Genomic DNA, 68262 nt, shown 5'->3' with positions numbered 1-68262 from the left:
TGCACTATTCACCTTTCTTCTCCATTCTTCTCTTCTGGCAGACAGAGCATCTGTCAAGCTGCCGGAAGAACTCTATTCTCTATTTCCTCTCTCTTAGCCAAATCTCTCACAAAACTTCTCCTTTATTACCCTAACACTTCATTTTCACTCAAAGCAAGCCTAAATTTTCTCTTAGTGCTAAACTTATGTTGATTTTGCTTCCATGCCACATGCCACTCACGCTGAGCTTAAGAGTTTATCTGTAAGCATGAAGAAATTACCTGTAAGTTGCCATTGTTTTGGCTGGTGAAGGTAACCAAAATACTTTCTAAGGCTTTGCTGCCTTTTCGAAGCATTTTTGGGGCTTAATTTTCGAACTCAGACAAATGGGACAATTTCATCAGTTTGCCCTTTACGGCAGCCCAGCCCATTTACAGCTACCGAAAGAAAAAGCCCCCTACAAATATATTTAACAAATTCAATAGTTTGAAATATAATTGAGCATTTCCTTTTAGCTAAAGTCCAAAAATATTGCAAATGACCCACTAGTATAGTGGTTTTGAATATTTACTCACTCAAATAAGGTTTTGGGTTCTAGTCATAGCATTTGTATTGTGTGTATGAGTTTAATATGCTATCGTCCATTTTAATAAAAAATGTCTTGAAAAAATAAAGTCCGAAAATATTGTTGAGTGTCGTTCATTCATCATCCCAGAATTCCAGCGGCGGAGTTGGTTGATGGTTTCGATTCAATGGTAGGTAATTAAGAACCAGCGTGGCGTTGTGCCTCCTTTATTGACCAAAATAACGTACTAAAATTTCCCACAACAATGCACGTGACCTCGTTGACTCTTATCTTTGATAAGGACCTCTGGCCTAGGACCATTGAGGTCAGCCCCAGAGGCTAGTCACGTGCATGCATAGCTTGGCAATATGAACTGGAAGACAACCTTTTTGCACGCACCCTGTGACCGTGGTCGCTTTTAATATCTCCACAACAGATTCATCAACTTGAATGCGTAAATTACGATTGGCCTAATAGGTATTGGGCTTTACCAAAGAACTAGGCTCAAATGATTGTTGATCTGGGGCCTCGGCCCACATGTTGGTCAAAGCCTTACCTTTTTTTCGGTCAAAGCCTTACCATTTACCCACACCAAATCAAACCTACCTCAGTCCTAATCATTTTGACACCCAAAGATTTAAAAAAGTTCAAGCTAGCAGTGTGGGTTAAACAAGTTAGTCAAGACGGTGTGTTCGCCCTCTTGGACTGATTAATTTTTACATTACTAACATTCAAATGCGTTTATTATAGTTAGCTATGGCAATGTGTCCGCCTTTTTTTATTCAAGTTGGATCATCTATTCATATATTAGAGTAATTAAAATATCACTTTTTTAAATTTTTTATAAAAAAATGATCTCAAGCTTCACATTGCTAACATTCAAATTTGTTTGACTATATATCACTCAATTTGATTTTGATTTTAAAAAAAAAAAAAACCCATAAAAAATATCATACCAAAAAGAAAAAAGAAAACCAAGTTCAATGAATATTGAGCTTGGGAGTTAGGCGAGCACCATCTTTGCCTAATGCGGAGGCGGCCTTGATTGCCAGAGCGCAGAGGTCCGGGAGAGAGAGCGGCTTCTGGGCTTCACAGAGTGGCAACAGGAAGTAAATTTGGCCCGGTTGGAGCTCCTCCTCTTCAGGCACGTTGGGCACGCACGTCCCGACAGACATGGTCTCGGAGTTGCAGAGGAAATTATTGGGATTTTGCGAAGTTATGTGCTTGGCTTGCTTTGGTAGCTTCAACTCCTGCATCCGACCGTCCACGTGGATCACTATGCTGCTTGGCGCCCGTCTGATCATATCTGATCCTGCCGGTCCTCCTCTGCTTCCATTTCTTGTCCTCGTCGGAGTGGAAGCACAAGCGCCCATATTTTTTCACTCTGTGAGAGAGAGAGAGAGAGAGAGAGAGAGAGAGAGAGAGAGAGAAGGGGTTTTTCTTGTTTTTAACTTCAGTCGGTGGTTTTACTATACTTTTTAACATAAGTCCAAATTAAGGTCTTTGTTTTAGGCCAAAAACAATTGAAAATTAAATAATTAAGGTGTTTATATGATTTTAAAGAGATGTCAAACCAAACCTTTTCTCTTTATTTTTATGAAAGACAACATGTTATTAAGCAATCAAGAAGAATTACAAAATCATAATATATGGTGGTTCCTCAAACATAATCTTACGCAGACTACTAATTTATGTTTGGTGTTTCCTCAAAAAGTTTATATCTGGATTTTTGTGGTCTCCTCAATTCTAGGGTTTTGTTAATAAACCAAGTTTTTTTCTTTCAAAAAAGCGTAACCTTTTTTTTTTGGTGTTTATGGAATTAGTTGCATAATTCTAATCTCGGTTATTGAATTTCCTTCATTAGATGTGTTAGTAGATTTAATATGTAACATACATGAAATTCAACAGTCGAGATTAAAAATATGTAACTAATCATTAACATAAAATACTTATTGAAGGATTCCCATAGTTTATTATAAGAAACTTTGTATTTCAATTAAAAGCATTGACAAAGTGATCTAGAATATTTCATGCTTATAATACTTCAAACCTAAAACTAAATTGTACAACTTATTTGGGTGACATGAAGTGTGTGTGAAAATTGTGTGCTCCAATAATGTCATGAAGAAAGAGTATTACATAAGAGAAATATGTTTTAAAAGTTGATATGTATGATTTACTATCTAAACTTTTAAGTGAGTTAAAAAAAAAAACTAGTCGCTTTGCTAGCATGTTGGCTTTGTGTAACATCCAAAGTTGAACACGTCCTAAGTTCGACTGGCATCAAATTGGTGATACATTACCAGAAATGATAAAAATAAACTTTAGTAATTAAATTTCTTATAGTGAAGTATAAGAGACTGAAAATCCGTAGGTTTTGAAAAAGTTCATAACATTAATATGAAAAATAAATAAATAACTAGTCCTATTTGATTCATGAAATGAACTTCTTAATCTCACTCTAAAAAAAATTAGGAATGAAATTCTCATATCTAATCCAAGGAGATGAGAATGACATATTCCCATTCTCATGTTTGGAAAAGTTGGAAAATGACGATCATGAAATACAACTTTATCTCATTTTCATGTTTGGTTATGAATTAAAAATTGTTAGAGTTTTTCAATAATACCCTTCTTTTTATTTAAAATTATTAATAAAAGGTGATATTTAAAAATTATAATATGGGTAATTTAGTCCAAAAAAGTGCATGAAATGCTTTTCCATATAGGGAGAGAAAAATTCCCAAGGAGAGCCAAGGGTATTAAATTCTCCCTTGCATGGAAGTTCATATCCATGAGTTAGATATTTCATTGGTGCACTTACCAAACTTGGGAATGCAATTTCATATTCATTCATAAACTTCTAACCCTTAAACCAAACATACCCTTAGTTTGATAATTATCTTAAATTTGGTGACGGAGGTCTCATATTCGACTCACATGAGTACAATGATGATATATATTTGTGATGAGCTCGATACATGATTGTGATTAATCCTATTGTGGTTGCGTAACTTTATAATTCATGTGTTGGCCCCGTAGAATTTTTTTAAAATAAATAAATACTTAATTGAAGTAGTTCGTCAGGACCAAGGTATTCACATGCAAAAAAAAAAAAAAAATGACAACAGTCACCATTATTTAGTGATATTTTATAGTGATGTCACAGCAAGGATCAACAAGTAAATAATTATGTGAAATTCGAATTCATAAATTGTAGGGTCATCTTAGTTGTTAGTCTTTTCTAGAGTGACTCGAGTTTAATGTAATTGAGTAAGAAATTTATAATTAAAATTGGTCTTTGTGGTGACAAGTTTGATTCTATAGGTGCAATTAGTTTTGCCCCTACAATCATACAAAAATAGAGGCGATTTAATATTGTTGTACTAAAAGTGTCACTGGACCCTACTTCTAAAAATCCAAATTAAAATTAGGTCCTGATCACTTAGGGCATGTTTACTTATCAGTAATGGGTATAGGAGGAAAGGGAATGATTTCCATTCTTGACTTCCCTGCATTTACTTGCAATCAGGAATGAAAAAAAATAAGTGGGCCCGACCTCAAAATCGGTAATCATATCCCCTCAAAATTAGGTATCAAATCAACTAGGGAGGGAGTAGTCGATACGATTCCCATTCCTATTTTCTCTTAATAACTTCCAAAAATACCCTTAACACTTTACCATAATTTCAAAACACCCCAAACCCTAAAAAAAAATTAAAACTCACACCAAGAAGTTCCAAGACGCTCCAACTTCTTTTTCACGTTAGTGTTGCAAGCACAACCTCCTGGAAGTAGTAACAACGCCTTGTGCTATGTAAGTCATTCTATCTATCTATCTATCTTCTTCTTCTTCTTCTATCTTCTGTCTTCACATTCATCACAAAACAAAGTATTGTCATGGATAAAGACTTTTGTGGAGATTATATATCTTTTTTTTTTGGTAGTATGAAGATTATGTATTTAATCGTATGAAGATTATGTAGGTTATTATTATTTGATTGTTTACTAGTTACGTATGTGAAAGATATATATTTATTGGAGTTTATTTTTTCGTTTGAAATTGGCTCTGACAAAGGTGTTACTAACATCATCATTGAACTGGGCTCTTGATGTTCATTTTGTTCAGCATATTGATTCCTCATGTTTACACCGCCTTACTAGTTTGCTGCACGATTAGTTTGGTCTCCTTAGCCAATTTGAGAATTATATATGTGTTGTGGTGAAAATGTGCATGGCATTTTAGTAATCAAATTAATTTGGATTCTGATTCATGAAAATTAGTAAACAATAACAATGGGAATCAACCTCATTCCTTTGCTAATTCCATATGTTTAGTAAAGAGCTTAATGGGAATGATTCTTCCCATACCGATTCAGTAGTTCCCCGATTCCTAAATTCTCTAATTCCTTACTTTCTCAATTACTGATACGTAAACATGCTCTTAAGGAAGTGATTGGATCCCCTCGAGGCAATTGAAGCAAACCTCCTTGAAGAAGGCCCACATAACGATCTAACGCCAAGACCCCACCCACGAATGGACCCATGCACATCGCCTTTAAAAGGGCCCATGCATCAGGGGCAAGACCCGTGAATATGCACCAGGGTGCACGGTGATCCCAAGAGGTAACATATACCGCATCCTCAACAACCACTCAATCCCAAGTTGCCACGTCATCAAAGCCCCAACAATCCCACATCGAAAAAAGATGAAAGTAAGGGTCTTCGCTCCCCATATAAAAAGGGAGTACTTTTCACTTTAAAAAAGTAACTTCACTTGCACCTCTCATATATGCTCATATTTTTATTCTTCTTTAATAAGGAAGTATTTATAAAGAAGTACAATTCTAAATAAAATATGAAATAAATTCAAATTATAATATAAAATAAATCTAAATTATAATAGAACTAAATAAATAGATAAATAACTAAAATCTTAACCGAGTAAAGACTCGCAAACACCTCTAAACTTAAGTACAGCACTTTTCAACCCTCATTTGAAGTTGAATCTGAATTAGGCATGAAAGGGTAGTTAGTGGCCTATACCACCACTTCTTCAGTGACTCATTCTTGTCTTCTTCCCAAGAAACAGAATCCGATTGCCCGCATTATCCCGATGCCTTCGGTGCGATCGAGAAGCAAAAGGAGACATACAAAAGTGTCCTGCAAATCCAAAATAAACACCCTTGAGGAAGGATGGCCCCAAGAATTTTGGCGCACTCTGATTGGGTGGTGCAAGCATCAACAAATATGGTTCACTATTTGCGAGTTATGTCGTAAAGTAGATGGCAAAGAGGAATAAGAAGGGGTAGCTAGGAACAAAGTATTAGTCTCATGATATTGACACCATTTTTATTTTCTCTCTCTTCATTTCTATGGAAAAGTGTCCACAATTTCAATTCACACATCTGTCTATAACATAGCCGCACAAAGGGCTTTTGCAAACAATAGAGAGATACAAACAATAAACACAAGTATCGCAAATCTCTTGTGATATTTCTACGTTTAGTTCACGAATCTGCAAAAAAAAAAAAAGAGAGATTCACTATTATACCCAATATGGGGGCCCAAATTATAAAAATACCCTATATAAAATGGACTTTAGAAACACACCCAAAGCCCATTTACAACATAACAAAAAAGCTTTTAACTTCTTATAAATTACAAAACTGCCATCAATTTCTTAAAACAAGCCCAACCCCAAAATCTCATAAAAATACCCAAAGCACTCAATAGGGCATCAAAGTAATTTAATAATCAATATTAAATTCAATAAGGCTAGCTATCATTTTTTGGGTTTTTTTTGGGTTTGTTTATAGGAATTCAATTGTGTAGGGTTTATTTATAATATTAGTGCTAGAAATGGGTATATCACTAAATATCTCAAAAAAAAAAAAAAATGGAATTAGAGTAAGCATGATAGTTATACACGCTGGCCTCCATGCCATAACCTAGTCACTTCATGACTTCATGATATGTGAGTAAAATGCTAAGGATATGACTTTGTTTATAGTTAATAATTAATTCCTTGTTAGTCAATGTTTATAGTTAATCTATATATATAAAATGGTGTAGTGACTTGGCCTTATATATATTTTAATGTTTCTTCCCCTTCCTTATCACAAGTGACTTGTAATATAATTGCTAATGACTCAATTACTATCTGTAAATTAATAATCTATAGCTGTAAACATCCTTGGAGGGTTTCAAATACAAGCAGATGCTCATGATGGCCACCATTTAAATATACTACTCAAATAAGCATTTCCCATGCAATTTGAGAAAGTGATGATGAATGAATTGATCCCCCGATGCTTGTCCACAAAACAATAATGATTTAAGTAGATTAACTTTTCATATGAAGTTCGAGTCGTTCAAAGGATTGTAAGAAAATATAAAGGACGGACCTCCTTTTTCCACAAATTGTCAATTCTTTATTTTTGTCTGATTCAATATGCTCTCTCCATTCTATATTCTTTTTTCTGTTTTAAACTCTAAAAAATCGTCACTTTTACGTCCAACAATCAATCATCTATCTACTTCTAATTAATAATAGCAAGATGTTATATTCTTCAATAGTGGCCTTTTTTAATAGTACTATTCCTTTTCTTTTCCAACTTTAAATTTATAACTCAATTCAAGATCCAGTTGATTAATTTTGAAACTCATCGCAAATGAATTCGGAACTTAAGTTGATAAATTGGAAGAAGTTTCTTCAAATATTGAGAAGACAAATACCATAAGACTAGTCGTAATTAAATATTGAACTCGTCGCAAATATAAACTTTTCTGGCATTCATATATATGATGTGAGTCGGACCTAACTTCATCTTATTTTTCACATTATTTTTTAGGTTGAGGTGTCATTTAATTGGCCCATGCAATCTTAAGAAATACACTTGCCTAATTATTGCCTGCGATTTGAATCCAACTTTTGGAAGATTACATTATGCATGACCTATATTTAATTTGTTCCCTTCCCCAACTAATGGGTCACATGAACTGCATCCATATAATGCAACCAGCATTCTGGTGGGACTCATTACTTATATAGTGATTGAGATAGGCCTAGCGATGATTGCAAAAGAATAAGAAATTCCTCTCGAGAACTTTCTCAAACCAAAAGGAAGAAGCAAAGCAAAAGCAATAGCTAAAAGGTGTGAATTGAAAATAAAGCAACGCCAAGTACATCTTAAAACTATTTTTTTTCCCTTTTGAACTTCTTGTGTTAACACCTTTTCCTTTTGTTACTTTTTGTAAATTATGCCTGTCTAACTTTGAGATTCACTGCTCGAGTTAACCACCTCTCCTATACCTTTCTTGCTTTAGATTGGGAACAGTTGTGCATCACTTTTTCATTTGCTAAGAAAAAACGCCACCATCGATCCATTCAGGATCGAATAATTATACAGAATAGTCGTTATTCAGATATTTTTGAGAGAAAATTGACAGGAAAAATCTTGTAAAGAAATGAGAAAATGATTCATCGTTACAATATATGTTCCACATTTACGATTACATTTGCAAGAAGCGAGTGATAAATTTATATATGCAACTTCTAAAAGACAATCAACACCTAAACTAATAACCCAATAGTAAAATGGCAAGCACAAAGCCAGTTAATTATAAATCCAGATATTCTAAGTTCGAACCACCATATATATATAAATAATTCAAAACTTACTTTATATGTGTAATTTACATGTGATTATACATATTCGAAATTTATCTTAACACTTTGTATATGATAACAGAATAAGTCATGAGACTTTTCCTTTACATTGCTCTTGTCACTGTCTCCATCCACATCTGTTGGTGGATCGTAATGTAGAAAAATGGGTACTGGTGAGTAGAGGCAGGAAATGGAGTACAAATTTTACAAAAATTCTAGTCAAATAAGTACATGAATATTATGATCAACAGCTGGATCCAAGGGCTCTACTATCAAAGCAAAGTGAACCGTGAATTGAAGCACACAGGGAAAAGAAAAGAGAGTGTGGGCCAAAAGCTTGAAGTTGGAAAATAATGGAGGCAAGCTAGAATAAGTAGATTGTCAAAGCTAGAAAAATGAAATTCATGCATATGCTTGCTTACATAGAGGAGCATAGGGCTCTTTTGGATTGGAGTTAAAAGTAACAAGCTTGGAATCTTCCCACTCTCAAACAAACACATAAAAGAAGCTTTTTAGTGGAGGACAGCGATTTGAAGCCTCTATACTAAATTCCAAATCGTCCTGTTCCTTGTTCTTGGTGCAGAAATAAGATATAATGTGCTTGATATTTTAACCAAAACCACTATTTTCCTCTGCTTTGGACTCTGATCAGCACGAGTTGCAAACTTTTATATATATATATATATATATATATATATATATATATATATTGGTAAGTAGTGTCTAGGTCAGTTTGCGCACACTTCAACTAATCCCTACTCGCGGAACTGAGCTTGTCGTTTGCCATAATGTGTTGCAACTGCTAGGACTCGAATTGGGTAGCAAACTCAACCGAACTCTAGATCCTTACCCAAATGACGGACAAACCACTGAATCTCTCTTGGTGGTTTGTATATTGTTATTTTGATTGCCTACAAACTTGGGGGAAATGGGGCACATTATTTTCACCAATATGGCTAATTGTACTTGGATATCGTCTAATTGTAAACCACCAAATTGTTGGATAAGATCGAACCACATTATTATTGATTAATATAGGTAAAACTTCATAAGCTGAATCTCCTCTGGACGTGAGGTAGTTGGGCGATTAGCATGCGCAAATCGCTCGACTGTCTCACATCTCACAAAACAGAATTCGTATATTAAACTCAGACATATCTTAAATATAAATTTAAACAAATTCAAGTAGTTAGTTATATAACTAATCAATATTGATTCAATTCAAAGCTTGATCAATTATTCAGAAAAGTCTACCAATTATCCGGCCACATCAACTACACGTAAGTAAAACGAGTTTTCCTCATCATCAGTTGCCTAGTTGTTTTTTCATAGAAAGATTCTTAATGGGGAAATCGAGGAGCAACAACAGGGGCACCCGTACATCTGCATTTAAACATTGTTAATTATAGTGTGATTAATATTCCATCTATAGTTTTACAGTACTATCTGTGTCACCACCATGAATGGACCAACTCACGAGAACCTGATCAGGAGGACCACCAAAGTTAATTACTTTAATTTTTTTTCTTCTTTCTTTGATTTGCTGAGGACCACTTTGATAATGATGATAATTTGTTGGGATTGGTCAATGGTCCCCCCAATAAGCTTTGTAGAATGATGATGATTTTTCAAGCTGTTCCCCTTCTTGGGGTTTTTCTTCCCCACTTGTATATAGTAAGTTGTATTTATTAATTGCCAATTGTTGGTGAACTTGTTTACATTTCACATTTCGTATTTAGCATAAAATTCCACTTCGTTTAATGGTTTTTTTAAATTGAAATTTATAAGACACAATAAGCGAGCATGAGTATCAAATTTAGTAAGTCCAATTCTAGTGTTTACCAAACAATTACGAAGTCCTACTTTCATAAACAAAATAAAAGATTATATATTTGTTAGGGCAATTGTGACCTAGACAGCTACGTACGTAGCTACCTACCCCAGAGGATGCCAAGAAGTAACTTTCAAGCCCATCTTTCTTACTAGACTCGATTGTATGATTGATGAGCACATCAAACTTTGAAACCCTAATGGATCCAATTGGACGAAGCATATCGTTACAGCTGTCAGCTCTGTACAAACTTACAAAGCATCCCGTGCAAAAATGGTGGAGCTAGCTCACTCGCAGACACCCATGAACGAGGCCAAGAGATAAAAACATGACCCATGACATATCGTTGTCTCCCTGCACTCATCAATTCAACATCATGCATGGTTTTTGAAATGATATGCCAATGCCGTTATACACATTCACGCTTCATCATCATTTCTTAACCTTTAATATCAAACATCTAATATGTTATTGCAAAAAATTTCCTTCAAATTGTTAGCTGTGAATTGTAAATTTGAACCGTTAATGTCAATTAAGTTAGTAAGAAAATATTATTCGAGATAATAAGTTTTAGTGCGTGACCGAATAACAATGATGACATAAGTTTGTTTTGATATAATAATACACGTTCTGCAAATCAGATTGTTAATATGAATTATAGAAAGCCGATTCATATACCATATTTAGTATTAAAGAAAAACATTATCGATTCGAGATAACGAATACAAACGGTGTTTGAAAAGTCTAGAAGAAATGAAGAAAATTAATGTGTCATAAATCCCTAGAACACATCCATTGTATGATGATGATTAATGGTGTGTACTACTATCAACAACTACAGCTGTAAAGAATTTCGTTACTTCCAATCTAAACAAACCAATACCGCGTTGTTTAATTAGCAGCCTGCTTGGACCCTGGAATTTAGCTCCCAAACCCAATTAATTTACACACCTCCTCCTGCTGCTCTCATCCTCCTCCTACCCTTTCCGCGTAAAAGTGACTTATTGAAAAAGCACTTTCTTTATTTCCGTTATCAATAACACACTCACAGATGAGATTGACATCAAGATATTATTCAACCCCATGGAGAAGTCAAAAAAAACCTTGGTCCTCTCTTGTTAATAAATTAAACATCATTGTCACTTTCTCTCTCTTCTTCCTTCAACTTGTTTAAAAGCACTTTTCAACTCACCTCACAGAAAGCCTATGTATACGCAAATGGTTTTACTTTGCTGCAATTTTGTCAAAAGTACCAAAAGCACCCCAAAAGAAAGAATCCAAAACACAGTTCAAATCATCAAGTGAATTATTAAGTACCCTTTGGTTGTTTTGATATATCACATTATTTATTTTAGTAAATTAGAGAAAAACACCTTGACAACTACATATTTGATACAAAAACACTTTTAGAAAAATATCCTCAACTAGTGTGTCACTATTTTTCCATTTAAAAGAGCACTAGAGTGATTTTTTTGTAAGTATTGAGCTTAATTTCTCTATTAGTCAACTTTTTTTTAAGGAAAATATTTCCCTCCTTAAATAGGAACTTCTACATTGCTGTCAATAACAGTGTGACGTGTGATAGCCATAAAAAATAAAAACAAGTTATTTGGTGATTGTAACGTACGCATTGTTCCCAAATTTAATTGTTTGCATCTGCTCAGACAATTTAAATCTTGGACGCCAAGTAATTTTGTCTGTACGGTTGTTTTTTTGGCCCTTTTTTTCATTTTTCTCAAAACCAGTCAGGGGTAAAATTGTAACACGACCCCCAAATGGCTCACAGAACAAATAAAGCTCCCAAAACAAAAATACCATCCAGTAAATCTACCGACCCGCTAATCACAGATCATTTCAATGTATTTACACAAATAACCTTTGTTCAAATTCCCAAACTACCCCTACTCCGGGATCGCACTCAACAACGCCGCACACCGTCTGTCTCCTCGACTACTCCTCCCCCTCCTCGACGCACCACCGGCGGGGACCACTCGCCTGCGATCCTTGACCTCCTCGCCGGATATCATCACCTGCGACACCGAATTGCGGCGACAGCCGCATTTCTCACCCCCACTCTTCATAAGGGCGGAGCTGGCTTTGACGGCCAATGCGGCCATCTCCTCCGCCTGCAATGGATGCTTGAGCCAGCTGAGTGGCAAAGCGAAGTAGAGCTGGCCCGGTTGGAGCTCCTCGTTCTCATTAACGGCCTGAACGATGTCGTCGAAGTCCATCTCGTCCGAGTTGCAGATAAAGGAGGCCGGGTTCTTTTGAAGCACGTAGGAAACCTTTACTGGGTACGGGTATTCTTGTAATTTCCCGTCTTGTAGGATCAGCTTGGCCGTGGCCACTTGGGTCGACCCGGACGAGCTGCAAATACCCATTTTGGATCGAAATCAGGTTTTGGAAGTTTCGGATTTGAGTTTGGATTCTCAGAGAGTTAGAGAGAGAGAGAGAGAGAGAGAGAGAGATATTTGAAGGAGAAGCACGGAGGGTGTGGAGAAGAGAGAGGGGGAATATATAGAGAGAGGAGGGGGGCTCGTAATTTGAACCAGGATGCCACGTCGGAATTTTGTCGTGTAGCTTAGCAATGTTTTTTTCGATAAGTGGGCAGGGCTTGGCCAAAGCCAGGCTGTAAGTTGGTGGTGACAGCTTGTACCGATTTTGTGAGAGTTAAGAAATTCGGGTCCTTCAGAAATGACCCCCTATCATGATAATATTACAACGGCAGGGACTAGCCTCCGTTGTATAGACTAGAGACACTAGTTCTGTGCTATTGCATTTTTACTGTGGAAAAGGATACGACTCATGTGATATTATCTTTCGAGTAACAAAGAAAATATCAGTCAAATCTGACTGATAATGCTGGAGACAGTCGCTCATGCACGATTTGTGTTGTACGTGTATGATTAATTGTCTTAACCGATTGTAAAAATTTGATATATACAAATTATAATCATATAAAAAGGAATCATATCATATAAATTTAGTGTACGTGAAAACGAATTACATTCAGATATGTTTACGTATGCGAAGATTCGAGTTCATAATGTTTGCAATTCATTTTGTACTATCTTGTTTTATGGTTTTGGTATTATTGGACCACCTATGATGGTTTGGTATTGGGAGTGAACGATACGACTTCCAACCAAGTGCCCACTACCCTCTGTGCTTCACTGTGTGTTGAATAGTGCAGTTTCTATAAGTAGGGGAGTGATGTCAAAAGATACTGTAAAAATGGGAAAAAATGGTTTGCTAAACTTGGGAAGGCCTTTCATGAATCATTGGAGACCCACCTAACCTAAGCATGATGATATTGATCTTTATCTTGATCTTGATGGTACTAATAATATTATCAACTTTAATATTAATGTATGGCTCCAATTATATTTCCCACTTTCCCCTTTGTGTTGATGAGGGAGAGTTTTTATGATGAGATCAATATAATTTTCCGTTTCAAAGCACAAATCCAAGTGTATTGATATTATAATCATCGTCTTTATTTACTAAAAATTGAAAACCAGAACATGGAAATGTGAAAACTATCACTTCCCTTGGGTTTGCAAAACAGTCATTTTATATGGTTTTTGAGAATCCATCGGAAAGGAGACCAAAAAAGAGATGCTCACATCAAAAGCCATACCTACAATAATGTGCGCTTTACCAAACATGTTCCAAGTGGATTTTTAACTTTTTTCTGTTAAGAGTGGCGATAGTATACTAAATTCACACACTGAACAGAAACTAAGACTCGAACCCATAACTTTTCCTAAAAAAGAGCAATTGCTCCAAATAACTACACTTGTGGGTCTTTTTACATTTTTAACCTTTCTTAGCCTTGAAGATTTTGGTCACTAAAACTTTGGGCTTGTTTGATTTCAAGTACATGCAAATGCGCTGCCTTCCTCTTTTATTTTCCCACTTTTACTTTTTTGTCTTCTTTTCGTAAACCTTGGACTCCACTACTCAAAAAGAACTTTATACATTCCTGAAATATTAGGCAAAAGGCAATACTAATCTAGAGTGATTTCTACCACTACGACACTAATAACATTTTACATAGAACCAAAAGTAAAAGAAAGATGGCAAATGTAGTGTGTCCCTCCTATTGCATCTGAGGTTGAAGTCGTACATTCAAGTAGTGTAGAATATCGCCATTATAAAAGAAAAGTAAAAGAAAGATGGAAAATCTTGATTGTAATTGTAAAACCTAGAACCACTCTCCAATTGTCACATGATATTCACATTGCCAAGACACAAAATATCTCATTCCATACAGATTTTTCACATGGGAGCAGTTGAGTGAGAGGAGAGGAGCCTTGTCACTCAAAAATCCACGGACAAAACTGCAGGTGAAATTGGAAGAGGAAGAGGGTAATTTAACAGAGAAAGAAAGAAAAGAGTGAATATACAGTTGGTGGTAAAAAGAGATTTGAGTGGCTGCTACACTGCAACGTCTGCAAGTGGCAGATTAGGGGAAAATTGGGACAACTCCAAGGGCAGCAGTGTCCACAGAGGCAGAGAATGAATTAGAAAGGAAGAATGAAAAGAAGAAAGAAATGGGAAAAAATGAAGAGGAAAACGTGGCATGGTGAGGAGAGTGCAAGGTGCTTCGCTGCAAGGCATGAGGAAGGGCACGTGGAAAAGAAGGGCCTTGGAAAGTGCAACACTCAATCAACAAGTAGCAAAATTATGTGTATATTTGCAAACAATCCGACAAAGGGTGGCGTAAGCTGATCCGGGGGGTCTGCTGGTTCGAGCCCCATCTCTGCAATCTGCATGCTCCATGTATCCCGGTGCCAAGCTTCTTCCTTTTTTGTTTTATTTTTGTTTTAACTTATTATTCAAATCCATCCAAACTCGGCCGCCCTTTACTGTTTCTATTAGTGCAGCCCACACACTTACTTCCTGCAATTTAATTACAGTTCTACATTAATGTCCATTATGCTATAGTAGTATGTATACATGATAAAAATTAACAAAAAAACGATGTCCCTTTGTCCTCATCAAGATCAACATGCTATCATCACATCGCATCAACGACGCAAATTTATTTATATCAATAGTTTCGCAACATAACATGTCAAAATTTTCAAAATAAGATAACATTATAAATTCATAAATCGGAGATATATGTTTGTCATATAAATCCATTGAGAATGGATTTCTAAGCATATTGTTACATCACCCTTTGATGAGCTAAAAGAGTGTAATTGCAATTGAAAGTGTGATTGGATTTGGAGGATAGGGGAGAAGGTTTTAAGAAGCTATTATGACAAATCAAATTATTCATGTGCTCACAGTAATCCCTCAGACACTAGCAACACATCCAAACTAATAAATTTCTAAAGAAAAGAAGAAAAATGCCATTTTGCCATGCATGTTCTATTGGACTCAATTTAATTGTCAAAATTACAGAGAGAGAGAGAGAGAGAGAGAGAGAGAGAGAGAGAGAGAGAGTGATCACCAATTGTGGATCCTGTTACTACCAAATAATTGAAATAACATATTCTATAGAACTGTCTCCAAGGGCTCAAACTCCCGACAATACCACACAGGCAATGGAGTTCGTGGAATGTGTTGTCTTTTGTTAATTGTTTGTTAGATATGTTTATGTTTTTCATTTTAGTCAGAAGAGCTCGCTAGTTGGCCCCCTTGTATGCTTAATTTAATATAATACATCCAAACCCCATGCTTTGTCCGAAAGATTAGCGACTAATTGTTCTCAGTATTATTTTATAATACTTAATACATGAATGCTACTTTATAGGTCTAATTATTGACATGTCCCACATCAATTCCCTAACCCTAACCTTTCTTTCCTTGAAGCTTCTTCAGCTCTTCCATTCCCCTCCCCCCACCAAATTCTACAATACACGTGCATGCAGCTTTGTAGGTGCTTTCAAAATCATGGTTTTTTCGACAAAAACAATGTCTCATCACCAATGCCTTTTCCGCCATCTATTGGGCTCTGCTTTCATTTGGGCTTAGCCCAGATGTATGTGTACTTAATTTTCTGATAATAAACTATTGCTTATGAATTATCAGGGAGACTTCCATTCCATGCATGAATCAATCTGATTTATTAATGAGTATGAATTTAAAACTATCTTATTTTATTTTTGGCTTGGACATTTTTTTCTTGTTTGCTAAACCAATTATATTTGATGCGGACATGTTGGCAACACAAACAATGAACCCTACCAACCGGATAAAAGCAAATCCTACTCAATTATGTGTGGATTATGAATTCAGACAAACCCTTGAAAAGAATCCGATCTAACTAATACTAAAACACAGTTGTTAGATTTGAAAAACTTTTAAAGGCCGGACAACATATCGCTTTAGTATCATTGCAGAATTTGATAATAATAAAGTTGGCCAGTGTCATTACCATGAAAGTTCTTCGATCCAGAGCACTTTATCCATGCATGGTTGTCAAGACCCCACCTCTTATAGCCCCTCAAGATTTGGGAAGACCTCCCTTCCATGGTCAAATTGGTTCTGCATTATCGAAGGGTTGAATGCTAAATAATGCACAAATTTTGAACAGATACAAGGAATTTTTGTCCCCTATCACTCGTATGTATTCGACAAGACAACTGACACCATTAAAAATATAACAAAAAGGAGATACCTTGGATTGGATGTGCCCTTCCTTCTTCTTTCCTTGTTTGGCTCAGTATGCTTTGTAAGATTGTACTTTGGATTTTCTTTTGGCTATATAGCTGCAGAGAAAAAGATTGGATGATGCCCAATAATCCAAAAGTTTCTCTTAATAAATTGACACACAATTTGACAGAAGGAAAAGGAACAAATATATACTGTGAATTAGTATACTTACTTTGCATTCGATAATATTGAATAAAACTTATAAGGAAGTTCTAGTTGTTCCCATCCGTCTGTAGCTGCTGCACAACCTATGAGCTGCAGGTTGACTGAAGCTCTGAACATATAAAAAGGAAAACAGATTATTCATTCGTCAAGAAAAAAGTAGGGAAAAGAAGTGGTCGCAACTGGTTATAAACTTACCCGGAAAATTTGTGACCTGCAAGTTGGTTGTGGTCATCCTTCCAAGTTTTGCTACGCACTCATTGTTTTCAATGTGCCTTTTCACATTTGTTGAATTTGTCTTATAATGTTATTGGCGATGACCATGATGCATCACTTAGTGTTAGGTTCTTGCTGCATGTTTTCCATGTTAATGATTCTTTTCCTGAGCTAGAAATAGTCTGAATTCAGTTGCTCAAGCTCTGTTCTGTAATCTTAATTCCACACTGGCATAGGTTAAAGGGAACGAGGAGGCAAGCCTCCCCATCTTCCGCATATCTTGATCATCCGACATGGCATGAATCACCGAACATCCTGAAAGGAAGAAACCAGCTTGTAGAATATATTTCTTCTTGTTACATAACATATGTCCTACTTAGTTAAGTAGGATTTTCATTAGTTCTGTGATACTTTTAATTGCATAATATCAGCTGCAACTTAATATCTTGGCACATTTACTTTTCACACGCTCAACTTAAGAACCCCAAGGATTGAATTTCCACTTCCATACAGTCAGTCAGTAACTAAAAACTAGACCAACATCTTTTCATGTCAGTCAGGAGTAGCTAATCACTTCACGATTTAGACTAACGAAGAAATCTTCAACTTGATTTCCAAAAGCAAAGTAGTTAACGCGAGTTTCTCCCCAATTATTTTGGTACAAAAAACACAAGCAGTCAATGCCTGTTTGCAAGTCATTAAAAAGTGTAATAAATATCAGAGGCTTTAAGGGTTTTAACTTACTGATACAGCAGTACTACAATTCCTCCATATCCAAAAATGCACTTGGAGCATACCCAGTAGACTTAAGATGATCCGTTAATTGATCAAGCATGGAGTATATACTGCTTGAAGTTTCATGTCTCTTGTCATCAACCATAAATTCATAAACACAGCCATCAATTTCAATGGAGCTCACTGCTCTACTCTTTATGACTCCACCATCTTTTATTAGTTTCCTGATCTTCTTAACATCTTCCCATCTGTGAGCTTCACCAAATATGTTCGAGAGAAGTACATAAAGCCCAGAACCATGTCCTTCCAACTCTAAAAGCTGCTTCAGAATTTGTTTGCCTAAATCTACATTTCCATGGATCCTACAAGCACCAAGCAAAGCACCCCAAATAACAGTATCGGGCTTCATTGGCATTCCTATTAACAGCCTAATTGCTTCTTCCAAAAAACCCCCTCGCCCCAGCAGATCAACCATACAAGCATAGTGCTCAATTTCAGGTGATATTCTGTAAATAGACTCCATTCTTTCAAAGTAATATCGCCCCATGTCTAGAAGCCCGCTGTGACTACAAGCAGAAAGCAATCCAGTGAAGGTGATCTCATCGGGCCAGATTCCACCTGCTTGCATCTGTTTGAATATCCTAATTGCTTCGAATCCACAACCGTGCAGTGCAAGGGCCCCAATGATAATGTTCCATGATACTGCATTCTTTTCTGGTATCTGAGTAAAGAGGTCCATGGCGATTCCAACAGCACCACATTTTGCATACATGTCTATAAGGGAATTAAAAAGAGTTACACTGGGTGCTACATTGCTGTTGCAAATGTAACTGTGGGTTTTCTTTCCAATGACCAAATCACCAATTTGACTACAGGCTGAAAGGATGAAAACCAAGGTAGCTTCATCAGGCAACGCACCAGAATTAAGCATTCTTTGGAAGAGATCCAAGGCCGCCCTGCATTGGCCTTCTCGGACATAATATGAAATCATTGAATTCCACGAAACCACATTTTTCAGTGGCATCTGATCAAAAAATTCCTGGGCAAATTCAATGAGCCCATGTTTAGCATATGCACTAACCATTGACGTCCATGAAACCACATTTTTGTGAGTCATTCGATAAAAAATTGTTTGTGCCAAGTGCAAATGGCCACACTTAGCATACATATCCAGAAGAGCATTTCTCAGAATTTGATCAACTTCAATCCCACTAACCTCAATATAAAGATGCACATACCGTCCCAATTCTAAATCACAAGACTGTGAACAAACAGAAAGTAAATTAACCAAGGTGAACTTATCAGGCCCAACCCCAAAATCTCTCATCTCCCTAAACAATAAAAAAGCTCCCTTGCATGAACCCATTCTAGCATAACCGCCTATCATCGAATTCCACGAAACCAGACTCCTCTCGGACATATCGTCAAACACATTCCGAGCGCTCCGGATCGACCCACAAACACCGTAGACATTAATAAGAGCATTTTGCACGCAAACTTGAGACCCAATTCCTATTTTAATCGCCTGACCATGAACAACCACAGCTTCCCAATACGCAGACTGCCCAGCACAAACCTTAAGAACAAAGGGTAACGTAAACTCGTTCGGCGAAAGTCCTGAACAAACCATTTGGCAGTACAGCGAGAAAGCCTTAAATGGGTCATCACTATTTGAGTAGCCCCTTATGAGACTATTGTACATAAACTTATTGGGTTCATGAACATGGTCGAACAAAAGCTGCGCGTAGTGGAGGTTGCCGGCGTGGTTGACGGAGCAGAAGGAGATGAATTTTCCGAGGGTGAGGTTTTCATTGGTGAGGCTATGGAGGATGATTTGGGCGTGGAGTTGTTTTAGTTCTCTCATGGAGGAGCATTGCTCTAGGAGGTGGTGCAGGGTTTGGTGCGTGGGGCTCTTGAAATTTTGGGTGAAATTGGTGGGATTTTGAGGGACAGTGGTGTGCAGAGAGTGATGGTGAAAGAGAGGGTTTTTGAGGCGGGAAACAACGGTCGGGCATTTGGCGGTGAAGGACATGGCGGTTGGGCATTTGGTTTAGAGGGAATGGTAAATATAACGGTTTTTTGAAATTATATATACCATGTTATTAGAAATATAAGGGTTTTGGGGTGCCATTTGGACTAACGGTTATTTATTTATTTTTTAATCATAGACTAATTAGAAAGAGAAATTCTTTTGTCAATCCGTCATTTAATTGTAAATTTAAATTACTAATTATGTGAATTTTAATTTTAATGTGTGATTTTAAATTGATAATTTATAAACATAACATGTCAAATACGGTGATGCAATGCCACATAAACAGTATTTTCTGAACACAATGACCATATAATAAGGCATCTATCAAGCATTTTCTTGCTTTTCTATAAAACATAAATCATGTCAATCAAATCCTTTAAGGCAGGCAGGAATTAATGCTGAAATATGTAACGCTTCTTGCCAAAATAGTTACACAAGGTGGGAATTTGCACGTATGAAGATTTGAGGAGTAGGGTTTCAGGTATAAATGTTACCATATACAAGCAAACCAAAAAAAGTTGAATTTTTTTTTTTCTTCTTCTATTTGTTCAATAAAATACAATTCAATAGAATAACTTTGAAAATCTTTAAGCTTCATCTCACAACGACCCCATTTGTTTCTCCCAAAATTTCTGCACTTGACATAATTCTTTTAATCTTGGCAGAGTTCATTTGCCGTATATCACAACAGGCACCGGATCTTTACAAAGAAGGAAGAAGCCAAAGATTGAACAGAGCGGAACCGAGTGAAAGGAACCAAGAAAGGAAAGCCATTGCAGCGGATAACTGATATCTAGTACATAACTTTGCCGGGCAGTACGATTCATCGGAATCAAGTAGGAGATTTGTGGTACTCGCCGTCGAGCAGGCTGCAGCGAGTGAGAGATACGATAAGGCCTGTAATAAAATGAACAAACATTTGTTTTACACTTGGGAGAGGGAAGAAACTGCAAAGTTCTTCATGAAATAAACAAATTTATGAAAGCCACATACCAAGTCTCCTAGAATGATGATTATAAGTATTCTTGGTTGACGAGGCAAACATTTAACAAAGACAGAGTAGGCATCCGCTATCACCAAAGTCATGCCCCATGGAACTACCAAACCCATTACTGTCACCAAATAACTGCAGCATCAACAAAGCAATGTAAAGGTTACTAAGATTAATAGAAGAATTTCTTGTGACCAAGAGTACTTTCATCTCATAAATCGTTGCATACTTGAATTAATGAGACAGAAAATCTCTGATAATGGCTTACAGACAATTCAAAATAGCGCTACGTAATCCTTGCATTCCATTGATTTTACAGCTTAGCAAAAAGAAAAAACCAACAATGTTGTCAAAGTGTCTTTTGGCTTTGTTTGGCTTTAAGGGTGGACAATTTCTTAAACCTCAAATTCCAGTCCTACCCCAGAAGCCTCTTTCAGAGACGGCAATATTTAACAGGCTCCAGAACCCACTCAACACCAATAGAGAGGCTATTGATCAGGAGTAGGTCAAGAAAACGGGAATCAATACAAGTACAAACAGGGTTAGACTTCTTTGGAAATATTATTAGCTTAGATCCTACAACTTGATTCACACAGACTAAATCAATGAATTTAGAAACATCAATGCCACATATATGCAAATTAGACTTGCGGGAAAAAAGTCAACTAAGAGCAGTTGAAACTACATGAATTTCAATTTGGCGATATTTTTTTCTCCAGGAAAAAAAGCTCAGGTTACAATTTCAGAGTAGTAAAATTGGATTACATTCTCCCATTTTCTCTTTCTTTCTATTTCCCAAACACATTAGTGCACATGGTTTAGAAAAAAATCAAGCCCCCAATTTTAGCAAATGTTGTCTCAGACATATATGCCTAAAGCTGTAGAAAGGATGTTAAAGCTAATGAAATCTTATTGCATTATCAAGAAAGTTAACACTTCAAAGTTTGAAGGCTGGGAGATTTGGCTTCCAACTGTCTGTAAACCAGATTTTACATCTTGAGGGATACACACCAGATAATTATATGTTAATGATCAACAATGTTCTAACCAGAATTCAAAGCTGTTGAAAACCGAAAATAACACAATCTAACTTTGATTCAAACGTATACAGACAGTAAACCTTCCCATGTTCATATTGTCCAGTCAAAATTTTCGAAATTCAATACTAGATACCTTCTTCTCTACAACAATTCTCAAAATATTTGCTTGCTTGCTAGTTGCCAAAAAAGTCAAAATTCTGAGAGAATAAACCAAAACCAGTCATCTGGACAGTTTCCAATAGCGCACCAAGGTAACAAAATATAATTTCCATCAAATTCAAAAACAAAGATATGGGTACTGAAGAACAAGATAGGAACACAAAAGGGTTGGATGAAATTCAACTAAAAAAAGCCAAAGTTGAGGAATTTTGAAACTACCAGAAAGCTGTGTAGCTGTAGAACTGGATGTCCAAGCACATGAAGAGAAGGGAGGCAGTGGAGAAGATGGTCTGGCCGAAGCGCAGAGCCAAGCTGGCACTGGTGCCCAATGACCCTGGCAATTCGTCCATGCTTGCATGCAGCAGCAATAGCCTTCTCTACAAGGACCCTTCATGGTAATTCAAGATTCAGCCACATGACCAAATTCTTATTGCCAATGAAAGAGAGATTGGGAAATGAACAAAATGGATATGAGAAAATGAAATCCCAGCTAATTGCGGGAAACGGGAATTGGGTTTTGAGAGAAGAAAAAGACTCGCGGAAGAGCTGGGAAAACGGCAACAAGTATATGAACCGTTTTGGTGAATTGTGAAAGAAAAGGATTGTTTTTAAGAATAGAAAAAAAGAAAAATAGTGAAAGAAAGGGACGTAAGGGGTACGCAGCTTTGGGTGGGTTTTGGCTTTGGCTTTGGCATCTTCTTCCTCTTGAGGGCATAATGGTTATGTTCTTCTCCGGCAGGATGGGTTGGGTTGGGTGTGCGGTATTAGCAAAATGCCAATAATTTCAAGCACCTTATCATAACACTAGAGTTATATACTTTTTTATTTCTTCTATCTTTTTTAAAAAATAAATACAAATGATAATCTAAATTATAAAAAAAGGGGGTTTCTCATACTCACTATCAAGATGTCATGAGAATTCGAATATGTGACCATTTGTCTACACGTTAAAACTCTTTTTCATTAGGCTAGATCTTGTTGGCTATTTCCTCTCTCTTCTTTTTTACTATCCAAAGCCTTTAGGACCAATAATTGTATTGAATAAGAGAAATGGACCTTGAATTTCCTACAAAATGTCTTTGTTTTTGGTAATTAATTTCCCACTAATTCTAAAATTTGTATCACCATCTTATTCATTTCATGTCACTTGAACTAAAATTCATAGACTAATTCATATCATATTCAAAATATTTAAAGCAATTGCCAATTTGTACTATGTATCTAAACCACATATTTAATAGAACTTGGATAATAAAGAGTGGGATCTCAAGTAGTCCCAGCTTTTGGTGTGCTCCTAAATGGTTCTGGGTTTAAGCCTCAATAGTACCCACCTGTGTGGTTTTCCCCCTCCCCCTTCCTAATTTTAGGGGGAAAAAAGGGGATCTCTAACATTATTCAACTAAGAATAGTAATAAAGTAAAACCTTGGAAATGCATAAATTTTCTTTTTGATAAGGTGTAAAAAATATAGGGCTTCTCCACTAACGATCACGCATGGTCGAAGAAACTCTAACATAGGCATCCCAACTAAGAGTACAAATTCAAAACAATCAAAAAGAGAGAAGCTTGAAAAACCAAGTCATAACAATACAAATATAATACTCACAAAGGAGAGGTAGAAAGCTCTCACAACGAAGAACTGAAAAACTCTCACAAAAGAAGAGGTGAAAATTACATAGAAAACTCAAAGAGTCTCTGCGATTTATTCCAAACACGAAGAAACAGCAAAAAGGTTGGTGGTAGAGATCTGACACCAAAACGCAGGTGGAGATTCGATGCCAAATGTGTCTGCCTATGAAGAGTGGAGGAAAATCATTACAAAACGAAGACAAATAAGGGAAACCTTATGTCTCTAAAAATGGGGAAAAAGAGATAAGGGAGGAAGGGAGAAGGGGAGAGGGGAGGAAGAACAATGGCTTCCTCCCCCCTCAAAGTGAAAACGGTTGTAAAGTATTTTTTGGGAGAGAAAGAGCTAGGGTTTTCGTTTCCAAAATTATAAATTTAGATTAATCTTATGGTCTCAACTCTAAACATTCAACTAAGAGCTATTCTTGTTGAACTACCAACTTCTTCTTCTTTTTTTCTTCTTTTTTTTCTCTCTCATTACCTTCCGTTTGGATGAGGGAAAATAACTCTGAATTTAGTTAAAAGTCTAGAATTTAAGTGGAGAAATTGACAATTTTCTTCTTTGGAAACTTAAGAGCGGAATTTATTAAATAGCGAGCGGAAAAACTCGTGGAAATTTGAGCATCAAATTCCCGAGTTCAATTTCCACCAAAATAGGTGTCATTTCACAATTTCCAGAGTACCATGTACAAAATTTTGTCCTTTACAAAAAACATACATAAATTCAAACACTGAAATCTTCAATTGCTAGAAATTGAAGTGATGGAAATCTAAATTCCATCATTTTAGAATTTTATGTAATTTTCAATTCTTTCATCCAAATGATAAAAATCCCCTAATTCATTTGGTCTAATGCTACTTTTTAATTCCTAAGTTTCAATTATTAGAGCTGCATAGTACTTGAATTTATTTAATATATATGGTCACAGGGTCTACTCTAAGGTTTTGTATTGGAGCAAGAAAGCCAATTGTGATTGTTTTTCTAGTTAAAGAAAAGTATGAGCATTATTTTGAAAAGTCTTTGTAACTTTTGTCCATCCACGTTTTTGCCAAAACCACATCAATTTTCCTAATAGGTTTTATTATAAAATTCAGATAAAACCCATATGTATAATTTAATATAGCTACGAAATATTTAAATAAGTAAATGCCTGCCGCTTTGCATCTCTCAACTATCTCATATAAAATTGTGTCTCGTATGTCAAGGCTCAATACCTAACCATTGGTCACTTTCATAGTAAGACTCCGAGTTCTTTTAGTTGAGAGTTTAAAATTAATGCTGGTGATACATAACTTTCAAGTGTTGCCTTGCCACACAAAAGCATATATTTCGTCAAAAACTCCGTTAGTTTGCTGACGTGGCATATATGTATATCACAAAACGTCTTTGAGGTTCACACATCTATCACAAATGGTCTTTATGAAATTTTTTTATTTTTTAATTTAAAATCATAAAATTTTGGTTTTCTTTTTAAAATTATTTATAAATGAAAAAATCATTTATAGAAGGATTTTAATCTTGAGGACCATTTATGAACCCTAAACCTTTAATTTTTTTCATTTTAAAATTTTTTTCATATTAAATTATTTTTAAAAAACTTAATTAGTTTGTTGATGTGGCATATATATGGAGCCAACATCTACAATAATATAGTGTCACATGTATTTAAAATTTAACATATATTTTAAAATAATTATAATTCATAAAATTTTAAATAGAAAACAAAAAATTTATGAATTTGAAATTTAAAAAATTAAAAAATTTCATAGGGACCATTTGTGATAAGTGTGTAAACCTCAGGAATGTTTTGTGATATATATGTATGACACGTCAGCAAACTAACAGAGTTTTTGACAGAACCTAACGGCAGGGACCATTTGTGATTGCACATACTAACCTTGAGGACAATAAGTGACACAAAAAAACATTAAGAATACAATCTGATAATTTCGTAAACCTTAAATACGTTTTGTGATAATAAACCTATATATATATATATATATATAATGATCATCAAACATTTGAAAAAGTTTGGTCATTGTAGCTCCACTTTCTTAATATCTTGACAATTGTTCAGAGAATATCACACAGTAATATGGGATCATATCACATGCCACTCGGTCCAAATATCCAATTTGTGTGGTTCACTATCCATATAAAAGGATATGAGAAAGCAAATTAGCTACAGTGAAAGAAAGATCATGAACAGGATGAACCTTATTTGAATGGCCATGCTTTTGTTTAGTTTTTTTTCTTTTTGTTTTTCCATGGAAACCTACTAGATCCCAAGCCAAACCCATCTCAAATATTCATGCTAGAACCCATTTGATTAATAATTTTGATCACAATTTTCAGGCTCAAATTTGTGATCATTGAAGCTGTGGAGGTTTGGAATAATTGAGGGATTTTCATAATAGGGCATGATAATATACAAGAAAGATAATGATCTCAATGATCTGAGTGCATGGCCAATTGGGTTACAAAGAAAGTTCAGCAAGACCTTCACTTTTATAGCAAAATCTGAAACCCAGAATGAGTAAGTACATCAATACATACAGGGAATTTAATAAGAGGCCTACTTAATCAAGCTGAGCATACCAGACTCCCTGGATTTTGACATCCTTTGGAGTCTTTGCTCCCAAATCAGTATCAGATGGCTGGATGCTCTCAAACACTCCAATCAACTCTCCACTCTCAGGCTTGCTCTTGGTCACACTCAGTGTGATCTTCCCTTTTGATGAAGCAGTATTCTTGATGTTCTCCTTGGCCAACTCCTCCTCATCTCCTCTGCCTCCTGCTGGCAATGCAATGGCATTGTCATAACCAGTGGAGCCTCCTCTACCCTTTGGGTCCAAGAAAGAAGAACCGCGGTACGATGGTACTAGAAACTCCCCTCCAAAGTTTTCGGGTTTGCCTGAGGCTACAAGCTGTTTGATGGTGAAGAGGAAAGGGACACGCTCGCCTCCGGGGAGCTGGACTGTGACTGCAGCATAGTCAATCCCATCTTTCTCCTCAAACTTGAGAGTGCCATCTGGGGACACTTCGAAAGGCCCTTCGATCTCATCGAGGGTGTAGGTTAGGCGGGTCATCAGCTTGGTGTTTTGGAACTCTGGTGGAGCATTCTTGTTCACACTCTCTGCCTTGACAGTGAAGGATGTGGGCTCTAGGCAGAACTTCTTGGCAGTGTACTTGCCCGGCTTGAAGGCGAAGGCTTCTAACCCTCCATCGATGGTTGGGCATTGGTTTGCAGTTCCTGTTCCCTTCACTTCCAAGTATGTCTTGCTCTGGATTTCATCAAAGGTCAGCCTCTTTGGAACTCCCTCTGCACCTGCTCCCTGGAAACACAAGTGGTGGCCAACAATGATAAAATGTTAATCACCATTCATCACCACCAGAATTGAAATGAAATCTAACAACTACAGTTACATTATGTTGTCAGACTGTGATCTAAATTGTTTATGTGAGATCCATCGCGCACAACGATAGAAAATCCAATGATTATGTTATCAAATTGTAAATCTAAACTCATCATATCAGACATTCAGAGTGTCATTCTAGCAACATAACTTGTCAAATATCTAGCATGCCACAGAGAACATCAGAAACCTTTGCATATACAACAGGTACCACAAACTAATCTATATCCCTCTAAACCATAGAAAGTTCATACCCTATACACATACATAATAAAGATAATAAAATTCATCATTGTTCTTCTTTTATACGCTTCTAAGCACATGAAGTAAGAAACCAATCAAGCAGTGAAATGGAATTAAGCAGCATACCGAGACGACGAGGGCAGAAGTAGCAAGAGCAAAGCCAGCAATCTTAGAGGCATCAACACACTTGTGAGCAAAGTCCTTGAGATCAGACTGCAGAGAGCAAGTGAGCCTAGCAGAGGCAGATGGTTCCAAGCCAAAGGCCTTGGAGACATTCTGGGAGGACCTGAGCTGAAGGCCGGTTTTTGCCGGCGCGCCCACCTTGGTGGGCTGCATGAGCGTAGCAGCTGCTTGGAGTGAGGCTGCCATGGTTGGAGGTTGTTTTGCAGTTCCAATGTGATCTCTGTGTTTGAAACAGAGTATTTGGAAGAGTTTTTGTGTGGCAATTGGGGAGTTATTTGGTGGGCTTTGGAGTGAGTTGGATAATGGATAGGATAAGGCTTGCTCTCTCATTGGTTGAATGAAGGTAATGAGTTTAGATGTGTTGTTTGCCACGTGGCAAACTTCTTGTTTGGGATAAAGATACTGGTGGTCAGATGAGCATGGTCATATCCTTTCCCTCCTGCTCCACATATTATCAATGTAGACTTTTGCAAGTACAGTACAAATGTGACATTAATCATTCAGAAAACCAGAAAAAGAAAAGAAAAGTGATAAAAAAAATGAAAGCAGCCGGTTTCGAACCTGCAACTCAGAGTCGATAAAGGTTTTTATAAGAGTAAAAGCAACGGACATGTAGGAAGCAAAAAATTGTTAAAAAGTTGGCCCATGCAGGTCTCGAACCTGCGACCTTCGCGTTATTAGCACGACGCTCTAACCAGCTGAGCTAATAGGCCTTGTTGGCAAATACTTTTCATTTTAGCTATTAATAGACCTTTTCTACAGTAATTGGCCTTGCGTCACAAAAATCTTCCTCTGCTCGTACAAATAGTAAACTTGTATTCTGTATAGACTTCAGAGTTTGCTTTAGACAGTTTCATTCTTCCTCATTACAGATGAAAGCCAGAGAGAACGGAGAAGTCAATTCAACTGGGTAATCTAGCTCATGGTACAAGTAATTGTTTGGGGGCTCTTATTTTTACGAACAAATATTTAGGGAAAGGGTAGGGTACCCCATTGGGATCCTTACCAACTCAACAAATCCTCATTGTCAATTGTTTGGGGATTTTCACATTCCCAAAAGAATGGATCCTTCACTTTCAGCTTAATTTCTTAAAGTTTCATTCATCCAAGCTTGGTCACTTGAGATCATCCCTAAACCATATTAGAATCCAAATTCAACCTCTGTTTGAAATTATTCTGCTTCCATCAGCTTAAATTCTTAAGTGGTCTGAAATTAATTTACTTTATTTTATAGTAGCAAACAGTTCATGATCAGAATTGTTAACAGTTTCAGCCGAACTTCTTGTATCCATATTGCATTGGTACTGATTGTTAACAGATCATAGATTCAGAAACAATAACACTGACAAACAAAAGACCAAAACCAGAGAGAGAGAGAGAGAGAGAGAGAGAGAGAGAGAAGCTCAAAAGTGCTTGAAACAAAATCATCGGTGCTCCTCAATGTACACATGAGTGATACTGAGTTTATCATCATCGCTACATCATCCTTCTCTCTCAAAACTTGAGGAACACCAAAACCCAGTTCCCCCCAAAGAAAAAACAAAAAATTTGTCATTTTCAAAGAGAAAATCGAAAGCTTTTATAGATCAAAATCACACGAAAACAAAAGATTAAAAATCAGAAGAGAAATTAGAATTTGATGAGCAGGCATTCAGAATGAGTAGGAGGTAAGTAAATTCATCAAAAATGAATATCAGATGATACACATCATCACCATGCCTGCCTTGAAATCGTCAAAACAAAATAATCTAAACAAACCCAGAAAATATTTATTTAAAAAAAAAGGAAGAATGATGGAAAAGAATGGTAAATTGGGTATTATTCTCTCAGACAAATGCCTCGTTTTGTCGTCACGATTTTATATATGAATGGATCGGACTCGTCATCATTGTTGTTCATCACCGAGAATCCCCAACACATACTTCAAAAACCCAGATTTCAGAATCAAAATAAAGAGAAAACAAAGGAAGATATTTTGAGAACAACAAAGCAAACATTAATGGAAAATCAAAGCAGAATGATTAGCCTATGACTACGACGACGCAGAGCAAAAGAGAGAGCAAAACGGAAGAGCGACTTGGAGAAGGTTGATTTCGACTTGCGATGGTCTCCGTTACTCAATTCGTGTGTTGCTTTTATAGGCCTCAGTGAGGCTGTTTAGGGTTAGGGTTTTGGGTTTTCGCGGTGCTGGAATTTACGAATATGCCATCATTGACAGAACGCAACCATGGGCCCTAGATTTGAAGTTTGAACTTGTACGTATGGGCTAATAAATTTTGGGCCTTGCCCGCTTTTAGGTGCCTCAAGTAAATCCTCTGCCTGTAAATAATATATAAACCCAAATACATAAACAACAAAAAGAAAATCACATTTTTAGGGGGTTTTATATGAATGCGGTTTTACAATAGTTGTTGAATCCAAAAAAATATGTTGAGAAATTCTTAACCTGAATTGCCTAGCAATTTTTTTGACAAAATGGAATTCTAAACCCAACGGAGGGGACTTAAACTTGAGTGTATGAGATTATGCACGCTATTCAGCTAACCGGCTTAATTCACATATGCAATGCCCCCAGCATTCGTATATATACAATTGAGACTGAAATTTGTTGATGACAAAAATTGGATGATCGATAATAAAATTGTAAAATCACACAAGAACACCGGGTTTATGATTAAACTGCAATGCCCACATGATCGTAAAACTGTAAAATCACTATGTCCATGGGTTTGTATTTGGATTCCCTATAAATTGTGTTACATTATACGTGCAGGGGGGCTAAGCGTGAGACCAAAACAATGGTATGGTACTAACAAAACCATCGATGACAATTTCATTAATCAATTGGAGGGAATATGTTTCATAATGCAATGTCCAAAAGGGTGTTCATTGGGAGAAGACAGAAACAGCTAACAATTGAGAGATTTTGGTATTCCAAAAATGTTTTACTTTGAATGTTCCTGATTCACTAAATGAAGACTCAGTGACAGTCCACAGAGAGATAATGTTCCTTTCTATATTTCAGACCTTTTTTCTGGACTGCATATACTTCAGTCTTGCATGTTCAAATTTATGGGAGTAAAAGCAGAAACCAAATTTTGATCAACAGATAGAATTGCCACTGAAATCCAATTCTTATAAAGAGAAGATGGAGATATGCTGTTTGCAAGTTGCAGCACATGAACAACTGGTAGAAACTGTTGTTTACTACAGTGCTTAGATGAAATGGAGAACCAATGCCCAAACAGGGTAGACTAAGAGAAGGATAATGCCTAGAGTGTTTGATATTCCATGGCTTTGTGTGAAGGAATTTCTGAAGCCACCTGAAGCCCGGATGTGCTCTTGCAGCAGGTAACAACCAATGAGAAGACATATCAAGACACCAACCCAGCCGTCCTTCAATGTGTGCGCGAAAAAGTTCGGAGCCACAACAAGAAGAAGGATCAACGAACCGGGCATCTGTAGCCAATCTGCAATGAAATTAGGATCATAGAACAAGGCTATGATTTGAAGACTAATACAAAAACCATAATGCTTATAATTTTTTTTTGATAAAGTTGAGGTTGTGAAGACTAATATATTTGGGACAAAGCAACATAAGTCTGTAGAATTGAGAAGGATAGAGAAAAATCAATGCAGTGACTTGAGCCTATACCTGGGAAATGTCTTGGGAAGAAAAGCCTCAGTACAACAGCAATAAAAGCAATCCATTTTCCAACCTCTCCTCTGCATTATATTGAAGAAACGTCAATGAGTTGAGATTATTGAGAACAAAAGAAGGATGTGAAAAGCAAACAAGAAAATGTGCACCAATAAGAGAAATTATCACCTTAGGGGGTTGAAGAGCACTGAAGGAAGACTGAAGAAAATGTAAGGGATTAAAAGTGAAGTCAGCATATTTGTTCTCCAGTTGGTTCGATCCAATATCAACAGATATCTGCAGCATTGAAAATACTTTCTCAGACAAATTTTGTACTAGTGAACATAATCTAACCTGGAAGTTTATGTGTTCTTGCAGCAGGTAACAGCCAATGGGAAGAAGCAATCGAGGCAAATACGCAGGGCATATTATATTATACAGATGGAATTGCTAACTGATGATTGAATCAATTTAGGCAAGTGATAGGACATCAGAGACAGTGTTCAGTAATTAGTTGTCAACAATTGAAGCCTCTTGATCGTATGGTTTGAATCAAGGGCTAATTATTTGGAGAAAACAAATAAATTCTAAACGGCAACAATTAAACTCTGTCTGAGTGAAAATAACACCACCAAAATGCACGACGGTCCAAAACAGTTAGCATTCTTCATTGTTTCACATTCTTTTGGTATGCAAGCAAGGACTAGATCTTGGGCATTGCTTTCTTGTACAACACTAGTTCATATCCATCACAACCACATGCTGGAAATGAAGTAAAACACCATTAAAGGGCTTATCTTGGGAGGGAATTTCAGGTAAAGCTTATACCCTATCCAATGAAGTAGCCCATGGAACCAGAAACTCATTGATATCAGAATGGATAACCAAGCAGAAGTCTGAGTTATAGGCTTACATCAATGGAAATAGACATCAGAATGGACAAAATTATGTGTTGGTGCATCCAAGTAAAATAGCAGGGGTTGGGGCATATATTTTTGATCTGTTGAGCCCTACTTGGCCACAAGCTAATCTACTTGAACTTATTTCATACCCAAAAACAAAAAGTAAATCAATTCATGGCTTACTTCATGTCAATCAATGGCTTCCTAGACTACTGACCATATAAAAAATTTAGATGATATGGGATTTAGGTCACAGCTAAAGACAGGATGAATTGGACCTCTGGAAGCGTAAAAACTTGTATGAAACATATTGCCGCTTGAAAAAGTTATCACACTTGGCATGCCGTGATTGACCGAAGATAGCAAAATAGTGTTATACCCGTTTCACATAAGTGTTTCTCGGAGGGGAAGAAAAATTTAGGTGTGAAACATAACAGGTCAAGTTCTGACATATTGGTGGACCAAAAACAATAAGTTACAGACCAACAATGGATGTTTCAATAAATAGGAAGGCCAAAATCTTAAAGAAAACAATAACTAAAATAAACATATGCAGGAAACTGTGATACATTGTTTTCCTTTTTCCCAGATTAAGGGAATGAAATATTATATTCAAGAGAGGAAGATTTTTTAAAAATCACTTTCTTGACTTTTCCCTTTTTAACAATTAGAAAATCAAGAAGGGCGCACATCAGTGTCACTTTCCCAATTCCAGCCAATAAAACAAAGCTTAAAGCAACTTGTTCCTCAAGGAAACAAATAAGATGACTCACATGGCAGCAAAAGAGGCAACCCATTTGAGAAAAGAAGTCCCAAAACCCAACCCACCAAGCTTAGTGGCATCATTGATGAGTTTCTTGGCTGCAATCTTGAGATCATTGATGTCTGAATTTATCAACTCATTGGTGTCTGGATCACTTCTCTTCAGAGCCAAATACTCCATCCTCCCCATAATTTGATATCTGCTCTCAATTGCTTCAGATTTGAAAGCTGGCACCTGCAGTTTACAGACTTCAAATTCAAAGGCCAAAATATAACTGTTCAACAAAATTGTGGATGACCAATTTTAGCTCTTTGGGTGTATCTATGTCACTGTACCTGTTGATGTGTCTGCTGGGAGTTTAACTGTGTGGGTCCACCTTGATTTGAGCTCACCCACTCCTGTCAGAGGAGAGTGTAAAACGGTGGAGAGGTTTCGGATCCTAACTGTTTTTCAAAGGTTCCAGGGTTTGACTGTTGCATCACTTGGACCCTCGTTCCAAGTAAAATCATATATAACTATGATTTTCTTTTTCTATTTCTAGAGATTTAGGGCAACATTAGGTTGGTCACTAATTTGTTGTGACTTTGAACTTTGTCACGCCAAATAAAACACAGGACGGAACGGACCATCATTTTTTTTTTGAAATAAATCATATTAGAGATAGTTTAAATTACTTTAAATTAATCTAATTTATGAAAAAGGGATTCAAACTTGGTTGGAAAGTAACGAGCCCGCTGCCATGACTAATTGATTTAGTTGATCTTAACTGTAATGGAGCCTTTTTCTTTGAAGATCATTTGCATCGAGTCCATTTGATGAAGTCTTTTTGTCGGCACAATTATGTGCCTAGTGAAGTTGGCTTGCTATGCTTTTATTTTGCCCCCATGATATTTTTAATTTTGTGTGTGTGTGTGTGTGTGAGAAACCCCTCCTTCTAGTTATTTCTCTGGACAAGCAAAACATATATGTAAAAATAACATCATAGATTCACAACTTTTCCAATATATATGTATAAATCTTGTTCTTTCTTTTCTTTTTAAATAAAAGCTAAGTTTCATTAATTCTATATGAACATTACAATCTAACATTTTGTCATGCCTCTTTAAAAAACAAGAAGTCCAGCTACTCGATTCTGTAGTTTAACTCAGCGTAATATAGAAAATTACAAATTGTTAGTTTCTTTGTTTTCCAGTCCTTACTTATAGAAAATTCAATCCACAAAAACCGATTTTCCAAATTCTTTTATGTGTTCATCCCCAAGTTTGTCTATACACCTTTTTAATGTATTAATTTGTTTTTATATGATCGTCATGTTCCAACGATATACTATTTGATAAGGGTGTTGGTGTTGCTATTTAGACTGCATTGCTGATCATCTCTCTAATACAGGTGAGTCTCACATATAATGACGGGGCTAACCTCTCTAATAGAGGTGATGAACAATGTGGTCCAAATAACATTATTGATTTGATAATGACAACAATATTTTGAGTTCCTTGTGTGTGGTTTTTTTGAGGTTTTCTATTAATGTATAACTCAGTGGGGATGACAGCAAACGATGCTAATTAAATTGATTATATTATAGAATAGATGTCGTTTGTCTGGATCTTTAGTTGATTGATAACGTACGGGTATGGTTTGAAGGTGCTCAAGCTTGAGCTTCTTGGCCGTATGGCTGGAATGAATGAAAAGAGAAATAAACGAAGAAACTACACGTACGGCATGGTGAACCCAAAAAAAAGGGCCCATAAAGCAATATAAGTAGTAATTTCGTAAATCTTATTCTTGTTTTTAATAAGAAGTTGATATGAAAGACATAATTGGTCATTTATTTTCTGCAGCAAGACATCTGTGTTGAACTAGGGAACAAGCCGATCAATTAATTTATCTGGTTATTCTTGGAGCAACTCTCATAGCATGAATCCACAAAACCTTCCACGTAGCGCTTATCTACAATCAAGCAAATAAAACAAAAACAAAAAGAATATGAATAATTAAAAATATAATTTCAAACAAACATGATAAATTTATAGAGAAAGAGTAATTAAATAGAGGAATGTAAGATCAATAATCCCATATGGTAATATGCGTATTACCAGAATTGGAAGTGCTTGTGGTGGCAATGGAGTTGGCACAATTATGTGTACACTTATACACAACATTCGAAGGCCTATGTTTGCATCTGATCATGCACATGCCAAGGCATATTGGATTCATCAGGCACTTTGTCGCACATTTTAAACCACAAGAAATAATATGGCCATTTGGAACCACTTGATTTGTATTAGAGCGAGGATATACATCATCAACTTGACCAAGAGGATTGTCATTTGGACCCGCATTGGTATAGGAAGGATTAATATCAGCTTGGGCTATTGAAAGCACAAGCATGCTCATCAAAACCACAGCCTTCAACACACTAGCATCCATTTCTCCTCACTTTCTTTGTTTTTTTTTTTTTTTCTTGAACTCTCTTTGATTCTCCAAGTTTGTTGGTGGTGGAAGTGGAAGCTAAAGCCACAATTTATAAGGAGACCCTTTTGCCATCTATGGAAATCCCAATAATTCCTAAGCAAGATTGTAGCTAACGTGAGCAACAATGGAGCATAAATTGAAGTGATATACGATAGTTTAGAGCATAATTGTATGTATTATAAGCAAGTTTTATGTTCTTTAGATAAATGTTGATTAGTTGATTAAAGAATGCACGAATTTTGTTCTATCATTTCATCAATTTCTTTATTCTTGGTTTTCTTCCATATTTGCTGTTCCCTTGATTAAATCTTTTGTCTTGTTATTACGATATTTTAGCAAATTTTAAGTTTATGTGATGGAGCAAATTTGCAAAAATTTTGCTGAATAAATCACGTATGTATTTTATTAGTATTTTTTTCATTCCGTATTTTACTAACTATGAAAGAATTTGAGAGGCTAAGATTATTTCTTACTTATTGGAAGAAAAATGCAAGATTGTGATTTTTCAATAAATAGAAGAGATATTTAGTGATATACCCATTTCTAGCACTAATATTATAAATAAACCCTACACAATTGAATTCCTATAAACAAACCCAAAAAAAAACCCAAAAAATGATAGCTAGCCTTATTGAATTTAATATTGATTATTAAATTACTTTGATGCCCTATTGAGTGCTTTTGGTATTTTTATGAGATTTTGGGGTTGGGCTTGTTTTAAGAAATTGATGGCAGTTTTGTAATTTATAAGAAGTTAAAAGCTTTTTTGTTATGCTGTAAATGGGCTTTGGGTGTGTTTCTAAAGTCCATTTTATATAGGATATTTTTATAATTTGGGCCCCCATATTGGGTATAATAGTGAATCTCCCTAAATAGAATTGCCGTGCTGCTATACTATTTCTTTTACATTTTAAAATAAATTGAAAAAAGGGTATAGCCGCGCTGCTATACTATTAACCCGCACGGCTATACTATTTCTTTTGCAGAAATAGGGGGGAAAACGAGTATAGCCGCGCGGCTTTACTATTTCTTTTATATAAAAAAATCTGAAAACCGAGTATCGCTGCGCAGCCATACTATTTCTTATTAAAAAATTTAGAAATAACCGAGTATAGCCGCCCGGCTATACTATTTCGTTTAAAAAAAACCGAGTAAAGCCGTGCGGCTATACCATTTGGAAAAAATTAGTTTCTTTAAAAAAATTGGAAAAACCTAGTATAACGGTATAGCCGCTCGGCGGTTTTGACCGTTGCTAAAGACGTAACAGGCCCGCAACAGCTCCGCATTCGTGATTTTAAACAAGATTGGCTACTTTTCTGCTGATTGAAGTGTTTATGCATCTGTTTTCCTGTTCAAATTTATCTTCTTCTCTTAAGATACTACATGCAAATTAGTAAACCATGAAAGAATAATTTAGGAGTAGTCAAAGACATCAATACCAGCTTGAGCTTTTGCAAGAATATTAAAAAACACTAGATGCATCCATTGCTCCTCTCTTGTCTTTGATTTCTGCTATTGGAGGAACTGGAAGCAAAAACGAAGTACTGAAAAAACTGATAATCTCAAAACGCAATTAAAGTTTGACGATACGCAGAAAAAACAGATTTACATAAAGTCTAATGATCTTTCAACTCAAATTAACTAAATTTGATCACAAAGTAAAATTCATTCTTGATGTGCAACCATTTCCATGTGGATGGTCAAGCCTCATCTTCTGTAGTTTTATCTTGCAAACTCTCTGAAGGCTGCTTCTCTTTGGCCTTGGAGGCAGCAGCACTACAATTTCATAGAAGAAAAAAATATGATTTATTCAAAACTTATTACCAATGGCGCAAAACATTAATCACTTTTATTACCAAGATTATCAATATTCTGCAATTATTGTGAGAATCAATTATATTATAAGAAATGTGATTTACGAAGGAGCACATTATGAAATGACAAAAATGGATTCCAAAATTTCTTTTAAGCTTTTACTTTTAAAAGATGAAGCTATTTGCACGTGAAGTGTGTGTCATGAGTGGGAGTACAAATGACAATTAAGTAATATATAACCCTATTAACGCCCCGCGCTAGCGCGGGAGCATTGGGGGATTACAAATAACGCTTCTTATTTATTTTTATTTTCTTAAAATCTATCTCATCGCGCGCTCCTTATCAACAATGTTATCTCTCCTCCCACCTAGCTATCTCCCCTTCCTCTTTCTCTTTTCCATCTCTATATAAATCAAAAACAACAAATAAACATTATCAAACAAAGTATAAAGTTTTGCACAACCTGGATTTTCCTGATCCACTAGAACTTGCATTCCCCTTCAGATTGGATTCAAATAATACTGGTTCTATGAGCCGGATGTCAAAGACCTCCTCTTCTGCATCTTCCAAAGTTGACCAGTAATTGTATCCTTGTTCATATTTTCTCATCTCAGCCATGACATGAGAGGGCTGCATTACACAGAATAAATATTCACATATCAGTTATTTATGTGTATATGTATGAAGGTTTGGTTAAACGAAAAAAAAAAAGGAGGCAGAGAAAAATTGAGATCATAGTCTTACCAGATCAGGGAGGATTGGTGATGGGAAATTGAGACCATCAGATTGATCATGCTGCAAGTCTTCTTCTTTTGATTGGTTTTTTTTCCCATCAAGTTATTCCTTCTCCTTGCAAAGTTCTAGGTGCTGTTTCATAATATGGAGTTCTCTTTCAAGTCCCTGAATTTGGGCATTGAGACCTCTGATAATGCCAAGACAACCATTCACAGGATCATTTTTCCTTGCATTCCCTTCCGTGAGAATGCTTTCAGCAGCTGCCTGTTTTTGATCAGGTGCAGCCATGGCCATGATCTTTTGGATGTTGCTCACACCAAAGATCTTATGAGCATTTTGGAACTCACTGTACCTGCTGGCTGGAAAGTATGGGGCCATTTCACAGGTCTCATCACATTTTCTCCTCTGCTGCTTGCAGGAAGCACAAGGATGGTTTTGAGCTGCACCCTGATCCCTATTTTCCATGATTGCTTGTTCTCACTGAAAATGAACCAAACAGAAGCACTTGAGGGTGAGGAAAAGCAAAGAAATTGGGATTTAATTGAGAGTTAAAGAGGGTATAAAGTTGGCTCAAGCTTTTGGTTAATGAGTTGGATAGCATCAGATTTTGTGAAATATATTTTGGCATCTAAAATTTATTTGGATTTTGTTCAAAACCCAAATATTATTTTTTATATTTGGTTTAAGGCAGCAAATGCATGGCTTTAGTCAGGGTTTCAAAGCCAATTGTCAATTTGTCATCATTAGGAAAAGCCCTTCAGTTTCTTTGTTTTTGAATTTGAGTCTACTGCAATTAATCTCTCCCGTTTCGTTCATGCATCTAACAGTTGTGTGACAAAGTTGAGTGATCAGCTATGGCAACTCAAATCCCAAATGGATTTTTATAGGGAGAGAGAAATCGAAACTAAGACCTCAAATATTGGGATAAATACTCATAAATCACTTGAGCTATAAGTCCCTTCACCAAATTCCAACCGAATTATTGAAGGGTTATATAGGATTTTACCTGGCTTATCAAGCTAATTTACTCTACTTTCCATTGTTTTCATGTGCACAATTAGACCTGGGTTGACAAACTGCTATATGGTGATTTTAATATGTTGCTATTGTCTGCATATTTGCCTGCATGCAGTTGGTTACCCTGAATTTGTGTGATTCTGCCTGTAAATTAAATTAGAATTTGCTTATCAAGCATTACTCCCTTTTATTGTGCTTTTCCATAACTGTGTTCTGCAATCTTTATTTGAAAATACATCCATTTTGGAGATGTATAAACACAACCCATATCAGTCGTAGTTTAAACCTTATGAAGTATATATCAACTAACTCTTATTTTACTGTTTTTTCTTTTTGTAAAATTAAAAGATGTTTCAAGCTCGAAGCTCCTCTCCCGCCCATTGTTGAAAGAAAAAGTTTAGGGAATATATGCACATTTTGGTGCAAATTTCAAAAATATTTCTCATTTATTTCAAGCATGTGTGCCTACCCGGCCCAAGAAAACATAAACAGATACATGATAGCCTTATATGGTGAATGGGCCAAAGGCGTATTGGGCCTAAGGCGTCTACACCCGTAATCCAATAAAGATATATATCTCATCGTCATCAAGTAACCACAAACATCATCTTCAATTCAGCGGTTGCGTAGTCGAAACGCTGCGTTTCATCTTTCCCAATTACACACAGAGAGAGAGAGAGAGAGAGAGAGAGAGAGAGGGGCTTGAGGTTGAGCTCTAATGGCGGGAAAACCCCAACCGGTTCGTGTACTGTATTGTGCGGTATGCAGTTTGCCTGCAGATTACTGTGAATTCGGGCCCTGGTTGATCCAAAACGCCCCAAGACCTTTACCCGGAGCTCGTTAAAGGTTCTATTTTGCACCCAAACCCCGTCATCAAGAAACCATAAACACCGTCTTCAATTCAGCGATTGCGTAGTCCAAACGTTGCGTTTCATCTTTCCCAATTACTGTGTATCTTCTGGTGGAGATGGAGTTGGATGTGGGCGTTATGATTAATTCGGACATACCATTTCTCTAAAAAAATTAGAGACATCGAGTATAGCCGGGCGGCTATATTATTTATGGGACAAAACCGAGTAAAGCCGCGCGGCTATACTAATTTGTTCTTAAAATTTTAAAACTTGTATAGCCGAGCGGCTATACTATTTCTTTAAAAAAATGTAAAAAGATGCTATTTATTAAAAAAGATAAAATAGAAGATCCGAGTAAGGCCGCACGGCTATACTGTTTTTTAAAAAATGGAAAAAAAGGTATAGCCGGTCGGCTATACTATTTCTTGTTCAAAAATTAGGAAAAACCGGGTATAGCCGCGGGGTATAGCCGGGCGGCTATACTATCTCTTTCTGAAAAACTGGGAACATCCCCGGCTGTACTATTTTAAAAAAAAATAGAAATAACCGAGTATAGCCGCCCGGCTATACTGTGTTTTTAAAAAGTGGGTCAAACCCGGGTATAGCCGCGCGGCTAGACTCGTTTTTAATATAAAACCGTGGTATAGCCGCGCGGCTATACTATTTAATGAGAAATGCCTTGAAGCCTATAGTCAGTCCGCCCCCTGGGAGATATGTGGGACCAAGAAGCTGAGAAGGAACATCGAATGGCATCTCCGCACGCATGAAAGGGGAGGTGCTTCAGTGGAGACTGGAGAGAATTAAATGCAGTTATATGGGTTGTCTTCACACATTTTCAACTGTGTACACACAAAGAACAAACAGATTTCATTATTTTGGAAAGAAAAAAAATTAGTTTTTCATTCTTTGCATTGCCATTGTTAGTTTTTTTATTGTTTCCTTTTCTGATTTTGCTTATACGTTTTCAGAAATCAAATCTCCATCAACATGTCAAGGCAGTACACCTTGAACATAAACCTTTTGTCTGTAGCTTTTCGGGTTGTGGGATGAGATTCGCAAACAAGCATGAGAAGACTCGGGGTCATGTCTATGCATATGTGAGTATTATTCTCTCATATGTTGGATTTTGGGATAAGCATCTTTCCAGGCAATGCCACATTGTGAGTTCATATCATATGTGGGACATTATTGCTTTGAATTGCAGGGGGATTTTGAAGAGACTGATGAGAAATTCCAGTCAAGGCCAAGGGGTGGCCGTAAGAGGAAGTACCCCACTATAGAAATGCTCGTACGAAAAAGGGTGGCTCCACCAGACCAATTGAGCCAGGAGTCTGAGTACCTCTCATGGCTGCTCTCACAAGAAGCTGAATACGAGAATTGAGCCATTACCTTGAAGTAAGTGATTGGACATATCCACTACATTATTGGATGGTGTTCAAGAACTTAAAACGTTTTCAAAGTTCTTGTTGATATCTCTACGTGGAATACTAAGGAAAGCAATAAAATCTACAAAACTACAAGATAAAAAGTTAAGAAGTGTGCATTGAGCAGCCTTTAGGCTTGATTGGTTGGTTGAGTTGGTGTTGGGCCTCTGCTTCGTTGATTTTTATCCTATTTATAGACTTTCTCTTCCAATTGAGGGAGCATTTTTCACCGCCCTTCATTTTTGCAATAACATGTAGGGGAGGGCACGGTTCGGTTTGGACAGGTTTTTGCCTCAAATTAGAACCGATCCGATACTATTCATGCGGTTTGGTTCGGTTCGGTTTTAATTAAAAAAATTCAAAAACTGTTCGGTTCGGTTTGAACCGGTTTCGGTCCGGTTCCGGTTCCGGTTCGGTTTTGAACCGGATTATAAAAATTATTTTTTTAAATTGTTTTGTAATACAATTCTCAACTGAAATATTATTTTTTTATTTGAAAATTAACAAATTATTCAATTTCATATAATAAATAAATATTAAAGTGAGAAAATAGAGATATTTTGACATTGAACTTGGATAAATATTAGGTTTTTTTTAGTGAAATTAAAAATATAGCATTAAATATAAATATATATTAAAATTATATATTTTTTTAGTTTCACCGGTTCGGTTCGGCCCGGTTCGGTTTTTGAAGACATGGAACCGGATTCGAATCCGGTCCAAACCGGTCCGGTTCGGTTTTTGACCGGTTTTTGACTTTTTGGTCAACTCGGTTTTTTCCCGGTTTGGTTCGGTGTGGTTCGGCTCGGATTTCCGGTTTGCCGGTTTGAGTGCCCACCCCTAATAACATGTCTTCAATCAGACCTCAAGACCTCTTTCCTACGCTTTCACGTGCGATTGATCCGAAAGTGATGGATTGGGCTGCAAAAATGTAGCCTTCGATTTACTTCTGACCAATTGGGCGGTGGAAGCCAACCCCCCTCGGCTCCAATGTTTGCTCGGTTAGACAAAGCCCAACCGATCTGTCATCGAGAAGGAGCCCAATAGAACAAGCCTACCAGAAACTCACCCAGGCTTTGGCAAAGTCCAACCGATCTGCCTCAAAGATCAAGAAGATAACAAAAACGGTGATTATTACCAAAGGTAGTGAACTGCTTCAAAGTGACATATGTAAAAGCTAACCAAGTACAATCCGAAGCACCATCTTTCACTACTTGGTCTAGACTCTAGAGATCGTATTGCCAAGATTTCATTAGGGTTAAAAGATTGTAGCTTTTTCTTAAAGTCGAAACCCCAATAATCATAGAAACTCCCATTACAACTTTTATATCTTTGGATACAAAACCAAGACTTTGAGATTATATGATCAATCATTCTAACTTTCCATCCTTCCAAAGAAAATAGTGTGCAAGTTTTTGTTTCTTTGACATAAATTGAAACCATCCCCCCACACATAATCTTTTAAGCAAAGCAATCATCATGAAGATTCTGGAGCTTGACTTTTAATCACTTTGGACCCTTTGTCCTTGACTCCTTGCATCATCATATCAATCAACTTACCAAAACCCCAGCTGAGAGACACAGGCAGTCATTATATCTGGAGCTTCCAAAAGTCTTACCCAAAGCGCTTTTTAACTTTGATTCCAGAAAAAAGCTAAAAAGCAAAAGCAGGAACGAAGAAAAAAGGTTGCATTTGCACTATTTGTAAACGCTTTTGCTTTCTCGCCCAATAAACAATAATCACATATCATGTGTCCCTCAATTTGTGTTCATCTCAGTTCCGAATTCGCCAACCCAATTAGCGGTTTCATTTATTTACGTGGCCATCAACAACATGATCCGGTGCGAGAAGCTCTATTGTTGATGATGGTGTCGCCGTCCTTTCCTAGTATCAACGGCCGTGGCTTCGTGCGAATCACACACCTGGGTCTTGAACTTACACCCGAACCTCCGGCTCAACGAGTCCTTCCAACCCGACCCGTCCCTCCTGGGCTGACCCGGATTATCAATCTTCTCGATCACCTTTTTCATGTTGGAGCATTCCCGCTCCAGCTGGTGCACCCGCGTCCTCATGCTATCCATATCCAAGCGCAACACCTGATTCTCCCTCACTGCCGCCCGCCACGTGCCGCCCCCAATATCATTTGCACGTGCCACATTATCCCCATCTTCCTCCGCACGTGCCTCCGCGTCGTCCTCTTCCTCCTCCTCCTCTCCCTGTCGTTCGCGTTGCAGCACCGATGGCCTGCCCGAGTCCGGGGGAGCGACGTCGGTTGCGAGCAGCGTTCCGGCGATGGCGTGCCGGAGCTGGAGCTGCTCAAAGAACAGAACTTGCACCACCGCGCGCAGAGGCAACCGCTCGTTCTGCGCCGCGTGCGTGCAAGCCTCGAGCGTGAGCTTCTGGCAGTCTAAAATTCCGCAGATCTTCTCGCGCTCTGGTTCCGTTATCCATGGATGAGCCTACAGATATGAAAATACAATACAGATTTCACAATTGAAATCATCTCAAGCTTAATTTATGAAATCGTTTGTAATGTATAAATTGTGTACGGACCTTGAGATAGAGATCGACGGCTCTGTAAAGACCGTCGTCGAAGAGCCGAGCTTGTTCAGGTAGAGAAATCGCGAGATTGTAGAATCGGTCCGGCTTGAGATTCGCGTCGGAGGCGATCTCGGAGAGAAACTCGTCGATTAATTTTCCGACGAGCATCAACGTCGGCGATCTGACAGCACCGTCAGAACCGTCGTCTTCTTCAATTCCGGCTGTGTTTCTCTGATCCAAGCCGTTCAAGAAGTAACCTAAGATCCTCTCGACACAATCGACGTCGTAGAGAGTCTCGTTGAGGTACGAGTAGCTCGGGATAAGAAGGTCGTCTAAGGTGGCTTGGTGGAGCTGCGAAGCGATCTTCTTCTCCAACGCGGCTTTGCAGGCCTCGGAGGCATTGAGTATGTTGGCGGTTCTCAGCAGTCCAAAGAGGAAACGCGTAGCGGTGGAAGGTCTGGAGCTCTTCTCCAATGGAAGATTGGAGATGATCGTCTCCAAAAGCTCTCGCTGTTGACTCTCCGAAGCTAAAGCCGATGAGGTTGTGGTGGCGGTGACGGCGGAGATAGAAGATGGAGGCTTTCGATTTGTTCTTGAAATTCCAGGAATGTACTTCTTAGCGTAATGCATCAAACAAGTCTCCACCATCTCCAAGCTTAGATCTCCAGATTTCATGGCGGAAATCAATCGCCTGAACAGAGGCAAGCTCAAAACCACCAAATCTTCAACCCAGGAATCTGCGTGTTTGGAAAGGCCTCTTCTTCGTCCACCGCCGCCACCGGCGTCGATCCCATTCCACAAAATCTGCTGTTTGGTGGAAGAAGAAGAAGAAATCGCATTCGTATTCGCATTGGGTGCTTCGCTTACCGGCCAGCCAAACAGGGTGGGATCGGCTGACGTGGCGCGGGAGGCGATGGAGTCTATGCACGTCTGCGTAATACCCAAAGTCTCTGCAAGAGGCATCACTCGTTCGCAGGACTTGAGAGCTTTGAGCGATTCCTTGAAGCTCTTCAAAACAGACTGAGAGAGAAACCTCTCGGTCTTGGAAATGAGGTTATCTTCTGAGTACTCTTCGGTCATTTCCAGATACTCTCCTGCGCAGCGCAGAGGCGCGACATTGGAGGAGCTCAAGTCGATCTTGACGCCATAGCAGAACTTAGCTGCTATTTCGAAGGTCTCTGAGCCGCCGGGGAAGTCAGAGAGAGCTATTTGGCACTGAACTTCTTCGATTTCGTCATCGTTCTCATCCTGCTCTTCAATTTGTTGGCGGGTTTGCGATGGGTTCGTCTCTTGCTCTGTGATCAGGTTGTGAAGCTTCCGGCTTTTTGACATGAGAGGAAACTGAAACAACCAGAAGCAGAAAAATGTTAGCTGAAATTGGTCAGTGAAAGATGAAGAGAAATGCAATGTGTGCTCTCAATGTGTTTGATGTAATGACCTTGTGGAGATGGAAGGTCATGTCATCGACTTCGACCACAATGTCGCTTGGTAACCCAGTGGTGCAGAACCTGCCAAGAACACATTTTGAAGAGAGTTTTGGTTAATCGATGCATTGCTTTTGATTTGGGTACCCAGCAGAAAATGAAAAAGGTGAGGTTTTGAATGAGATTGTTTGCAGTAAAAATGGAACTAACCATGCTTGTCCTTTGGAGCTGGGCTTCTCAGCTGCTGCTGCTGCCGCCGCCATTTTCTCCATCAGTTAATTTCTGTATCTATCTACCTCTTCAATGAAAGAAACCGTTTTGATAAGGGAATCAGAAACCCAGATCCATGAACAGCAAATAGTACTTGGAGGAAGCTGGAAGAGACAAATGGGGAAATGGGGTTGACTTCACTTGAAGCTTTCAGCAAGAAAGGATGGTTGATGGAATGAAAGGATGAAAATTGTTTGGCTGTTGTTGTGATATTCTCTAAGGAACAATTGAGCAACAAGAGAAAGAAAGAGTGCTGAAAGAGAAAGGAGAGAAGGAATCCAAATACACCCAGAGAGGACAAATAGAGCTCAGCTTGAACAAATTTCGAAAAAGGGGATCCAAACCAATGCCATCGTTTTATTTATTTATTTCTTTTGAAGAATGAATCACATCAGAAGAAGAATCTCACTCCCAGCTGAGTCCCTGATCTCTCTCACCCACTCTCTCTCTCTCTCTCTCTCTCTCTCTCTCTCACCTCCAATTCCAGGAAAAGGTATGTCGTCTTTGAGACAAATTCCCTTTTTATTTTGACATATTAAAAAAAGAGCACCATCACCCATTAGAAAATTAGCTAGAAATTGCATTGCATGCCAACTGTAACTGGGTCTTATTGCTTTTTGGCGCAAATGGTGGAGTATTTTAATTGAATTTTTGATCATTTCGTAATCTGGGGTTTTGGGGGCTCACTTTAATAATGATAATCCAATGTAGCATGCCCCATATTATACATAATTCATTTCCTTGCTTCTGCAATTATACACACCCTTTACTTTCAAAGTTGATTTTTAGGGTTAGAATGCCCAAAAAATCTTAATCAAAGTTGATTTTTAGGGTAATTATGAGTTTCTAACTTTTAGTGGGGCCAAATCACAAATTCTCAACTGCCCACATGTGAGTTTAACACAACATTATAGTCGCCCTTGCAATTTGGCCGGCCCCCATCTGGTATATATGGATGTCTTTAATTCATACTTGGAGCTTGTGACAGAATGTACTGCAGGGACTGTAGTGTTTGGTTTGCTAGTGAAAACCAGAATATTATTTTGCATCCTCCAAATGTGTGATAAAGCCTACAAACACAAACCCTACAATTTTAGACCCCAACTAATATGGTAGTGTTTTTTGATATAAGCAATATTGGAAAAGGGGGGAATCGAACTTAGGACCTTGAATACAGATGTTAATGCTTTTAACTACTTGAGGTACAAACATCTTGCAACATATTTATGAAATTTTAGGTTTGAAAGCAAAAAAGAAGGGAACTCTCATGCATTTATAGCAGCTTATCTACTCTTGAACAACTATGTGTGCTTTGCATTTATGCCAACATTAATGACACCTCAAAGAAAAACAGAGTGCATTGATTATTTTTCATTGAAATAGTGGGAAACTGAGAGGTGTTCAAATTTCAAAATGGTCTGTCTGAGCAAAATGGATTATTATGAAATGACTAAACTTTTTGTTTTTAATTGACATCCAATAATTAAAGCATAAAAACAACCCAAAACAAGGGTTTCGCTCATTATAGGACTCGACCAAACATCGCATGACACGAACTAGGCAAATTCCACGAATACTCTAAAATTTGTAAGAAGTCGGGGGTGTTTAATCTAACATTTAACTATTGTTAGAAGGGAGGGAGATGGTGATGATAATGTCAGTCATTGAGGTACTGGGATGGGAAGACAAACTAACTCCTCACCCCACTTGCTCCTGACTGAAATCTTGTGACTTAATAGTAATTTCTTGCCTTTGAATGATTTCAAGTGAAAGAATGGTGGTTTGGTGACTAATCATTTGACAAAATGCACAAAATAAGGATAGTGTGGCTTATTTGGGCACACCCACTCAGCCATCTTCATAGGAAAGACAATAAGATGCCAAGCTATAAAGATCCAAAATTTTCAACAAAAAGGAAAAAAAATAAAGAACATTGAGTTGGCTACAAAAGACTATGTGGGTCACAAGGTTTGATTTTGTGAAGATTGGTGCAACCCAACTTTATTAGTATTATTCAATCCTTACACTAGAAAAAGGCAGGTTTGAATTGGTCAAATGTGTCTTGACCATAAACACACCAGCACTAACATTATTATTATTAAACTTAGACAGACGACATCTAATTAAACAATCAAACCCCTTAAAATGGATACGATGGTATTCATCTTGTGGCTTTGAGCTGCCGTTATTCAAATTATCCCCATCTGTCCATTATTTATGCTGGCACCACTCTCAATCTGATAAGGCAGCTACTGCTGGCCAGCATTGGACAAATCTCAGAGTTGCTACTTTCCTGCACAGAGCAACATCAAGGATCAATCAATGGGCTTATGATCTACATCAGGCATAAAAAGGTTATTAATTTAAGCCACTCAACACAAAAGGAGACAGATTTAGAATTCTCTTTTTCTTCATGTCGCACGCCACTTTTCCTATTTGCCCTTGTCTCGCCACCCTACCTCCGCCTCAGACTTAAACTCTTTGAGGCATTTTGTCGAACATTTGACCCCGTGACATTCATACTCATTGAGAATATTGAAGACTATTAACCATGTGATCGATTTTTAAAATATAACATCGATGTGGTTCAAATTCACAAAAACATGTCAAATTGTATAACAAGAAAATATGAACCTATTTAATTAATAAACCCTAAAACATACATGCCATACACATGCATCACATTAAGGTTAGCTACACAAACATACCAAATATTATACTCAACATACCTATAGTACTAATTTGGCAAGTTTTGAGTTGAAAAAAATTAAAAAAAATGATCTAGTATAATAAAATACCTGAGGCTGAGGCCACAGATTGTTGGGGAGTAGGTGTCCCCTGCTTGGGGATGGCCACACCAGGCCATGAGCGGCACATGCAATGCTTCCCCTCATCTATGCTGGCGTACAGGGTGGCCAAGTGCTTACCACATCCTCCCCAGGAGTACTTCCCACATTGCTTGCAATCCACTCTGAAACACATCGTTTTGGGAGAACTCTTGATTTCAACTCAACCTTAAAAGCTGAAGTTTTTCTCCTGGCTTCGGCTTTGGCTTGGCTTTCTCCTTATCCAATTTTAAGGTATTAATACGATCAATGTCGCTCTGATATCATCGACTTGTTTTGTCTCAAATGCCACTCAAACCTAGTGTTGAAGCTATCGCTCATTCGCTTTCTGCATAGTAATTCTCCTACTTTCTATTATTTTTTAATTAAAAAAATAAAGAATAATAAAATAAAAACACATTTTTAAATTGTCAACAACCATTTCATTGTGAGCAATTTCGACACATGTTCTGGAATTTTACAATGTGGCCTAGTCAAGATGCTTTCATGATTCGCATATGAGAACTTTCATTCAATGGATTATTATGTGAGAAAATTAAAAACAAATGACAGTACTTAATTAGTTTGAACTACCGCCGTAATTACATCCTCGATGCAGGTAAGTTTATCTTCCTCTTGGGCTTGATTGTCGAAGCTTAATTCCAATTATATATTGTTGTAATTAGTGATGTCATAAAAACCCACGTAACGTAATTAGGTCAGAACTTTATTTTATGTTTGGTTTGTTTCACTAAGAGCACGCCCAGCGCAGGACCCAACCCGAGGGAAAGGGCCCCCAGGCGAGCCCGAAGACGCTCCAGCGCGAGGAAGAAGGCCCGGGCAGCTGTTGGGTCCCACGAGCCCGGGCAGGCCCAAGGGCAACTTCAGCCTGGGTTTGAGCCCGAGTTGGATGACGTCAGGGCTGACGTCAGCACGCGGAGTTTAAATTTTTTTTACCGTTGGCGCGTGTAATTCACGCGCCAACGGTAAAAATATTTAAACTCCGCGCGCTGACGTCAGTGATGACGTCAGCCCTGACAGCAACCAACTGTAAAAAGCCACGTGTCGCGCCAGGGACGCTCCGATGGATTTTTTTCCAGAAATCCGACGGTCCTCGTTTTTTTTTGCTAAAAAAATTGCAAAAAAATTCTGAAAAATTCTGAAATTTTTTTTAAAAAATACCAAAAAATTATGTATTTTTTCCCTCTAAATACCTAACCATTTTATTTACTTTCCACAAAAATCTTCATACAATTCTTCTCCATCCCCAATATTTTTTACTCTCCACTCACATTATTCACTTTCCTCACCAATTCTCCACACAAACTATTCTCCTTCCAATATTTCTTACTCTTCACTCACATTTTTCACTTCCCACACCAATTCTCCATACAAACTCTTCTCATTCCAATATTTTTTATCCTCCACTCACATATTTCTACTACTTTCCATTTGTTTAAAAAAAAACAAAAACAAAAACAAATGGCATCTTCTGTCGAAACCGGGGGTTTGTGGTCAACTCAGGAAGATATTGCGTTGTGTCACTCTTGGGTGAACATTAGAATGTGTTTTGTAAAATATGAGAAATGAAGGAATAGATAAGAGATGGTGTGAGAGGTATGAGGCCTCTGGTGTAGTTTTATAGAGGGATTCAAAAGATAGAGATGACACGTGGCACAATTTTAGAGGATGAAAATCTTATCTGAAATATGAGATTATAATTTTAAAAAACTATATGAAAATCTTATCTGACAGAGATGACACGTGGCACAATTTTAGAGGGTGAAAATCTTATCTGAAATATGAGATTATAATTTTTTTAAATATCTGAAAATCTTATCTGACATGGGACACGTGGTACAATTTTAGAGGGTGAAAATGTTATATGAAATCTGAGATTATAATTTTTTTTTAATGAATATCCGAAAATTTTATCTGGAATAAGACACGTGGCAATTGAGATTCTCATCCGAAAATCTTTTCTGAAAAATAATGGACACGTGACAACCAAAAATATTATCCGAAAATTTAATTACAAAAGATTATCAAAATTAATGGTTTAAAGTATAAAAAAATAGGAAATAAAGTACAATGAATAGTATTTGCCTTAGACTTGCCCTAGACTTAGCCCTCATGGGTGGAACCACAAATGGCAAGGCTGCCACTATTCACGTGAATAATGACAGCCCTTGCCTTAGACTTTGCCCTTATGGGTGGAGTTACTCTAAGAAGAAAACCACCCCAAGCTGATGAAAGATGGGCTTCAATGGTGATTAATGTTAAACCAGTGAAAACAAAACACACAAACACATCGTTATCAGAAATAACTAGGATTCTTCATCACTTAACAGGTCCAGTAAACATCAATCGCTCTTGTTCCATCATCACTTTGTTAGGTTTCAATCACCACATGTTCTCTTGATATTGTAGCCAATTAGATTTAATTTAATTTAATTTACTGTGCAGTAAAATATATATGTGCCCTTTCCGGATGATTAGATGTCAAGACACAATAATATTAGAGGACCAATTTGAACATCCCAACCCAAGCCAAATGTGAAATGGACCCACCAACCAAGCCAATTTCACATGTTCATCATCATAAATTAATAAATCAGGTTTCAACGGTTTTGGCTGTAAATTAATGCTTTCTTACTGGCTCGCTGTCTTGTGGGATCACTTTGAGTTGCAAATTTTGAAATCAAATTATAACAACTAAAAAGTTTTCTTTTAAGATCGTTATTCTAACTTGCGGTGGTGATGGATTGAAAGTATAACAAATCGAATCGAATAATATGACCAAATTTGAGCAATTCCATTCTTAAAAGGCCATCTAGTCATCACATCATGAGTCTTTATGGATTTTTTATTTTCTTCTGCAAACATTGGAAGATTATTCTATATATTAATTTATATTTTCTTTTATAAACATTTAAAATTAAAGTAGATTAGAGAAAGAATACAAAGATAGATCATTGTTGGCCAATCTGATAATGCCTATATTACAATACTAGCTTCCTTGGCTCACTTTTCCACTATGGTGCCACCCCATGTGCAATGAGTTCCCTCCTATCGACACTCCAAAATAATCATCTTGCACCTCGCAAGGGAAGAGCATATGATGACCTTTCTGGAGTGCTTGTAGAACTATGATTAGTATGAGAAAACATATTATGCTACCTTTCAATTTGTACAGACCATTTCATGGACACAAAACTAGCATGACTTGATAGCATGGAAAATATCCAACTAAACACTTTGCCAGTGACGAGTTCATCTCAATTTCTAGATAGTAAGATTTATCACCATACAAAAACTCTACTAGCCTACTAGTTTGAACTAGGAATCACTGCATAGAATACTAGAATCCACGAAGATTTCTCAAACCTATTCATACAATTACCGGAATCCATAACCTTCATCATGTGTTGCCCTCTCCCTTATCTTCAGATGAATCCAAAGCAGGTTTCTTCGCCGAGCTTGATTCCGCAGTGCCTGAGTGCATCAATACTCGCTTTACTCCTCTTCCTACCACACCGAGATGTGTGACTCCAGAAGTTCCATTCGTATGAGCAGTAGAAACAGTTGGGGAGTCAAAGCCTCCAATGTTGTCAGCAGCTCCCATCCGTGAAGAGCTCTGCCCTGCTGAAGATTCACTCTTCTCAGTGCCTTTTGCCTTGGCAGACGCCAATCCCAGAATTTCAGCGAGAATGGATTTTGGGTTTGAGGCCAGTTGTTGCAGATCTTCAAGCTACAACTCAAGAACACAAAAATCAGAAAAACATGTCTGAAACTGGAAAAAAAGGGTTAGAAAATTAATAAATACCTTCTTTTCCAGATCTCCAGAGAGTCCAGTTAGTGTTTCAATCTCTGCCTGCTTATCTGTCACAGTACTATCAGACTCTGTCACAGTTGAGGAGAGCGTGACACCCTGCTCCAATACAGAAGCAGCCGACGAGGTCGTAGATTCTGAGAAACTCCTTGATTCGAGCATGAGTCTCCGCACACGAGACTTGCAGATTGATATAGCCTTCTGGCAATACAGAATGGCTTCCTCAGGCTTGGAACCAATCTCCAAACACAAACATATTCGAAAGTTTCTGAATTCTCCAGTTAAGGTCACAAGTCCCTGGTCCAGTGGAATGGGGGAAACCAAAATGTAATAAAATAAAAACTATGGAAAAGAACTTATAACTTAATTTTTTGAACCAAGGTTCCAACTGACCAAGTAAATACATAGAACAAAATCTTTTGAAGAGATTTTGGCAAAGCCAACAGAGCATTTCAAATATGTCAAACTTGAATAGGATACAGTTCAGCTATACGTCGACTATCTGGCTCAACCAACCGCTCCAAAATGGAAAGTGCTTTCTGGTAGTCACTGAGAGAAGTTTCAACGTCCTCTACAAGAAGCAACAACAAAGCCATATAAGATGCTTTCGAAACAAATGCACCAAAAGTGTAGTGTGGAAGTTCACGAACCTCTTTCGCCTAAGGAAAGATATACAGATCTCAATTCAACTAAATTGAGTACATAACAAACCTCTTTCCAATGCAACTTCTGCCAAAGTTGATAATATGTCCACCTTCTCCATTGTGTCACCCGAGTGTTTTTCAACAATTGCTCTTGCAACATCTAGCATTTTCCATGCCAAATCAAGGTCAGTCTCATCTTCATCTGCTTCAACCAGGTCTTCAACATCACTATCATCATGTTCTTCTTCCTGGTCTTTTTCCCCAGAAACTGCCTCAGAAAAGGAAATGAACAACTGTTTTATGATACAGTCGATATAATAAGGATAAACACTGTAAACTTATAGTTACATTGGTAATTTGAATCAAATAATTCTCAACCCATCAGTTTTGGGACAGAAAACATCATCTTACACAATATTGTATACCTAAATTTATATCACTTATATGCTTTTCAGGCTGCACCATATTTTTGCAGGTAATGGTGCTTTATTAAACTTGTGTATGTCTGTGCATGACAGAGTATTTCTCAGTATCTTGCCGAGAACAGACTGTCAAATGAGTTTCTAAATGCAGACCAAATAAAATACTAAAACATCGATTATATGATACTTCAATTCCACAAAGATCTAAACCAGACTATGAGAGAACATGCACACACAAATGGATAAAGTTGATTTTTTTTCCTGGATGATATATTTGCAGAACAGTGTTCTTTTCGGATTTTCATCTTGAAATTTAAATAGGATGTAATACTCATGATGGTAATGTACCCATGATATGTTCCGTAACAGAAATCATGATTCATTTGATTATTCCAAAGGATTTGAGGTGGCATAATGATAGTAAAGCAGACTATGTAAGCAACTATGATGTCATCACAGAAACATGATAAAAATATCATTGCATTATATGTAATAAAGATATCATATTCGAAAATGTGCAACATTTATGCAAAAAGCATGCGCTTTGTTCATGATTGACTGCCAACAGATGAAAGTTCTGTATTAGATGATTATAATCAATAAGCATCACAAGTGACATACCACCCTCATCAGCTGCTCCTTCCTCATGATTCAAACTTTCATCCTGCTCAGCATCACTTGAAGCAGAAGCTGTAGAAGATTCACCATTTACAACATTCTTAACAGAACCAACCTTAGCAGATCCTTGGTGAGATTCACCCTCCTTCTTGGGTACAGCACCCAAGGGATCAGTCTCCTCTTGAGCTTTGTAGAGCAATGCACATCCATACTTATAGTATGCATTGACACACTGAGGAGCAAGTTCGCCATAATGCGCAACCCTGGTTTTGTTGACACAAATACAATAGTTTAGAATATTCCTCATCTGCTAATAAGCAACTGAGTTTAAATGAGAGTGGAAATGATGGCAAACATTTAATGAAAAAGCTTAGAAACATGTTTTTTTTTTTCAGGTTTCATTGGAGGGATCGAACCTATCCAAGTCCTAACGCATTTCGCTACCCTCCCTCACCACTTGAGCCCAATGAAAACCCGAGACACATTAGTAAGTATCACCAAGCAAATCCAACAAGATATGAAAGATAAAGAAATTGGTACTCTACGAATGCACGATTTGGAAACTAAATTGTACGCTTAGTGGGGCTCACGGGCACAATACCAATTTCTGAAAATGCAAAAGACTATGCAAACCAAGGCAACGGAAGCACAAGAAATCAATTAACTGACCTACAGTTAGGGTAAATGTTTGGGAAAGCAAACAAAGGTAACAATATTACAGCATCATAGACGCCCTACAAACAAATAACTTCCAAAAGGGCTCAATTTCAAAGCAAACAAAAAGAATGTGAAATCAGGCAAGCAAGAAAAAGCATGGAAATCAAAAACCCTAACCTGATTTCCAAGGAACGGCTGAAGCACTCGGTGGCCTCGCCGAAATCAGAGTCTTTGATGGCCTTGGAACCCTTCTCCATCAACTCGTCGGCAAACTCCAGCGACTTCTCGCGATCTCCATCGGAAGTGACAGCTGAAGCTTCCGCGTTGTCGTTGTTGCAAGTAGACTCGGCGCCTCCCTGAGCTCCCTCTGTGATGGTGGCCTCGTTGGACCTCTGAGCCTCCAGCGCGTTTTGGGGTAGGGTTTCTCCCACCGATGCCGACGCTTCTTCAACCATGGTTTCAAAATCAAAAACCTTCGTTCTGGCGCAAAAATGTACAGAGCACGCTTAGAAACCCCCAATTTTATAGAGGGAAAATGAAAATGGAAAGAGCACCGTTTTCTCGTCTATATAGATTGCGACACGGTGCGTTTTGTTGTCCAGGGCATATTCGTCATTTACAAATTTTATTTTATAAATAAAATACAGGAAAAGTGGCTCGAAGATTTGGTTAGCGTGTGGTATCAGAATTCACAAATTTCACAGAAAGAAAAGACATGGCTACTGCGAGAGCCTCAGTTCTAGCTCTCCACCCAGTGCGCAATGCGCCCCGCAACTCCCCCACGGCCGCCTCCAAACCTGCGCCGCCACGTGGACTCGCATTACCCGGGCGGAGACAGCTGGCGCTGTCGCTGACGTGGACGGCGGCGCTGGCGGCTGTGGCGGTGGAGGCGAAGGCGGAAGACATCGGGCTGTTTGGGCTCAAGAGGAAGCTGAATGAGGCGGAGAGGGGGACGGAGGTGATAGTGAAGGAAGGGTTCGAGGCGGCGGAGAAGGGCATCGAAACGGCGGAGAAGGGACTCGAAACGGCGGAGGAAGGGGTGGAGGCTGTGGTGAGCTTTGGCGGGCTAGCGCAGGCTGGAGCGGTGGCGGGAGCGGAGGTTGTGGGGATTTTGGTGGCGACTTCGGTCGTGAATGGGATTTTGGGGCCAGAGAGTTAGTTAGAAATCGTGAGCTTGTTGTAACCTTAATTTATAGTGCTGATTAGCTGCGTGGCTCTGTAAAATTTAAATCCAGTTTAATTTATATCGTCAAGTTTTTAATTATACGCGAAATTTGTTGAGAATAAATTCAGGTTGGCGTTCATACCAAAATAGCAACAAAAAAAGAAAAAGAAAAAAGATTGAGCTTTCGTGACCCGCCTGCCTGCAATTTGTACGGCAGTTCAATGTGCCACGAAAGATGACGAGCACCATAAGCCTTTATTTTATTTATAAAAAAATATCTAAAATCAGAAAGTCGTTATTATAGAAAAATAAAAAAAAAACGTTAAATATAGTTAAAACGTGAAAAGCCTCTAGTCTCGCTCGCTCGCTCATCCATAAAAGAAGCCATTGTACGGCATAGTGATTAATTAATTTAACCCAAGTGTCACCAGTTATCTGCAATGGCTCGCGTGGCTTCAAACCCAGTTGGTCTACATAGGTTCCGGCCATGTTTCCAGGTTGCTCAGCTTCCCCAACATGCTAGAACCTCTCTTCACTTCCGAAACGAGCACCGCAGATTTCCAACCGTTTCTTGCCAGCAAACCCCAGATCCAACCGAGACCTCCACAACGGTACGCTTAAATTTTGCATCTAATCTTTTCTGCAGAAGCTTAAAAAGCACTAGTTGGAGGGCTACAAGTGTTCCCTTTTCAATATTCTGCATATTTGCCAAATTATTTTTACTGGGTTTCAAGTGTTAAGGTCAATGTTGTTGTTTTTGATTGATAAAAGGTGGAGTTTATGATTATATATAGACTTTCCATTGGTATGCTGATAGATTTGAAATTTATGAGTTGGGCCATTGAAAATAGTTTAGTGCCTCCATTTTTGCTATATGGGCATCCAAAGTTTTGAGCTTTAAGTTTAGCAAAATGTCATAATTTTGTTGCATAAGTGAAGGAAACTGCAAAGTTGATCATCTGGCAAAGTATGCATGCCCATTAGTTCATAGTCTGAAAAAGTGTTTCTTTATATACGAAAAAAAAACTTAATTTCTCCTGAATTATGGTGCTTGTCCTTGTTTTCGTGGATTGTTGTATATCTGAGCCAGTGTTGGTTAAATTTCTTGTTTGAAAAGTTTTTCAAGTTTATTTTATCGTATGACTAGTGTTATCTTCATCAACTATTCTGATTCAGGAGAAATCGATTGTTGAGCCAGGCTCAGGCAATGATAGCAGTAGCCAAGCTACGAGTTCCTCAAGAGACTCTGGCCCTCCAAAGTTTCCGAACAAAAATACCAACAAGCAAGTAGCATTGGTTTCTACTCTTGCAGCACTAGCACTTTTCTTATCAGGACGACTAGATTTTGGTGTTTCTTTGAAGGACTTATCTGTTGCTGCCTTACCTTATGAAGAGGTGTGTTCAATTAGCTATGCTCTTTTTACTTTGTCTTGTGTAACAGGTTATGCAGATGGGTTGGTAGGCGGTTGTGATGAGCATGGTTGAGAACCTAGAAAAAGGTTTCTATAACCTCAAGCAATACCTTAGATATTTCAGTACAAATGATGAGGCTCAAACCTTATTTCATAATGGAATTTAAACTTTAGCGGATTTGTATGCTCTTAGACAGTGCACTAATTAGTACAAACAGGTTCCCTCATGCCTTTCTTAGAAAAGCAAGGCATATCTTTTGTTACTTATATTTTCTAAGTTCTCAATTTATGTACGCAAGCTTTTTCTTGATTTGTTATTTCCCCGTGTATTCAATCAGCTATTTGTGTTTTCCATAATGTACATGCATGTGAATGAATCTTTACATAATCTTCAATGTGATATCATTGCTGTTTTTGCTAATGATCTTCTGTATTTATGCTGATTAGGCTCTGTCAAATGGGAAGCCTACTGTTGTTGAGTTCTATGCCGATTGGTGTGAAGTATGCAAGGAATTAGCTCCAGATGTCTATAAAGTTGAGCAGCAGTATAAGTATGATCTTCAAGTTCTAACTTATTCTTGATTAAAATTGCATCTCTACTACAAGCTTGAAAATAGTGAATGTTCCTTCGTGGGTATTTATGTTTGAAACCCTTAAGATTCTCTAAATATGTAAGAGCTTCACAGTCTTTGATTCTCAAAGCTCACGCATTCCTGAAATGTTTACCTCATGCACAGTTTCTTCTTTTACCATAGATCTGTTATCATCTTTCACATTTACCACTCTTTTTATTCAGGGGTCGTGTAAATTTTGTTTTGCTGAATGTTGACAACACAAAGTGGGAACAGGAGCTTGATGAGTTTGGTGTTGAGGGTATTCCACACTTCGCATTCCTAGATAAAAAGGGCAATGAAGAGGGTAATGTTGTAGGTAGGCTTCCAGAGAAGTATCTGCTTGAGAATGTGGATGCCCTCGCCCGTGGAGAAGCCTCCATACCTCACGCTCGTGTAGTGGGGCAGTTTTCAAGTGCTGAAGCCAGAAAGGTTCACCAAGTTGCTGATCCAAGAAGTCATGGATAGTTGCTAACTTCTTTTGGAGAAGAACCCACCTAGTTCTTAAGGGATTTACATATAAAGGTAATAACTATCCAGCTGAGTAACTTATACTTAACGTGTCTTCGAAGATATTGCTTAATATTGAGTTGTTCACCCTGCTGAGTTCCAAGTACATATATTTGTTTGGTGAAAATGTTGCCATTGCATTTCATGTGAGACTGAATCTTGAAAATTTTCAACCTGCAGGTTAATATCGCAAATGATAGTGATTGCCGATCCTGAACAGATGCCTCCAGTGCATTATTGGCCAACTCCTCCAAGCTCATAGCTTTCTCTACAGGTTAAATTTGTACTGCAATTGTAAAGTCCTATCAAGGAAGAGAGTCCTTGTATTGTAACTTTGATATTTTGCTTAGAAATCATTAATAATATACACCTTCCTCGAATGAATTATGAGCAGAGCTTTATCTGCCTGTTGGTACAAGTGATATTGAGGGAGGGGGAATCGTCACACAACCTGGAGAAAAATCATAAGACCGATTGCAACAGAATTGGATGGCAGATTCCGTGACATTGGTAAAACCCAAAACCAAACTGAAACTGGGACCTTCAGATATGAATTGAAACAAACTGATCACTTGCCAAAACAAATATATATATACAATTAATCCGCTTACAAATAAAAGGTGATTTTGTTTACAATTAAGATCTTTCCAATTTTATTGTTATAAAAACTCAACAATGTTTTGACCTCATATCACCACAAGACTCTTGATATTGAGAGCAACAGGCGCCGCAAACTAACATTTTGCTCAGAAAACTGTAAGAAAGCTACAGGTCTAGAATGCTGGTGCTGCGCCTTCCACCAGGACTGCTGGCCAACTCGAGAAGAATGTAACGCAGGTTGCCACCCCTTGGCCCCTGAGCCTTGTGCCTGATAGCTATACCTTCTTCTAGCTTAGGCTCTATAATTGGATCTTCAACAAAGAGACTTGTGCCTCGGCTGAATTTTGCTTAATTTTTGAATGTGGTAAAATAAATCAATAAATAATGAACTGGATTGAGCCACTTTTGAAAAGTATTTTGGGAGCCATCAGGCTTTTTAATTTTTTGCAATTTGACAACACAAAGTGCGTGCGAACAAACAACAGCTTGTTTTGAGTTTAGAAAAATTCTTAGGCGTGACTACTGCACTGCGACTCTAATCCAAGTATCATAAATTAATCTTTACAACGGGACAATACACCACAAAGTTATGTCATAACAATAAGGTTATTTATATTTAAGTATCGAACTCATTATAAATATGTATCGTCCTCGTCATTCATGTGAGTTGAACCTGAGACCTCCTTCAACCAAGAAGAGACAAATACCACTAGACTAAATGTTAGTTAGTTCTTGCAAATTTAATCCAATGCCATGTTTGGTGACTAGAATTGGATTGGAATATGAGGTAGAATTGGATTGCATTGGATTACATTGGATTAGAAATGATGACACTAATCCAATGATGTGTTTGGTACTACACATGATTATGGGGTTGGATTAATTGAAATGTGCTATTTTACATGGCTTAGTAGGATTAGACATACTCCAATCCAACTTAATCGCAACATTTTGGTAGGATTCATAATCTTATTATATATGACTTTAGTAAGATTAGAAATAATCCAATTCATGTTGTTTTTAGGGCACCAAATATTTGACTAGGATTATAAATCCTATCCAACTACATAATCCAACTTACCAAACGGGGCTTAATTGTATGGGGAATGTTTAGTAAATAAAGGCATTCAATTACAAATGGTAAAACGACAAGTATATTGGATTTGCATCAGATTGACCGTAACCCAAAAGAAACTGATGAACTAAGACAATCACAACCGTTTTAGTATTGTTGGATTCTAATATTTCACCATGAATGTTCGCTAATAAATTTTCTTGTTATGAAACCCAACAATGTTTCGACATCATATCACCACAACAACAAAGTTTGCATCAAATCACTCTCTCTCAAACAAAACATCAAATGGCAATCAAAGTGCAGCTGGTTCTGTTCTGCATCGTCTTCGTAGCCCTCTTGGCTCTTACTGAATGTAAGCATCTATCATCTCCATGCTTGTCAAATGAAAGATTGATCAACACCTAACCAAGTTTACTTCTTATATTTTACAGATTTTATTTATATTTATTTTATTTTTCTTTTTCCATGTGACATCATATGATAATTAAACAGGCAAGGAAAGCAATGGTGTTGAGAATATAATGGCGAGCAATGATATAAGGGGACGCAAACTAACATTTTGCATTCAAGCCGGTAAGAGCGGACCACCAGGGTCGGATTGGTGGTGTTGCGCCTTCCACCGTGACACGTGCTGGAAGACTCATGAAGCATGTGACCAAGGTTGCCACCCCTAGCTACCTTAGCTCAGGCAGCTGCTCTTCGTTATCAACTTAATTTCAGAGACTTGTACTGGTGCGCAGTTTTTGCACAAATAAAACAATAATAAACTTTCAGCAGCCCATTTGAAGGCTTTTTGTATGAATCTTTGATCATTCTGCTTTACTTTATCTGTGTTGAGGAGCCAATTGAGCCCTTAGGTTAGGTCAAGCAATTTGGATGGTAATTTTAAGAACATTTTCTACAATTCATGAAAAACTTTGGGAAATATATAATGTTCTCCCTCAACACTCCGTACTAAAGTATATACGCTTCTAGCACCTCCGGAAGATACCATGTTTCTCCGCCCTGAGTCCAAGTGGTGAGGGAGGGTGAGACAGATGAATTAGGATTATGATAAGTTTGCGGCACTAAAAAAACTATGTAATTTGTGTTTTATTGCATTTATGGTGTGTTTACTAATCACGAATTGAATTCCAATTTGGAGGATTCCTGCATTTACTTTACATTAAGGAATTAAAATGTAAAAGAAACCCACATAAAATCAGGAATTGATCATAATAATTTGTGTTTTATTGTATTTAAGAACATTTCGAGCACATTTTGTGTGTTATGTTGCGTGTAAGATAACATGCCTAACAAAATGTCTCATATGTAAAGCAATATGCATAATGCATGGAGTTAAACTAAAAATATTTGTAGCCGTACCGAAGTGCTCTGTACTGTATTTATATAACCATGGATGTCCGTTTGCTAGAAAATAAAAAAGAATTAAAAACTGACATCTGTCGATTGCAGATTGTTCAATAGTAACTGAAATCTGAGTTCTTCTGAAACTGCCCTACGATTTAAGAAGTTGTGTATGTCAAGGGAGGCTGGTAAATCAATCAGAGTGCAAGGGGCTCTCTTTTGCATTGTGTTCATAACCCTCTTGGCTCTTGCTCAATGTATGTTCATGCTCTTATCACACGAACATTTTTCTTCAATTTTACTAAAAAAATCATGATCACCAACAACCACAGATTTTGCTCTGCGCTGCACCACAGATTTTATTTTATTTTTTCTGGTGTCAACAGTAATAATTTTCTAATAATAAAAAAGCCATTACTATTAGAATTTTCTATAGGAATTGGTTTGATTAGGAGAGTATAGTTGATCTCATATTCGATAATTATCTTCATTATTATGGATTTCTCTCATTCATGACTTTTCCCGTTACAAATAAGTGAATATGCCATAAGGGAATTATTTATGAATGAAATGTGAAAGATTTGATAAAAACACACTGAATCATAGATTGAATCAGATTTGATTGGATTTGTAACCATGTAATCCACATCTAATATTGCATTCAACTGTAAAAAAAAGGTAAAACCATTACAAGTGGAGGGGATTGGATTTGCACTAGATGCATGCACAACTCTTCACCTAACCAAAAGTAACAGAAACAAGGACCTTAAATTTGATTGACTATAAAAGGTAATTAGACTTAAGAACTTTAAAGTAGTTCCAATTAGCTCACTACATTTCTAGTGTTGTTGGATTCTATGCTATCACCATGGATCCTCACTAATAAATTGAGGCTTAAATCATCTTATTATAAAAACCCAACAATATTTTGACCTCATATCACCACAAAGTTTGCATCTTGATCACTCTCTCAAACAAATCATCAATGGCAATCAAGGTGCAGTTGGTTCTGTTTTGCATGGTCTTCATAGCCCTCTTGGCTCTTTCTGAATGTAAGCACATGATTTATCTCCCTTTCATGCTTGTCAAACCAAGATTAATTAACATCTCAAATCAAGATTTATTTATTAATTTATGTATTAATTAATTTTTCCATGTGACATTGTTTATAAACAGGCAATGAAAGCAGCATTGGGGAGACTAGCAGCAAGCAAAGCAATGTGGTTGAGAGTTTAAGGGTGAGAGGTGATGTTGTGAAAGTATGGGGGAGCAAACTGACGTTTTGCTCAGAACAATGTGCAGTAACTCATCAGCGACAACAATGCTGGTGTTGCGCCATTAACCAGGAATGCTGGCCAACTCAACAAGAATGTCATAAAGTTTGTGACCCTAAATAATTTAGGCTTAGGCTGCCTATAAGTTGATCACCAAAAGAGAATATTGGATGTAGCAAAATAATAATAATAATAATAGATCGTCGTGAGCCCATTTGAAGGTTTTGCATCATGTCATTTTAATTTGTTATATCCTTTGATAAGGTACTATTAAGCAACCAATCATTGCGCAATTTTATTTTTCGCATCTATTTTTTTTACCATATAAAGCCATATCTTATATATATATATATATAATGATTTAAAGGAAATGCAAAATAATGGTCACGAGTCTAAACTACTCTTATCAATAAACAAAAATTTGGGAAAAATAATTATTAAAAAAATAAAAATATCACAGTATCTATGTAAAGAGTATAGCCGAGTGCGGCTATACAATGTATAAAAAAAGAATTTTAAAAAAAGGACCACAGTCCAGCCACTCGGGCTATACTATTTTTATTATAAAAAAAAAATTCGGGGTATAGCGGCGCGGCTATACTATTTTTTAAAAAAAAACACATGACCCGCCTAGCGCCTAGAGTGTGTTTTGGTGAAACGAGTATAGCTGCGCGGTTATACTCTATAAATATAATATTTAAACGGTATAGCCGCGCGGCTATACTCTGTAAATAGAATTTTTTTTTTTACAATATAGCCGTTCGGCCCTACTCTGTAAATATAAAATTTTTTAAGTATAGCCGCGCGGCTATACACATTGAATAGCATTCTCTAAATTTCTCTTTTTAAATTACTTTAATTAGTAGTTATGTTTTAATTATTATTTACTTAGTGAATAATTAGTATTTAAATATTTAAATATATTTTATTTTTATTCAATAATATGTGAGCATTTTGTGAATAATAGGTGAATTTTGTGTATATTATTGAAAATAAAACAAAACTAAAATATGATAAATTAAGCGAAATTTACTGAAGTATTACAAAGAATAAATAATTAGAGGAATTGTATCAATATCCGTACCTTATTGTATATAAATAATTGTATTATATAAATAAAAAGAATTTAAAATAATAAAAATTTAGGGTTCTTTTCTTATCTTAATTGATTTGTTCTACATTTGTAAAAAAATAAGTGTATTAAACATAAAAAAATATGTACATATGTGTACAATACGAGTATTAAATGTGAAAATGCTAAATTCTTTATACATGCAACAATTCTGGAAAAGTAAAAACTCAAAAGGGAACAATAGAAACTCAGATGATGGCCTAATAGCAATGGACAATAGAGACTCACGCGGTTTTGAATCCAACAAAATGCACAATTTATTAATGAATCCACAATGTATTTAGTACTAATGTGTGATTTGAAATTTGTGTATCAAATACAGAGATTATGGTGGGCGTATTTTTTTTTTTCATGCGGAAATGGTGGCTGTATATTAGATATCACGAGTTTAGCATTCATATTTTATCCATTTGCACTCCTTTATCTTATCTTTCTACATTTTTCTACTTCGTAATTGAGTAAACAAGAGGAGAATCAAAGCACAAAAACAAGACAAAAATACCTCTATGGTTTTCACTATTAACAATTCTTTTTTATACGATAGTAATATATCTGAGGCTAAGCACACAAAAAGAGTAGAGTCTGTCTTAATCTTATGTCAGTGAACTACATTACCCAATAAGCTGTTTGTTGAAGGTGAACTCTGTTCACTTAACCAAGGATCATGTACAGAAACAGGGGAGCTATCCTTGTCGTTGTCCTCCTCCATGGTAGCTAGAGAACTATCAAACCTTAGTGAAGCAATTGATCTTTGGCTTCGTATGCCGGCCTTCTTAGTCATCACACCTCCCAATGACTTCTCGCTTCCGTTATATGGCGATGAACAAGAGGATGCTGCAGATGATTCCATGCATATATTTTCCTCCATTGTTGCCCACCCACTGCGCCGGACGTACTCTAGTTCTTCTGCCACTTCTATCATAGAAGGCCTCATGTCACTGTGAAAAGCAAGGCATCTAAATGCAAGCTCAGCCACCTTGTTAACTGAGTAAAGAGTCCAAGCATCCCTGTTTGGCTCAAGAAAGGGATCCACTATCTCATCCACACATCCCTTCCCAATCCTATCAATAGCAAGTGCAGCCAAATTAACCTCACTTTGAGGTCGAGCAAAATCAACCACCTTCATTGCGGTTATTATCTCTACTAACACTACCCCAAAACTGTAAACATCACTTTTATCAGAAAGGTGGAAGTTTTGATGGTATTGAGGATCTACATAGCCCGGAGTCCCTTGTGGTGCCGTTGATATGTATGATGATTCTGTCATCCCAAGTCTAGAAAGACCAAAATCTGCTACCTTTGATTTGTAGTTGTAGTCCAGGAGTATATTGCTGGATTTGATGTCTCTATGATAGATTGGTGGATTCATTGCAGAATGGAGATAGGCTATAGCATTAGCAGTTTCGGCAGCGATCGTGAGCCTTATGGTCCATGGAAGTCCTTGGCCTCTCTCTCTTTGCAGATGTTCAGACAGAGTTCCATTAGGCATATATTCATAGACAAGGATCTGTTCACCTCCCTCTATGCAGCAACCTAAGAGGCGTACTAGATTCGGGTGGCTCACAGAGGAAAGGAGCTTGATCTCATTCATGACTTGATCAATGCTGTTGGTGTCTCGCCGGTTAATCTTTTTTATGGCAACCCACTCATCATTGTGGAGTTTTCCTGCATAAACTATACCAAAAGCCCCTGTGCCCAGCCTTTGTTTCTCAGCAAAGCAATTAGTGGCTCTTTCTATTTCTTTATAGGGATATAATGGAACACTAGAGTTGCCTGCAGCTTCACTTAGAAGGCGCCTTGCACACAGCTGGTTTCTCAAGCAAGTGGAACGGCGTCGAACAAAGTAGCAGAGAAGAAATAGACCGGCCATTAAGAAAGCTCCAGCAACAAACCCTAAGAAAAAAGCAATGCCACACATGATGCTATATAAAAGGTCCCACATATAACCAAATATAATGTTTATATTCAGAAAAAAAACACAGTATAACCAAAGATATGAACTTTAATTTGAGTAATGTTCAATATCTCAGCTAAGGCTACTAGGACAGAGCCAAATTGTATCACCAGTATGTTTATCATTTGATCCTCTGATGTGTTTAAGAAATATCATGTCAGAATTAAGCTTATCCAGAAAAAATAAAAAGGCATGCAAAAATTTGTTATTCTACAGTTGAGCTAAACCAATTTTTGAAGATTTTTGTTGAAAACACCCAACAAACCTGTTGATTATTCCACAAATATCAAATAAAGGGAAAAGGAAGGTGCGTGCAAGTAAACTGTACAGCCGGACATAGACAACGGAGATCGGAAGCATGAGGAAACGTGTGCTGCACAATCTTTTACTTTTATTTTTTTGATGAAATGCACAGCACCATTGCATCAGCAACTTAAAACTACCACGTGCATTCATTTTGAAGGGCATCTACTTTAGGAATTCAAAGAAAGGAAACCACAGGACAACTAATCAACTCATATGGATTACATGTGTAAAAACCACCATGTCCATAGCTGCAACTAAAAGCAGTAAACACGCATATTGATGATGACAATTTTTCACAAGACTGCAAAGAATAAGATAACTTTGTAGCAGATATATCCAAGTATTTCGTCGGAAACAACAAATTGAAAAGGAAAATAAGCTAGCATAGCTGCGCATATGATAAATTTTGAAAAGAAAAAAAATGAGTAGAAAATTTACCTCCAATAAGAACAGCAACTCTAGTTGTTCCCCCACAACGACCAGACATGTACTTTGAAGCATTGCAATGAGAAACTAGAGACATGGCAACCAGTAAAAAAAACTATTAGAACAGATTACACAGTTTGAAATTGCAACACTATATACATTTCAGTTTCATAATGCTAAAGATGTATGTTCTTGGTAATGATTACAGACGTATTTTAATTCATAAAGAGAACTGGAATGCAAGATCACTGAGTAAATGGTCAATGATAAAAAAAATAATCTCACTTCCTCTGAGTGTTACTTTCCAACTATAACATTTTGCACAGGCCAGCAAGTATTTATTTATTTCGACAAAATTTACTCTCGAAAAGGTTTCAGGGACCAGAACACATTACAAATCCAAAGGTGTATAGGTCACTACCAAGCATCTGCACAAAGTGTGATACATCCCCATGAAGAATTGAGATGCCAATTAGATAACTTCTACTATCAAGCTCAGTTACACTGTTGCAACTCAACCGGTCGACAAACATCAGATAGCAAGCCTATTGCATGAACAGTTGCACCAAAGAAACTGATGTTGTAACTTTACAAGTTTATTTACAAATTTTCCAAGTCTTCTCTCCCCTTGTATTGATCCAAGGTCCCAATCTATCTAGTGAAGGCATGTGCTTCACCTAACATCCCTCTATAAACAAACAGGGAAAACTGGCCAAAGGTCTTAACTTTTGGAGGATTCTTTGGTTGGGAAGGAGACCATTCAAAACAAAAGAATAAAAATTCTGGCATAAACATTAAACTAATAAGCATTAGAATATTGAAATTTCATTGCAACTCTGTAGGGACTATATATTTGGTACATTTAATTCTTCCTAAAATTATGCTCAAAATACTCATATCAATTCATATTCAAGTAAAACTTCCAGCTTTTAGGCCATACCGACATTGTTATGACCAAATCAAATCCAATGTGGCTGCCTGCAGAGTTTACCACAAAATCATACAAATTGACTTCCTGTCTTTATATATCATCAAACTAATTAATTAATTGCAATTGGACACAATTAGAATTTAGAAGCTCTAACCAAAATTTACCATGCACCCCTCATTTTTTCCAATTTAATTGACTTTTTGGTCACACCAAAAAAACAAATCATTTATAAAATAAATAAATAATGACGTGTTAGCACATCATTGGACAAGTCCAAAAACCCCGCTGCGCCCGACTGTGACTTTTCCACTTAACTTGCCCGTCAAAGACCACGACTAAAATAATTTCAACACTTCAAAAATAAACAGTACCCGGTTGGCTCACTGGCTGGCAACCCGACCCGAGTTTGAACCCGTCGCCGTCAAACCCAGCGTTGCAGCTGCATCGGCACCCAGGCGGCTTCCCCCCACCGGGCTTCACCGTCGTAGACGTGGCATTCGAATGGCATTCACCAAGGCTGGTGTTGACCCACCAACCCAACTGAAGCGTCTCGAACTCGAGCGACAGCAGCGAGTCCCGACCCGACTGAACCGAAAACGACCCGAACAAGTAATTGCACCGGGTCGGATTCAAGTCCTCAAATGTCATAATATCGGAGCCGTTAGGCGCCTGTGACATACAGGTGATATTATCGCAGCTGGATAAATTGAACCGCTTCTGAACAAATTCAGCTGCGATTTGGCAGCCAGGGAGTGGAGATGTGCAGTTTTGGAAGAGAAGGCTGTTGTTCCAGCTTGGGCCGAAGTTTAGGCCGAAGAGAGGGGCTATGGATTGGTACTTTCTGTTACATTTTGCAGGGAGGTGGACGAAGATGCTGCTTCTGGTTACGTCTTGGACTGTGAATTCGCCGAGTTTGATTTCGTTTTTGTCAGAACAGTTCAATGGGATTACGCATCCTTTTGAGAACCCAAATGGGTACTGAACCGACTTGGCTGATTTTCCCGATCCGCATGTGGAGTTGCAGGAGCTTGAGTTTTGAGCTCTGGCTATGGTGGCTATGGAGGTTGTAGTGATAAGGATGGTGATGATAATGATCAAAGTCAGAGACTTTTGGTGGAGAAACATCTTCAATTGGGTT

The 68262-nt window shown here is 37.4% G+C and overlaps 12 protein-coding genes and 3 non-coding genes across 16 annotated transcripts in view; 2 read left to right on the top strand and 13 right to left on the bottom strand.

The window, feature by feature from the left end:
* Positions 1–1524: 1524 nt before the first annotated feature.
* LOC117635440 lies at positions 1525–1917 on the bottom strand. Its single transcript, XM_034369758.1, has one exon. The coding sequence runs from the start codon at positions 1915–1917 to the stop codon at positions 1525–1527; it is 393 nt and encodes a 130-aa protein (XP_034225649.1).
* A 9793-nt stretch (positions 1918–11710) lies between these two features.
* Positions 11711–12545, bottom strand: LOC117634594. The gene has a single exon (XM_034368757.1). It carries the CDS (start codon positions 12426–12428, stop codon positions 11949–11951), a length of 480 nt encoding a protein of 159 aa, XP_034224648.1. The 5' UTR covers positions 12429–12545; the 3' UTR covers positions 11711–11948.
* Positions 12546–14221: 1676 nt separating this feature from the next.
* LOC117635439 (pentatricopeptide repeat-containing protein At2g22410, mitochondrial-like) lies at positions 14222–19861 on the bottom strand. The gene is made up of 6 exons (XM_034369757.1): positions 17839–19861; positions 17077–17409; positions 16889–16990; positions 16682–16772; positions 16439–16548; positions 14222–14952 (listed from the first exon to the last, which is right to left on the bottom strand). Exon 1 carries the CDS (start codon positions 19859–19861, stop codon positions 17852–17854), a length of 2010 nt encoding a protein of 669 aa, XP_034225648.1. The 3' UTR covers positions 14222–14952; positions 16439–16548; positions 16682–16772; positions 16889–16990; positions 17077–17409; positions 17839–17851.
* Positions 19862–20293: 432 nt separating this feature from the next.
* Positions 20294–22820, bottom strand: LOC117634749 (CASP-like protein ARALYDRAFT_485429). Its single transcript, XM_034368962.1, has 3 exons — positions 22274–22820; positions 20858–20990; positions 20294–20761 (listed from the first exon to the last, which is right to left on the bottom strand). The coding sequence occupies exons 1-3, from the start codon at positions 22402–22404 to the stop codon at positions 20567–20569; spliced, it is 459 nt and encodes a 152-aa protein (XP_034224853.1). The 5' UTR covers positions 22405–22820; the 3' UTR covers positions 20294–20566.
* A 3289-nt stretch (positions 22821–26109) lies between these two features.
* On the bottom strand, positions 26110–27887 carry LOC117634358 (oxygen-evolving enhancer protein 1, chloroplastic). The gene is made up of 2 exons (XM_034368434.1): positions 27466–27887; positions 26110–27015 (listed from the first exon to the last, which is right to left on the bottom strand). The coding sequence occupies exons 1-2, from the start codon at positions 27850–27852 to the stop codon at positions 26260–26262; spliced, it is 1143 nt and encodes a 380-aa protein (XP_034224325.1). The 5' UTR covers positions 27853–27887; the 3' UTR covers positions 26110–26259.
* Positions 27888–28161: 274 nt separating this feature from the next.
* On the bottom strand, positions 28162–28235 carry TRNAI-AAU. The gene has a single exon. It is a non-coding gene; the product is annotated as a tRNA-Ile (tRNA).
* A 938-nt stretch (positions 28236–29173) lies between these two features.
* LOC117636228 lies at positions 29174–29244 on the bottom strand. Its single transcript, XR_004587029.1, has one exon. It is a non-coding gene; the product is annotated as a small nucleolar RNA Z105 (small nucleolar RNA).
* A 99-nt stretch (positions 29245–29343) lies between these two features.
* Positions 29344–29429, bottom strand: LOC117636208. The gene has a single exon (XR_004587011.1). It is a non-coding gene; the product is annotated as a small nucleolar RNA SNOR75 (small nucleolar RNA).
* A 1213-nt stretch (positions 29430–30642) lies between these two features.
* On the bottom strand, positions 30643–33116 carry LOC117634973 (cold-regulated 413 plasma membrane protein 2-like). The gene is made up of 4 exons (XM_034369275.1): positions 32838–33116; positions 31352–31459; positions 31178–31248; positions 30643–30992 (listed from the first exon to the last, which is right to left on the bottom strand). Exons 1-4 carry the CDS (start codon positions 33014–33016, stop codon positions 30739–30741), a joined length of 612 nt encoding a protein of 203 aa, XP_034225166.1. The 5' UTR covers positions 33017–33116; the 3' UTR covers positions 30643–30738.
* Positions 33117–37002: 3886 nt separating this feature from the next.
* LOC117635438 (LOB domain-containing protein 22-like) lies at positions 37003–38317 on the bottom strand. Its single transcript, XM_034369756.1, has 3 exons — positions 38066–38317; positions 37581–37747; positions 37003–37078 (listed from the first exon to the last, which is right to left on the bottom strand). Exons 1-3 carry the CDS (start codon positions 38315–38317, stop codon positions 37003–37005), a joined length of 495 nt encoding a protein of 164 aa, XP_034225647.1.
* Positions 38318–42432: 4115 nt separating this feature from the next.
* Positions 42433–46014, bottom strand: LOC117634079 (BTB/POZ domain-containing protein At5g66560). Its single transcript, XM_034367989.1, has 4 exons — positions 45321–46014; positions 45125–45194; positions 43699–45027; positions 42433–43604 (listed from the first exon to the last, which is right to left on the bottom strand). The coding sequence occupies exons 1-4, from the start codon at positions 45380–45382 to the stop codon at positions 42999–43001; spliced, it is 2067 nt and encodes a 688-aa protein (XP_034223880.1). The 5' UTR covers positions 45383–46014; the 3' UTR covers positions 42433–42998.
* A 5151-nt stretch (positions 46015–51165) lies between these two features.
* On the bottom strand, positions 51166–55294 carry LOC117634231 (protein HGV2). Of its 2 annotated transcripts, none has more exons than XM_034368215.1 (6): positions 54556–55294; positions 53725–53984; positions 52749–52949; positions 52518–52608; positions 52032–52305; positions 51166–51956 (listed from the first exon to the last, which is right to left on the bottom strand). In XM_034368215.1, the coding sequence occupies exons 1-6, from the start codon at positions 54831–54833 to the stop codon at positions 51627–51629; spliced, it is 1434 nt and encodes a 477-aa protein (XP_034224106.1). In that variant the 5' UTR covers positions 54834–55294; the 3' UTR covers positions 51166–51626. The 2 variants fall into 2 exon arrangements, with proteins under 2 accessions (XP_034224106.1, XP_034224107.1); XM_034368216.1 differs by having other exon boundaries at positions 53728–53984; positions 54556–54926.
* On the top strand, positions 55066–55644 carry LOC117634232. Its single transcript, XM_034368217.1, has one exon. It carries the CDS (start codon positions 55094–55096, stop codon positions 55535–55537), a length of 444 nt encoding a protein of 147 aa, XP_034224108.1. The 5' UTR covers positions 55066–55093; the 3' UTR covers positions 55538–55644.
* Positions 55645–55890: 246 nt separating this feature from the next.
* On the top strand, positions 55891–58460 carry LOC117634326 (thioredoxin-like protein HCF164, chloroplastic). Its single transcript, XM_034368391.1, has 5 exons — positions 55891–56154; positions 56720–56938; positions 57403–57506; positions 57752–58091; positions 58257–58460. Exons 1-4 carry the CDS (start codon positions 55984–55986, stop codon positions 58032–58034), a joined length of 777 nt encoding a protein of 258 aa, XP_034224282.1. The 5' UTR covers positions 55891–55983; the 3' UTR covers positions 58035–58091; positions 58257–58460.
* Positions 58461–63993: 5533 nt separating this feature from the next.
* Positions 63994–68262, bottom strand: part of LOC117634282 (wall-associated receptor kinase-like 14) — a 4889-nt gene continuing 620 nt past the window's right edge. The window contains exons 2-4 of the mRNA XM_034368316.1: positions 67496–68262; positions 66206–66280; positions 63994–65400 (exon numbers count right to left, since the gene is read on the bottom strand). The exon at positions 67496–68262 is cut by the window's right edge and continues 44 nt beyond it. Of these exons, the coding sequence (XP_034224207.1) occupies positions 64106–65400; positions 66206–66280; positions 67496–68249 (2124 nt within the window). The 5' untranslated portion in view covers positions 68250–68262 and the 3' untranslated portion in view covers positions 63994–64105. The remainder of the gene's footprint in view (positions 65401–66205; positions 66281–67495) is intronic.

This window comes from Prunus dulcis, chromosome 7, assembly GCF_902201215.1.
Source record: "Prunus dulcis chromosome 7, ALMONDv2, whole genome shotgun sequence".
NCBI lineage: Eukaryota > Viridiplantae > Streptophyta > Magnoliopsida > Rosales > Rosaceae > Prunus > Prunus dulcis.
Note: the sequence above shows the minus strand (reverse complement) of the source record. Positions and strands in the feature narration are given on the sequence as shown.

Coding starts and splice junctions, on each gene's coding strand:
- LOC117635440 (XM_034369758.1), bottom strand. CDS start 1,917: ATGGGCGCTTGTGCTTCCACTCCGACGAGGACAAGAAATGGAAGCAGA.
- LOC117634594 (XM_034368757.1), bottom strand. CDS start 12,428: ATGGGTATTTGCAGCTCGTCCGGGTCGACCCAAGTGGCCACGGCCAAG.
- LOC117635439 (XM_034369757.1), bottom strand. CDS start 19,861: ATGTCCTTCACCGCCAAATGCCCGACCGTTGTTTCCCGCCTCAAAAAC.
- LOC117634749 (XM_034368962.1), bottom strand. CDS start 22,404: ATGGACGAATTGCCAGGGTCATTGGGCACCAGTGCCAGCTTGGCTCTG. Junction 20,991..22,273: donor TACAGCTACACAGCTTTCTG/GTAGTTTCAAAA, acceptor TTGATGCTGCAG/TTATTTGGTGACAGTAATGG. Junction 20,762..20,857: donor TCATCATTCTAGGAGACTTG/GTATGTGGCTTT, acceptor ATTTTATTACAG/GCCTTATCGTATCTCTCACT.
- LOC117634358 (XM_034368434.1), bottom strand. CDS start 27,852: ATGAGAGAGCAAGCCTTATCCTATCCATTATCCAACTCACTCCAAAGC. Junction 27,016..27,465: donor CTTCTGCCCTCGTCGTCTCG/GTATGCTGCTTA, acceptor TTGTGTTTCCAG/GGAGCAGGTGCAGAGGGAGT.
- LOC117634973 (XM_034369275.1), bottom strand. CDS start 33,016: ATGGGGAGGATGGAGTATTTGGCTCTGAAGAGAAGTGATCCAGACACC. Junction 31,460..32,837: donor GTTGCCTCTTTTGCTGCCAT/GTGAGTCATCTT, acceptor TCAATGCTGCAG/ATATCTGTTGATATTGGATC. Junction 31,249..31,351: donor GTGCTCTTCAACCCCCTAAG/GTGATAATTTCT, acceptor AATATAATGCAG/AGGAGAGGTTGGAAAATGGA.
- LOC117635438 (XM_034369756.1), bottom strand. CDS start 38,317: ATGGAAAATAGGGATCAGGGTGCAGCTCAAAACCATCCTTGTGCTTCC. Junction 37,748..38,065: donor ATGCAAGGAAAAATGATCCT/GTGAATGGTTGT, acceptor TGTGTAATGCAG/CCCTCTCATGTCATGGCTGA. Junction 37,079..37,580: donor AGTGGATCAGGAAAATCCAG/GTTGTGCAAAAC, acceptor ATGAAATTGTAG/TGCTGCTGCCTCCAAGGCCA.
- LOC117634079 (XM_034367989.1), bottom strand. CDS start 45,382: ATGGAGAAAATGGCGGCGGCAGCAGCAGCAGCTGAGAAGCCCAGCTCC. Junction 45,028..45,124: donor TGACCTTCCATCTCCACAAG/GTCATTACATCA, acceptor TGGTTGTTTCAG/TTTCCTCTCATGTCAAAAAG. Junction 43,605..43,698: donor CCGTCGATCTCTATCTCAAG/GTCCGTACACAA, acceptor TCATATCTGTAG/GCTCATCCATGGATAACGGA.
- LOC117634231 (XM_034368215.1), bottom strand. CDS start 54,833: ATGGTTGAAGAAGCGTCGGCATCGGTGGGAGAAACCCTACCCCAAAAC. Junction 53,985..54,555: donor AGCCGTTCCTTGGAAATCAG/GTTAGGGTTTTT, acceptor CAACAAAACCAG/GGTTGCGCATTATGGCGAAC. Junction 52,950..53,724: donor AGGAGCAGCTGATGAGGGTG/GTATGTCACTTG, acceptor TTTCTGAGGCAG/TTTCTGGGGAAAAAGACCAG.
- LOC117634232 (XM_034368217.1), top strand. CDS start 55,094: ATGGCTACTGCGAGAGCCTCAGTTCTAGCTCTCCACCCAGTGCGCAAT.
- LOC117634326 (XM_034368391.1), top strand. CDS start 55,984: ATGGCTCGCGTGGCTTCAAACCCAGTTGGTCTACATAGGTTCCGGCCA. Junction 56,155..56,719: donor CAACCGAGACCTCCACAACG/GTACGCTTAAAT, acceptor ATTCTGATTCAG/GAGAAATCGATTGTTGAGCC. Junction 57,507..57,751: donor AAAGTTGAGCAGCAGTATAA/GTATGATCTTCA, acceptor CTTTTTATTCAG/GGGTCGTGTAAATTTTGTTT.